Source organism: Barbatula barbatula (genome assembly GCF_947034865.1).
Source record: "Barbatula barbatula genome assembly, chromosome: 19".
Classification (NCBI taxonomy): domain Eukaryota; kingdom Metazoa; phylum Chordata; class Actinopteri; order Cypriniformes; family Nemacheilidae; genus Barbatula; species Barbatula barbatula.
The window spans coordinates 5,796,366-5,858,483 of NC_136782.1; the positions used below are offsets into that span (position 1 = coordinate 5,796,366).

At 37.9% G+C, this 62,118-nt stretch overlaps 4 protein-coding genes across 6 annotated transcripts; 3 read left to right on the top strand and 1 right to left on the bottom strand.

Moving 5' to 3' along the window:
* Positions 1 to 14,837: 14,837 nt before the first annotated feature.
* On the bottom strand, positions 14,838 to 19,091 carry lipt2 (lipoyl(octanoyl) transferase 2). The gene is made up of 3 exons (XM_079481244.1): positions 19,009 to 19,091; positions 17,189 to 17,693; positions 14,838 to 15,816 (listed from the first exon to the last, which is right to left on the bottom strand). The coding sequence occupies exons 2-3, from the start codon at positions 17,631 to 17,633 to the stop codon at positions 15,587 to 15,589; spliced, it is 675 nt and encodes a 224-aa protein (XP_079337370.1). The 5' UTR covers positions 17,634 to 17,693; positions 19,009 to 19,091; the 3' UTR covers positions 14,838 to 15,586.
* A 390-nt stretch (positions 19,092 to 19,481) lies between these two features.
* On the top strand, positions 19,482 to 25,588 carry rnf169 (ring finger protein 169). The gene is made up of 6 exons (XM_079481245.1): positions 19,482 to 19,899; positions 20,784 to 20,857; positions 21,181 to 21,273; positions 21,430 to 21,536; positions 22,451 to 22,553; positions 24,058 to 25,588. The coding sequence occupies exons 1-6, from the start codon at positions 19,533 to 19,535 to the stop codon at positions 25,231 to 25,233; spliced, it is 1,920 nt and encodes a 639-aa protein (XP_079337371.1). The 5' UTR covers positions 19,482 to 19,532; the 3' UTR covers positions 25,234 to 25,588.
* Positions 25,589 to 29,001: 3,413 nt separating this feature from the next.
* Positions 29,002 to 31,772, top strand: spcs2 (signal peptidase complex subunit 2). 3 transcript variants are annotated; one of them, XM_079481246.1, is made up of 5 exons: positions 29,002 to 29,124; positions 29,765 to 29,848; positions 30,046 to 30,201; positions 30,370 to 30,512; positions 30,608 to 31,772. In XM_079481246.1, exons 1-5 carry the CDS (start codon positions 29,086 to 29,088, stop codon positions 30,792 to 30,794), a joined length of 609 nt encoding a protein of 202 aa, XP_079337372.1. In that variant the 5' UTR covers positions 29,002 to 29,085; the 3' UTR covers positions 30,795 to 31,772. The 3 variants fall into 3 exon arrangements, with proteins under 3 accessions (XP_079337372.1, XP_079337373.1, XP_079337374.1); XM_079481247.1 differs by having other exon boundaries at positions 29,051 to 29,124; positions 30,046 to 30,205; positions 30,377 to 30,512; positions 30,608 to 31,703; XM_079481248.1 differs by having other exon boundaries at positions 29,112 to 29,472; positions 30,608 to 31,717.
* Positions 31,773 to 35,728: 3,956 nt separating this feature from the next.
* abcg1 (ATP-binding cassette, sub-family G (WHITE), member 1) lies at positions 35,729 to 57,618 on the top strand. Its single transcript, XM_079480933.1, has 15 exons — positions 35,729 to 36,110; positions 37,013 to 37,256; positions 43,853 to 43,970; positions 44,471 to 44,603; positions 45,964 to 46,014; positions 46,876 to 47,021; positions 50,844 to 50,967; positions 51,079 to 51,193; positions 52,332 to 52,474; positions 52,577 to 52,678; positions 53,022 to 53,190; positions 53,380 to 53,480; positions 54,647 to 54,805; positions 54,906 to 55,024; positions 55,861 to 57,618. The coding sequence occupies exons 1-15, from the start codon at positions 36,048 to 36,050 to the stop codon at positions 56,087 to 56,089; spliced, it is 2,016 nt and encodes a 671-aa protein (XP_079337059.1). The 5' UTR covers positions 35,729 to 36,047; the 3' UTR covers positions 56,090 to 57,618.
* Positions 57,619 to 62,118: the final 4,500 nt, after the last annotated feature.

Below are 62,118 nucleotides of genomic sequence, written 5' to 3' on the forward strand. Positions count from 1 at the left end.
GTCTTAATGACGGTAGTTTAAAGCTATGATTTAATGCGTGTGTCACAACCGTCAGCTGGAGTGCTCATGAACTCCAGTAGAGGGCACTCCACTCAGGACATTGGCATTTGTGTCCATTCCCACTTCCAACTCCATTACCAATAATCCCATGCTACTCACCACCAGGTGTTCCCCATTACCACTGCACTAAATACTGTGTTTGGACTCTCAATGATTGCAAAGTCTTGTTTAGCCTATTCTGACATTGCTGAGCGGGTCCCTGTGTTCGTTCCTTCCGTGTTTTTATCTTGGATTGATTATACTGACTGTGATTCTCTGCTGCCTGCCCCGACCTCTGCTTGTTACTGTTTTTGATTTTGGATATCCCCTGACATACAGTACCTGACGCTGTTACCATGCTTTATAATAAAGTACTGCATATGGATCCGAACGTCTCTGACTCCGCGTTGCAGCGTGTTTACCAGAACAGATGCTTACTGAACGCATTCTTCTTTTATGGCAGGCACTGGCAGGCTGGCTTGTGTCAAAAGGACATAGCGCCGACCTACTGTCCCTCTGTATTTATATATCTGATCTTATGTTTGACGTCTCATATTTTACTGTAATATATGGGAAACATTTGTGCTTCACTGTAGTCTTAAGAGGACGGGTTTCGGTTGCAACCATTTGACGTCACATATTTAATTTTAGCGCGAAAAAAGCAGCCTCTGGGTAAAAACTATTTTCCCAGTTTATGAATACTGTGACAGTCACACTGTTTTTAAATTTACACTTATAAAGTCAATGGCAATGTGAATATATTAAACCATACATCTCTCCATACGCAAGGTTCATTTTAGAGAAAATATCATCTTTTTCTGTGAACTTTGAGCGTTGCGACTTGGCAGATGTTATTTATGCTCATACTACTCATGTAGTGAAGTAGTGAAATTCCATCAGACCTCCCCTTTAAGTATGGAAGTTACTCTGCAATTTGATGTTTCAGCCAGTGATGGCGATAGCAATATATAAAAGTTATATTGCAGCTTTAAAAGTAAATGAGTCAAGTAACCTCATGTAACATATTATTCAAGTTAGTGGTGTCACAATATCATTCTTTTACTAGGTGATTATAATGGCCAAAATAATTTGCAATGTTGCGATATCTATTAAAAAGTTGTATTTGATGTTTTCGTTTTGGGAAACAAATCGATATGTTAGAGTGTCAAACAGATACTGTAGCTAAATAGTTTACAATTAACATGATATCAATAATCATCGACATTAATGTCAAGATTATTATCAATACCTGTATATTGCGACATGCCTAATTTAAGCAATATTAATTTGAATAAAAATGTTGGTAAAAATGCCTCCTTTATTTGTTTAATTTACACCTCTACAGTATGTCATTCTAGTACTATTTGTACAGTAAAAGTCCATTGAACAGTTTGTCCCCATTACGACTCAACAGAGCAATTTCAGTCTGGATTTCTTCATAGCAAGAGGTCATGATGTCATTGAAATGCAGGTCTCCAAGTTGCACAACGTCCTCTGTTACACTCCCTTGTCTGGTTTACCAGAAATGACTCCTTACCGGAATCCACTCCATCAATCCCCACCAGAAGCAAAGACCTTCATAACAATGTCAATAGACAGCCATATTCAAAGCACTGGCACTTAGTTTAATTAGACCGATGAGGGAAATGCATCACTTCTCTGCCGCCGACACGACACGTGAGATTCGTTTCTGTGCATGGCTCGAATATATTCTGCTGGTGTCCATAACAACTAATGAACGGGTGAAGAAAACACCAGACTCTTTGGACACCACTTCTATCTGAAAATAGACTCACACTGCATACATACACATAAATTATTTTTTATTTGCTTTTACGTCAATACATACATACCGTATAACATTGTTTTTAAATATTGTGTGCAATATGAAATGTGGAAGACACATTACAGAACCTTATTTACTCCAAATTAACAAAGGGTTTGTTTTAATAAATGTTCATCGAAGTCTAACAACTTGATTAATTTCTAAAATTACTTTTCTTTTAAAGCCCTCAAAATTGGTTATCACGCACAGTTTACTCTCCATGTTAACATATTTCTTTATTATAATGGCTGATCATGATTGGCTTCTTGGTATTGCTAGCATGATAAGAGACAATATCAGAAAAGTAGTCAAGAGTTGTGAGATTTTATAGTCTGTGTTTCTGGAGGAGTCAGAAGAGAAAATAGATTGGAAATTCAGCTTCAGGTCGACCTGAAAGGTTATAACAAAATGATTAAAATACTCTCAGGTTGAGTGTGGTGGGTGGAAGAATATAATACTGTAAATGAGCATTTTCAGGGTTTACTGTTGTCTTAGAGAACAAAGAAAATCCCATCTGCCTGGATAATATAAAAAGAGATGCTGAGAAAGATGCCTGACACTCAAGCACAGTCGAGCCTGTTTGGCCTTCCATTTAGTGTTTAAGAGATGGAAAATGGAAAACTGTCGGCTGAAAGAGGGAGACTGTTTTGTGCGTCACCGAGTGTCACGCTTTTCAAACACCGACAGCAACCCATTTCATATCCAGTCAGACTGAATGTATTTACTTTAACCTCTCTTATTCCCGTATTGCCTATTTACTCAAGTCTCTATACATAGAATCAGCAAAGCCCTTGTTTACCAGCCTACAATGCAGTGTAGACTAGAATCAAGAAACATCAGTATTAGAAACATTTAGAGCCACGTGAGGCCCTGAGAGACAAAAGCACAGGAATCTCTTAATGGGAGACATTTTCCTTTAAGGGCTTCTGTGCACCCTGCCATAAGGGCGAAAGTACCAGACTAGGCCTTTTTCAAACTTCTTAATGTTTCTTTAAGGCAATATTAGTAATTTATTGACAGAGAAAGAGATATGGTTCTTAATATGATAATTTACACTCTTATGAAACAAAAAAACAATGTATAATACATTTCCATATATTGGAACCAATTGCTTATATATCGCTGCATACCACGTATATTCAGTTTCCTGGTTTACATTTTTTGCCATAGGTCATTATTAAAAATACTTGTGAACTTTGACAACACAGTGTTTAATCATTTATATAGCACAGTGTATTTTAGATTTCCAAAAATACAACGAGAGGTATCGGAAGGACAGCAACAATATTAAAAGTTCAATATATTGTAATGTTGTAATACTGTATATTAACAATGTATTATTCAATATATTTTTAATATACTGTCTTAAATTATAATATATTGATATTTTATAGTTAATATTTAAAAAAATATCTGTGATACAAAAGAAGTTAAAGATGCTCTCTGGACTTTTGAATGCTTACTGAAGAGTCATATCTTATGTTTGAAAAACAAATACCGTGTCATTTCTGAGCATGGGTTCTTCTTTTCAATGTGACCTACTTTAGCATTATTGATGCTTGGGAATCATGGTGGCAATTTCACATTCATCTAAAACATTCATTCAGATAGTACCGTTTAGTCATTCAGCAGATCCTCTTTATACACAAGAAGCCAGATTCAGACTCAACCTCTTGACTGTAAACGGACGAGGCATCCCTTCTGTAGATTCAACCAATGAAATACCCTCACACATCCTGCCACCAGAAAAAGCCTCCAAAAAAGTACGTACAATTTTGGAGAGTGGTTTCTCATCAGAATCTGTCAACCTCCGTTCAGCCATATTTAGACCTTAATTTCACAGTGCATGCTGAGGCGCAGGCCGATCTGCCATTCCATTCAAAGTCCGGCCCCCCTGTTCTCCTTTCCACCCATGAGCACTGTGCTTGAATACTAACGCAGCCGGCCCACCACTTTGATTGACAGGCTGTTCGACCCTGACCATCAGTGATGGGTCTGTTTGCACCAGTCCAATTACAGGATCCAGACCGACCAGAACCCTCAATACCATGGTTGGCTGCCTTTGTACTGACATTCAAAAAAACATCACTGCATAGCAGGAAAGGGTTCTGGTGCTCGGTTCACCTGAAGAAATGGATTAAAGCCAAGAAAACATCCTGCATTTCCGTTGGGTGGGTATGTCAAACCGGCAGGACGCCTCTACAGACTGCAGAAAAATGTAGAGAGAAAGTCTTACTGCTCTCTGTTCCCGAAAGATCTCCAATGGTGGTAATATTAAGAGCATTCCAAACCAACAGGTGGTAATATTACTTGGTTGCATGATTTATGTATCGACAGGTATTGACAGTTTTCTCTCCTCATGTACAGTAACGTTCAATAAAACCAAATTGTTTAATTTGTAAATTGAAAATAGTTTCTGTGAAAGATTCACTATAATGTTCTAATACATTTCTTAAATGATAGGTATTTCTAGAAATATTCCTTGAGACAAAAGTGACAAAGCACCCAAATTTGGAATGAATGAATGATGAAAAAAAGTAATAATGGGCTTTAAAAAACATTTTAAAAATACATTGTGTGTAACATTACAATTATTTATTTCACGTATATGATCACCATAGTATTGAGGTATCCATAATACATTAATTTGGTGTGCCAATAATGCAATATCCCTCGAGTATCAGCATGGCTGATTAGGGCAGAGGCTGCAGGCAATCACAGCCGCTGATATAAGATCACTATATACATATAACATAACTCCTAGTCCTGCTCAATTTGTCCATTTAAACGGGGATTCAACAAATCTAACGTAAGTAAATTATGGATTGCCTCAGGGATCGGTTTTAGGACCCTTGCTATTCTCCATATCCATGCTGCCCCTCGGAAACATTATTAAAAAAACATGGAATTAGCTTCCACTGCTATGCAGATGATACTCAGCTATATGTCTCATCAAGGCCAGATGATTCCTCCCAGCTATCAAAATTGGCAGAGTGAATCGAAGATATAAAACATTGGATGACTTGTAATTTCCTTCATTTAAATTTTAATAAAACTGAAATATTACTTTATTATTTTGGATGATAACCTGCAAGTTGAAGGATGTACTGATACTCCAACAAATACAGTAAAATATCTATGCGTTATATTAGACAGCACCCTGTCATTTCGAAATCACATCTCAAATGTCACAAAAACAGCCTTTTTCAACCTTAAAAGTGTTGTCAAATAACGAAATATTCTACTGTATGTGTTGCTGACGCGGAGAAGCTTATTCATGCATTTGGGACTTGACTACTGTAATGCACTACTTAGTGGTTGTCCTGCATCATCAATAAACAAACAGTTAGTTCAGGATGCAGCTGCCAGAGTTCTTACCAGGTCCAGAAAATACCATCACATAACCCCAATGTTATCAACCCTTCACTGGCTAACCATTAAGTATCGTATTGACATTAAAGTTCTTTAAATCACTTATAAAGCCTTAAATTGTTTAGCCGCTACCTACAGTACAGAGCTTCTATCACACTACAACCCATCACGCTCTCTAAGATCTCAAAACAGAATATCGAAAGTCACTCAGCCAATCAGATTCTAGAACCAGAAAAAAATGTACCTGCAAATTAAATGCAAATGCAGGGGAATTAACATCAAGAAAATAAATTATTGCAGGGCCATGACAAAATATACTCGCTTCAATCCTTGCGTTAAAGCCAGCAATGAACAAACATAGTATTTAACCCCAATTCTTCTACAAATTGACTTGCAAAACCACAAAATGCATTATAACTATGTACACTTTGATCTGCTGCTACTACATCACAAAAACCACTGAATTTTCAGCATTTGATAGCAGTTAAATCCTGCTATTGGAAACATTTCTTCAGCTTTTTCTTCAGCTTATGTGTAAATAGATGATGATTGTTCCCACACAGGTTTCTCAAACATTATTTCCTAGGAGAACATTGAAGGTTTGGACATGATGTTCTATATGTAGTGTCTAGGGTGCTTCAGTTCTTTCAGGAGAATGAACTCCTGCCTTCCTCAATTGTACATACTAGTACACTAAAGGTTGGGCAGCTCAGTATAAAAAACTTTAGTGTTCTCTTATTCTATTAAAGACAAACTTACCTTTAACACATTCACCTTTAATTGAGAATGTGTTCCAGACATTCATCAAAGGCTTGTTTCTCCTTCAAGTGTACTGTCTCTCTGCAAAAACGTTCCTAAATTGCTTTGGGTTTATGTTTTTTTTTACATTTCATTTGCAAAGCAAACAATAATGCAAATGAGGTTGTAATTGGCAATAAAGGCAGCATGTTTCATTCATCATAAAACATAATGGAATGAATGGCTTACAATGTCGATAATTCACTACAATAACATCGTACTCAGACACCAAGGAGTCTTGAGATCGATCAAAGCACTGTAGCTAATGGAGTGTGTGCATGTAAAAACACTTGCATATGTGTAGACTATATCAAGGAGTATGATCCTGCTCTCCAATCCAATATTCATTCTCTCAATGCACACCTCGTGAAGCCCATTTTTAAACCACTACTTTTACTTTTGCTCTTAATTCCTGCCAATCCCCTCCCTTCAGCTCTCCTATCAAACTAGCCACCAACAGATCAGCTCACAATAGTAGCGGGTGGCCTGTAAATGTAATTAAAAAATATTTTGTAACGTACTTTTACAGGGTAAAACCGTTATTTTACACTTTAAAATTACAAAAAAATTTCTACAGTTTATTTTTGAAAAACGGTCAAAAACTACAAATTTACAGAAAAAACTACATATTTTCAAGAAAAATGGGGAAACAATTTAATATATATATCTGTAACGAGGTTCAATAAAAGGAAGGAAGGAGGCGGGAGCCAGCGACTGTACAACAACTTATCTCACCACCCGCGATCATGACATGGTCCTCTCTCGCACTTCACTGTTGTCGCTCCTCTCTTATGCGTCCGATGCTCCTCCGTGAGAGGACTCGCCCTTTCCTTCACAGCTCTCATCCCACCCTGCTCACCACATACCCCCATGCCCCTCGAAGGCCGGGGGGTTCTCCCGAGACTGCGCTCTACTAACCATTCTTTTTTTGACTAACCACATTCAAATCAAAGTAATTTCTTTGTAGAAAGGAGGTTAGGGCTACACTTAAGCTGTTTAAAGTCATTGTTTACATCAGTTGACCGAGATAGCGTGTGTTCCTGGATTAGCCTGAAATGTCCTTAAAATATTGTCTGGCATCAAAAACATCAAACATGGTGAATATATATAAATGCATAAATGACATTGGGGATCGTACAGGAAAAGTTTCAGTACATCTTAAAGGAGCAATATGTATTAGTTTTGCCTTGAAATGTTGGGTTGCTGGTCACACAAAACTCTTTTATGCCTTCTAAAGACATGTAATACAATATGGTCATATAGAATTCCAACACAACCTTTCCTGTAGGTCAGTGGTAAGAGCATTGCGTTGACGATGCAAGGTTGTGGGTTGGATCCCAGGGGATTGCAGATACCTATGTAAAATGTATAGGAAAATGCAATGTAAGTCGCTTTGGATAAAAGCGCCTGCCAAATGCCTAAATAGGGTGACCAGACGTCCCGTTTTTCCCGGGACAGTCCCGTATTTCAACTCTAATTTTAGTGTCCCGACTTATTATGAAAAAAGCATGATTTGTCCCGTATTTCATTGTTAATATATATATATATTTTTCTGAGTGATAGCGTGCGTGAGTAGCCTACTCCTCTCATACGGAATAGCCTAATAAAACTAGCAAATCACCTCATAGTATATTTTCGAGAAAAAAAATCCCATCCAATAAGAGAAGGCAGAAGGACAATTCAATTCCATCCAATCACAATTCCCCCAATCATTCTCAACTTGCAGTTAGTTAGTGAAGGCGGAATCCGACATCAAGTGTAATGTATACGAGACGAGACCCTGATAAGCCTAATTGACTCACTCAAGTTCAAAGATGTCAAAGAAGCGTTCCTGTACATTCAACGACGATCTTCAGACAGAGTTTAAATTTCTCAAAAGAGAGTCACAATCAGAGGCAAGCAAATTAAGATGCGACATTTGCGGGGCTCGCTTTTCTATTGCTCACAGGGGCCGAGCCGACATTACGCAGCATATGCACACAAAAAAGCACATGGACCCAACTAAAAGTAAGTGTGCTACTCCAAGTGTCAGCTTGAATTTTTTGTGAAGCAAAGTTGCGAATCTGATAAAGTACATGCATGTGAAGGACTTTTTGCATACAATTCTGTTATTCATGGCCATAGTTTTCGCTGCAAAATTGATAAGGAAATTGTATGATCCGAAATTTTCTTCAGCTCGCACTAAATCTGAGGCTTTAATATGTAACGTTCTTGGTCCTTTGTCAGAGGAAGAAGTTCAGCATGATTTGGACAAGTGCTCATTTGTCACATTAACTGTGGATGCATCCAACCACAAATACATTAAATTGTTCCCTGTGCTTGTGCGATACTTCAAGCCCCTAGAGGGTGTAAAGGTCAAGATAATCGAATTTTCATCTCTGCCAGGTGAGACATCAGATTTGCAAACTGCCTACATTTCCCATGTCATTGAAATTTGGCCTTGCTCAGAAAATAGTTGCACTTTGTGCTGATAACACTAACACAAACTTTGGCGGTGTTAAAAGAGCTGGTAAAGGCAACATCTGGAGAAAGCTGCAAATGCAGCTAGGAAGGGATATTCTGGGCATTGGCTGTAGTGCACAAATCACCCACAAAACCCTGCAAACAGCAGTGGATTTCTTACCGATTGATTTGGACTGTTTTGCTGTGAAGGTATACAAATACTTTCATATAAATACAGTGCGCGTAAAGGAACTTAAGGAGTTTTGTGACTTTGTACAGCTGGACTACCAGAAATTACTGCAGCATGGTAGCACACGTTTCCTCTCTCTTGGTCCATCTCTTGAACGAATTCTGCACCTTTTTGATGACATACGTGCATTCTTTCTTTCTCAGGAAAAGTGCCCAAAGTTTCTAAGAGACTCTTTCAGCAACCCTTGCACAAAACTTTGGCTTGGATTTGCACTTCAGCAAACTGCAGCTTTCCATCGTGCACTGGAGACAGTAGAGCAAGACAATATATCTGCCACAGAAGTGGCTTTGCACATATATGATCTGAGAAATGTCTTGCAGGCCAGGCTGGAGTAATCATTTTTTCCCTCTGACATCAAAACACAGTTAGACACCCTTGTTGATGCTGGTGACATGAAAGCTGATGATTTTTATTGTGCAGTGAGAAGCTTTTACTCAGCATCAGTGGATTACCTTGATAATTGGAGCTGCTCACTGGAGAATACAAAAGAACTAGAGTGGGTCCTACTGAGAAGTGTTCCAGAATGGAGAGACATTCAGAGCAGCCTCAGCTAATTCTACTCAAGAATACCTGCTCTCACGTCGGTAGACGAAACCATGCTCTTTGATGAGTGGGCCTGTGCCAAAAACATTGTCACTTGTCACCTCACTGAGTGGAACAAAAACAAGGTGGCTGTGTCTGATAGATGGACAGACGTGAGATGGGAAGCAAGTCACTCAACTTTGGAGTCTTATCTTTGACTGTGGAGTTTGTTTTATGCCTGCCTGGTACATCTGCACCTGTGGAGCGTGTGTTCTCGTTAATGAATGCATCATGGACTGATGAAAAATCTTGACTGAGTGTAACAACAATGAAGGCAATGCTTTTCGTGCGAATTCATTTCGGACTGGACTGCTCTGCATTTTATGATAAACTCTTGAAAGACAAGCGCACACTGGCAAAAATTGGTTCCAGTGAAAAATACAAAACGGCAACAGTGAATGATGCTGTTGCACCATCTTGTTCCCACTGATCTGCAATTTTATGTAAGTCTACATTTATGTTTTTACATAGCTAACAATATTATTAATTGTAAATACTTTTATGTGTGCAGTAGGTGTTGTGGGTCTGTGAGTTCTGTGTCTGTCCCGTATTCCACTCTGAGAAATCTGGTCACCCTATGCCTAAATCTAAATGTAAACCTAACTATTTAACAAAGTAGCTAATTTTGGTACAATCGCATTCATACAGTTTAGTACGCTTTGATATTGCGCCCGTTTCTAGTAATTGTAGGTTTTTATGTGATTCATAACGTACGAATTAGCCGCCATGTAAAATAATTACCAGAATTCCTGTGAGATCAGCTTCAGAATTCAGGAAACTGGGACAGTTTTTGACATTGTTGTTGAGTGTCAAAACTACCCCAGTTTGCCAGACTCGAGGAGATTGACAGCCCCTATTTACTATTTGCTATTATCTGATGGAAAAGACCAGGAACCACAATAAATCATTATTGCAAATAGAAAATAATGACATAAGGATGAAAATACGATTACAAAACGTTGAATTTTGGCCTAAATATGTCTTCATGGCTGGGAGGTCATTTCATCAACCAATCATTTCCCATCTATTTTAGGTTCAGTTTACATTTAGGGAAAACTATAAGAATGCTGTTCCCTGACCGCTCCTCTTAACTATAAATCTAATTGTGCGGCACATCCAGGGACTCTGACCGTAAGTGGCCTATCTGGGGTTTATTTCGATATTTCCATTGTTCTCCAAACAGCGATGACATGCTGCGCTTTTCAGTTTCCCCTCTGGGCATCATCTGAACCCCTGCTGCAATAGATCTCAGAATGGCACAGGGATAACAGAGCGGTTTCACACTGCGTCTTATGCCATGAAGCGCCGGCAGCTGCATCTTTATCACATCCACCTGTCTATCGTCGTGGCTGACTTAAGGACAGTTTTCACACATGCATCTCTGATATGGCTCACAGCTTCCGTCATTATAACAGCGAGAAGAACCTTACACGACAGCTTATGCTGCATTGCATTCACCTTAGAAACTCGCTGTTCTCTACTCGGAAAATAAATAATAGCAACTAAAAGCTTTTAGTGGAATTTAGAACTGATTCAGGTGAGTTGCAGGTGAATGACGTCACCTTAATATGCTAAATAATGCATATCGACAATAATGCGCCTGCAAAATACATATCAGCATTGTTTATGCTCTCGGTTGCTAGAAGACAACAAACCTAAATGTTTTTTCTTTTTCCGATCAACTCCATTTTCCATGCATCCGACAAAAAAAAGCAATTTAAGGGTCATAAAAAGCTTTGCAACCACACCAGCCTGTTGAAAAAACCAGCATATACTGGTTTAAGACGATTAAGACGAAAACTGGTTTTAAGCAGCTTGAGCTGGTCCTGAGCAGGAGCCCCGGTTGCTTTGGACCAGCTCAGGACCAGCCAAAACCAGCTGTCATGCTTCAAAAAAAAAATCCCTAACAATGCTGATTTTCAACAGGGCATATCTTCACAAACCAATCTTCATTAAGAATACATACTTAAAAAATGTCATGAAGTTTCTTAATTACATCAAGTCATTAATAAATGTTGCCCAGATGGTTCACGGCTGCTTGAGAGAATCACGGTAGCAGCAAATGTATTCTTCTTTTAACGCTCTCTCAGGGAGATAAGGACGTCCTACCAGAGCTGTTACTTTCAGTTATTCATTATATACTGCTGCTGTAAAATTGGTTATCAGTGAGAGCTTTTGAGCAGAAAGGCCAATGTGACCATATAGCGTATGTAAAAGGACAGCAGTTTGCTTGTTTAATACAGCTTTAAAGCTGACTACTGTGTTAAAACCCTCAAGAGGGCGATACCAAAATTCGGAGGACAGGTTGCGATAGGGTTGTTTTAAGTAATGGTTTCTTAAAAACAAACATATGACTTGTTGTAGATGACAACGATAATCTCCGTAATTTATGATTGAGAACGCACGTTTCATGAAGATGACTTTTCTCAATCCTGTTGTGATTGAAAAAATCAATGGATGGTAGGTGGTGGTTACATCTGGTTTTGCTCTGTTTTTTAGACATGATACTGAGGTAGTGATCAATGCGCTGCTTCGATCGAATAACACTTATTTCAGTTAAAACATATGAATTAGAAATTTATGTTCAATACACGCAATCTATAAATGGAACAAAGAAGGCATTGAAGGGACTGAATAATTGATGAAATATACTCGCTTTCTTTTCACCATGCACCTTTCTGCTCACCATGCATAGAAATGCACATTCATCATGACTGTTGTTTGAAGTGATAGCTCACCAAAAAAGCTCTCATCTTCTATTCACCTTCATGTTGTTCAAAATGTGTATATAACTATTTCTTCTTAGGAACACAAAATATATTTTGAGAAATGTCTCTGAGGGCCGATTTCTGTTCAGGGGCCAATGATATTTGGTTATTAACACTCTTCAAAATATCTTCTTTTTTGTTTTGAAGAAGAAAGTCATACAGGTTCAGAATGACATGAGGTTAAATTATGATTTTTGTGTTTACTCTCCTATTTTTATAGTTCTGTTGAAGTTACTGCCCTATTTTAGTTTAGACAAACATAGCATTTTACATAATTTTGTATCTGGCCAGTTACATTTACATAAACACGAACCTGTTCACAAAACAATCCTCGATTATTTTTCCATATTATGATATTATTAATCCCATTGGTGTGTTGAGAACTTTTCTGGTTTGTCTTTAAAAAACATGTATTTGGTAAAGATACACACCAAAGCACTGCCATCTGGTGGTTACACGTCGTAAATAAATTTCATTTAAAGGAATAGCTCACCCAAAAAGGAAACTTCTATTATCAACTTCAATCTATGGCATACAATTAAGAGACATTTTTGGATCCATAAACCTTTAACATTCACAGAACCTTTTAATTTCACAAATTTACATACAGAAATTGTTCTTTTAAAGGGACATTTCACCCCCCCCCCCAAAGAATATGTCTTCATTTACTCACCCTCAAGTTGTTCTACATCTTTAAACATTTCTTTGTTCTGATGAGCTCTGAGAAAGATATTTGGAAGAATGCTTGTAACCAAACAGTTCTTGTCCATGATAGGAAAAATGACAATGTTATAGTCAAAAGTGCACAGAACTTTGTTCAGAGTTTGTTTTCCTACATTCTTCAAGATATCTTCCTTTGTGGGTAAACAGAACACATACATTTATAAAGAATTGTTTCCTACTGTGGTAGTCAATGGTGCCCAAGAACTGTTTGGTTATAAGCATTCTTCCAAATATATTTCTCAATTTAAACAGATTTGGAAGAACTTGAATTCGAGAACGGTGAGTAAATGAAGAGACAAATTTCATTTTTGGGTTCTTCTTTGGCATTGCTGTGAATCTTTACTCTTAAGAGTGTTGAGCTATTCCAAAGACAAATGCTACAAATGTTTTTTTATGACATGCAGTCCTTTTCCATACAGTTCATGGTGACGTCCGTCCAGCTCCACAAAGGAGAACAAAAAAAAACATCATGAACTAGTCCATACAGATATTTTTTTTTATTCCAGGTTTTCTGGAAGGCATTCTTTACTAACATAATTTCCTTCAGTCACAGCTTTCAATTTAAACCTACAAAACATCACATTTGATGTCAATGGGCCTCATTCATGAAACATTCGTAAATATAGGAGTCAATTCCGAGTCCTTCTCGAAAACGTTCCTCCGGATTCACAAATACTTCGTAAACGTCAGATTTGATTGTAAAATGTGTGTATGGTAATGCCTTCCAATCACTCGTAGCAGGGCGCGCATGCAGTCTCATTCACAATTAGCATAATCCCCGCCTATGAACTATGCAAAACCACTTTCTCTGGTTTGGATGCATTATATTGCATAAGATACTAAAAGGCTGTATGCTTACCAATTAATTAATCGATTAAATTGTGTCCACCAAAGCGTTTTAAGACAACTAAAATAATAATAGCTGGTGGCACTTGAGAACGCTTTGGAGGCACTGCGTTATTCCGCAGATGAGTTGATTGCTGTGATTTAAAATGACTTGTTACTAGTATATCATCTTAAAGAATATGACTAAATATTAAAATGCAGTAACCATTAATACTTCTTCATTGTGTGTTGTGGTTGGTCAATGTAATGTTTGCCCCGCCTGTTCTCCACTGTGATTGGTGTGAAAAAGGACAGTGTCGAGCTCTGCGTTTTACCCAAAGTTAAAAAGTAAATGATAAAAGACATGGCAAAATAACTTATGATAATCATTATGATACATAGTGCATTAAAATTTTGTGTCATCAGTTTGTCTAAAAGCTTTTAGAACGTTACAAGCGGGTTTACGCACTGTTTACACGTGGTATGGAGCAGGTGTAGGCCTATTTCTTTGGTACAAACTAACATTTTGAAAACACGAACATTTTCATGAATCCTAAATTGTATGTTAGAATGACTAATGTTAGAATTAACACAATTTTTGTTCTGCTCGTGTTTCATGAATGAGACCCTTGTGTGATCACAAAACAACCAATTATGACGATTTACATCCTTCATGGCACATGTAGCACAGCTGTTATATTTGTTTTAAGTGTTTGAGCTTGACAGACATGGTCACTATGAACTGTCCTCTGCATGCCAAAGAGCTTGGTGAAGATTCTTTATAAAGCATTTTATGTTCCACAGAAAAACTATCTAAAAGAGCTGCATGTGGCCCAAGATGCTGGGATAGGATCCAGCCCACACAAGGCTTTAGAAGACAAGTGAGTTTGTATGGATGGTTGATATGAATCAAGAATAAGATTTCTCTTTAAGTATTGTTTTAATGCATACTGGGCTGTTTCATATAATGGAACTAAAGTTTGTTGTTAAAGACATACTTTCACCTCTCTAAAAAATGCTTGGTTGTTTTAACCAATATATGGGTATATAAAATATGGACAAACCCAACCACTGGGTCTATAATATTTCCATACTTGACCCAAGCATGAGCAAAAATAAACAATAATAGGTTAATTTAAACCCAATTGCTGGGTTCATCCATATTTGACCCAACCATAGCTTAAAACAACTCAAGCAAATCCAGAAACACATTAAAATGTTAAAAGTGCTTATTTAATTTCTCAGCTTCAAAGGTGACATTTTATCAATGATAAATGTGTTCACAAGATTTTGGTCCCAAGGACATGTATCCTCCGTAGAGGCCACAGGAGGAGTAATTGAATCCAGTGGCCATCCTTTTGCTGCCTGTTCACTCAGTACAATATAGCGATGATCAGAAGTAAAAAAACACATCTATAAATCACCACAGGCCTGTCATTTCCACAAGCCTGACAGAAAATAAATCATGTTTACAAAAATGCCTGTACGAGGAGCTGTTCCAAAAAATGATTACGACGTCTACATTTGGCACTGTTTTTAGACAAAGGAAAGGAGAGAAAAATGGTAACAGAGGATTTGATAAAGGGGAGACTTCTCATCTTGCTGGAGGCAGCTCACTTTTATGAGAATGGCTCTTGGTGATGTTATCTGTTGTTCATGAGAGTCCTAAATCTCAGAGAACCAACATGCATGCAGAAAATCTACATATATTATATCTTTGAAATAACACATTTTGAAGTATGGGGATTATGTATTATGTAATTAAAACAGTTTTAACAACTCCAACAACCACGTGAACAGATTTACAGCTCAGCACTGTATTCAGTTTGAGGTCTAAATAGTTTTTAAGAACACACAATAAAAACTTTGTTCAATTAAATAGAAATGTACAGTAGGCGTTTATTGTCTACACATTCAAGCATAAGGAACCAGATTAAAAAATATTTGTAATAATAAAAACATTTACATGAAGCTATTGTCATAAATTAAAGAGCAATTGAACTGTTCACTAAAGGCTTTCAATAGTTTTGGAATGGCTTCTTCAGTTGAAACATTCCGCTCCAGCTCTAGACTCAGTGATGTCACGCCTTTACCCACAAGCCCACATGGCACGATGTTCTGAAACCAACTCATGTCCGTGTTGCAGTTAAGAGCCAAACCATGGGAGGTTATGTATCTTCCGCAATGGATACCTGCAAAACATGAAACTTGGCAATATAATCGTTTTTTCCTTGAACTTAACTAAAGAAAAACGTACACTGAGTTCCACAAATCCATATAGAGCTTGTTAATCGACGTCACAGTGCGTTGCATGCTGGGGTGGTGCCGCCATCTTCCGAGGTTGTTTACTAGCGATTGTTTTGTTTTACTACAGTGGTGTGAAGAGAATTAGAAGCGGTGGGAAATATGAATAAATCATGTAGAACGGAACAAAATTGAACTGAACTCACTAGCAGAAAAGAGCCGCTGCCATCTACAAATATTGCTGCGACACCCAGCATTTAACACGGCGTGACATCAGCGCCACATTCTCTATAGAAAACTTAAAAATAGAACAAAAGCAGCCTTTAAAAAGCCTAAAACAAATAGAGGTATAATTTAAAATGAAAATTCTGTCTTCATTTACTCATCCTCAAGTTGTTCCAAACCTTTATACATTTCAATGTCCTGTTGAACACATAAAAATATATTTGGAAGAATGTTTGCAACCAAGATTTTTGGGGCACCATTGACTACCATAGTAGAAAGAACCCAAAAAGAAAATATTTTGAAGAATTTACATTTATGCATTTGGCAGACGCTTTTAACCAAAGCGACTTACTCTATAATTTTCCTGTCTGAATATGTGCAATCCCTGGGATCGATCCTTGAAGTTGCTAGTGGATGCTCTAACCACTGAGCTTGTTAAGGAAATATCTGGCCTATCAGTTGTTTAAAAAAATCGAGGCGTTTCAGAAAGGCGGGCCACAGAGGTGCACCAACGCATGGTATTTCTAAACATATGTGTTTTTTACCGTAAACCGCGAAACCACACTGTATTACACCAAATACACACAATAATGTTCGTTTTAGGCATCCAATATGATCCATTTTAACAAGGTGCATTCCTTCATATTAATGCCGTTTTTCATCATTTAAGAGGTACTTCCTCCCTTGCACGAAATATCGTTACCACATGTATTGCATTTGTATTGGCAATGCTATCATCTTTTTCACAAAGTTCTACCTAACTTTTGAACGTTTTCTGCATACAGTCATAGTGCTGATGAACTGTGCATTTGCATTATGAGATAAGGTCCTTGGCGCAGGTCAATGCCGTTTGTGAGTGACAGAAAAAGTCAAGAATCGATCAACAGAACCCAAATGCGCACATTCTATCGAATCTTCGGTTCTTTGAAATCAGTTCTCGATACCCAACCCTATTTATCAGTCATCATTTCCATAATTTCCTGCTTTTTATAGTGTTGACTTTATTATTATTAAAAATTTGGAAAATAAAATAGTAAAAAGCTAATGTTTGCAAACGTCACAACACACAAAATAATAAAAATAATGGCAACTTACCAATTGCACATATTTTATTATTGCCAACCCAGACACCAGTATCTGGAGAGGTAGAGGCTTTGATTCCAAATTTGCTGCATGTATTGATGACAGTCCTCTCCAGTTCACACACATACCATCTTACACTCTTTTTAAAGCAGCCCAGATTCAGGACAGGATAACACACTAACTGACCAGGCCCATGAAAAGTTATCAGACCTCCTCGGTTTGTACGGAAGAAGTCTGCGCCCAGGTCTTTCAGTCTTTGTTCCTCTTCAGGAGTGTAGGGGGCCTGTCTGATGCCAATGGTGTACACAGGCTCATGTTCACATAGTAATAAAGTGTTTGGGCTGCTATTAGACGAATCAAGGTGCTGCTTGATGTGGTGCTGCTGTATCTTCAATGCATTGTGGTAGGAAATCCTGCCTAAATAGGCCACCTTGACAGCAGCCTTACCAAATGACATTGTGATTTTAGATGGGTATTGAAGCAGCAACGGGCCTGTACACTACCAGTTATTTCTGACCTATAAGGATGACAAACAAGGTAAATGCAATCAACTGATTTTTATCCATAAAAATGAAATAAATACATGAGGACATGAAACCCTGTTCCTAGATGGCCATCATCTTAAAGCGGCCCTGCAACGGTTTGTCATGCATTCTGACTTATTTACAATGTCTTCTCATGCTTGACATGGTGAACTTGTCAAAAAACAAGTTGGACGTATGACGTAGTATAGGTGTTCGTACAGGTTTCTGAAAGGTTTTTTTGGAACATGAAAAATCATTGCGTAACAACTTTTCTTAGTCCCTTATTGGACAATTCTCCAGGAAATGCACGTGACACGCCCACGCATCAACCATGGAGAACAGGAGAAGGAGTATGTGCACAAGTCACTTTCAATGGTTTTCAGGAGAGAGAACTATGTTCGCGATGTTCAGTTGTGTTTGTCGATCACTGCATTTGGGTGATGAATGTTATATGAATGGTGGATATAAAGCAGGATTTGGAGATCTTTTGAAACTGATAGATGGAGCTCTGTCCCAACCCCGAACGATGCCAGACATGGACCACATGCGGTAAAGTAAAACTGTCTGTTTTCTTGACAATGTGTGCGTGCATGGTTTAGTGCCGTCTCCAACACTTCACGTTTTCGGAAATTATCGTACAGCTGTTTCTGTGTTTTATAAAAGTGATCAAACTAAAGACGCAAGTGAAATTTGAAGGGTGTGATACTATTCTGTTAGTACACAAGATAAACATGCAGAAACTGTCTGAGTCGTGGCCGCTTTAAGATCGACACAAATGTGAAACTTTTATAAAAATGCCTTGCCAGAAAACTTGTCTGCATCTTTAGACAAAACAAAGGCATATAGCCATAGTTAAAGTAATGTCAGTGCAAGATATTTTCAGTTTAGAAAGCTCAAACAATCCTTTAAGTCTGGGACTACTTCGCATTAAGCCTTGTCTTATAGAATCAGGCATTTATTTGCTAATAACCGCTAAGACGCTGCAGCCTAAGCTGTTTTTTTTCCGTAGGGATGCGATCATTTAATTTCCCTGGTATTATACCTCCCCATGCAGGTAAAAACTCGTGATGAATTTTGACATAAATTGTCACTTTATTTATTTTATTTCTCTCGTCAATAAAAGGAAATAAAGCTGCGCATAACATTTCTTTTTGCCGAAAAGTATGGTAAGACGACCGGTGATGATAGAGGGTTTGACCTCCAACTGCATGTCGAGAAGAACCAAACGACAGCTTTCAGCTGTTATGGTGCTTTTGAAAACAAGCATTAACACAAAACCTCCTGAACAAAAAAAAAACTGCCGCTAACCTTTCGTAAAGATATTTCTTCCATGTTTTGCAGTGCTGTTTCGTTACTCTCGGTGCGCTGCCATGCAGTACTGGTGTAACTCTTCAGCGGGTACGGACAACGGTGTTACGTTACTGCCATCTGCTGGCCTGGTGCACTACCGCGTTGTAATCTTAAATGGATTGTTTAATGATTTAAATACATATATACTATATTCTACCTGTAAATCCCTATGAATGAAAGCGTCTGCCAAATGAATAAATGTAAATGTATATGCCACTACAAAGCTGTGACCTGTACATATGATCTATAGGTGGACCTTGACAGTAAACGTTATAAGTCATAGTGAAGAAATAAGCAATAACATTTGCGTTTGACTCTTTTCTTAATGACAAAGACCTAAATTGGTCGTTTAGGATTTGATCTTTAAATAAACTTCCGTGAACAAAAATCTGGTGTTTTTATTGTCGGCACTTGACAGTTTACACGGGCTTCACACGACAGGGCGGGGCTTGTTTTCAAACTCCAGACGCAGGCACATACCAATGAAGATGGCGGCGGTCGGGTCCGCCAAATCCGCTGGACCGGGGCAGAGAGGCAGAACAAGGCCTGGGGCTCTCTCCGCACTCCTGACTCTGGAGGAAGCCAGGTGCCCGGTATGTTCAGAAATACTGCTGGAGCCCGTAACGATGCCATGCGGACACTCGGTGTGCCTGCATTGCTTCCAACGCACGGTGAAGTTGATCAGTCTGTGTTGTCCGCTGTGCCGGCTGCGGGTGTCCAGCTGGGCCCGTAAACAGTCCCGGGAGAAGAGCCTGGTCAATACGGAACTCTGGGACCGGGTTCGCCACAGTCACCCGGAGAGGTGTAAACGGAGGATGGAGCAGAGAGACGTCGAGACGCCGGACGGAGGTCAGTGCTCGAGGATTCATTACATAATCGTCACTTTAAGATGACAGTGTTCTAATTATACGAGTAATAAGTATATGTAGTTTGCGAAAACTTTAATTATTTTCTCATGGTTGTGGATCACAGTAATGCAAGTGAATTTGATTTTGTAATGTAAAAAGCAGGCTTGTTTTGATAGGGGGCGTCCCCACAGAGCGCGTTCCTGCATTCGGTCTAACGTACGGTGTGCGGTGTTAGTGCAGCTGTATCTCACACTTTGGACGATCTGTTTTTTAAGGTTATTTTTTTAAGTGTTAAGGGCCCTAAATTCAGCTCCAGATTTTTAACGCAATACTGCATTTGATCAACAACTTAGTACTCGATCTGTCATGTGAAGTACAGGTCTGTGGTCAAAGCGTCTCGTCTATCTGTCAGCTGACGCAATGCTGTCACGTTTCAACTCCCGTATTGACGCTTTGCGTTCTGTTAAATTCCTCTTCTCTTCGCAATGATGTTATGTAAACAGAATGCAGTGACGCGAATTTTTAAATGTTACAATTAGATGAATACAAAATAAAACTCTTATCATAAAAGAAATAAATGCTCATTAAACCTCTAGCAATGCACACTATATTTGACTTGCTCATTTCTTACTAAATACTTTAACAAGGCATATCGTCAAAGTTAAATATAGTTTCAGTTGCTTTGATAGAGTGTAAACTTGCCCAGGCATGTGTGTGTCCAGTGGGAGGAGACACTCAGCTGACTAGGATTGTTTTGTTGAATGTTTACATTGTTGAGCGACTTTATTCAGGGATCATTTCATTCCATTTAAAACTCCAACGGCAATGTTTATTTGATAACTTTATCGTTTTTGTGTTTGTGTGTATGTGTGTTTTTCCTCATAGATATTTTCCGAGCACCTGTACCCATTCGTAAACCTGGAGAAATGCAGCATAAGTACGAAAAACAAAAAATCAAGGTATGTTATAAAGGTAAAGACTTTTTTCCTTTGCCTCACCATGTTTCTGAGATACAGCATCATGTAATATTATTATCAGGTAATATAATGGACCATTGTTTTCTAAAAAGCATGTATTCTTTAGAATAATGTCAATAAATTGTGTTATTGCTGTGTTATTTATCGCCACACACACATATGCTTTTATTGAGAGCATCTTTTAGTAAAATGCAAAGCTATTATTCTTTCAAGATTATTTTCTGATGTTTATTTCAGTCACAAATTGTGAAATATCGAATGAAATATTATATTTAGTACATTAAAGAACAATGATGTCTCCTCAGGGTGGAAGCGGTGAAGAAACTGAGGAGAGAAAGAAAAAAGTCCCTTTGCACAGAAAGGAAGAGTGTGGGATGCTCAAGCATTGTCAACATCCTGTATGTTCTTACAGAAATCTTTTATTTTTGCATCACCTAGATCTAAGGAATCATATGATTCATAATTCTGACATATTTATATATTAATCATAGAGTATTTAGTAATAGGTGTTTGTCGAAGAAAATCTTTCACTGTGTAGTTCCTGTGTGTTTCAGTTCTGTGGAGTTTCAGACTCTGAGAATGAAGAGCCCATCGGAAAGAGGACCCGACATGTATCTGCGTTTGTCAGAAAGACAAGGCGCTCCCCTGCTTTCAATAGAAGGTATTACACTTTTAATTTTGTAAATGTTTATTTTTCCACTCAAAATGAGAGGCTGATACCTGTCAATCAGTGAGAGGCTCATTATAGCACTACCTGTACAGTGACTACATATTTATTTAGACCAACATGGAATTTAGCATCACACTGGTTCCCTTCACAAAAAGCCATTAGGATTTGTCAATAGGCTTTTGGATTATTGCAAAAGATATATGAACTGTGATAATTTTTTTTTAGGTTTGTGTTACTTACACGTTTTGTCCATGAATATAATCTTCACAAATGAACAACACGTTTATGGATTTAGAAGTTTAAATTCAATTGCCAGAAATTAAAAGATAACCTGAAGCTATAAACAAACTGTACCACAGTCACAAAGCTTCAAACAGCTTTCAAATTTTAAAAGAAAATATTAACATTTTCCCAGATAAGAAACTGGTCTCTGGAGGAACTGCCATCCACGTTCCAGATTTTTATGCATAATGATGATGTGTATTATACCCCAACAACATCTGTAGTCCCATTTTACAACACGTTATAAAAAACTTTTAAAAAATCACTAATTTAGCCCATGTTTAGGATTCATTTAGGATACGAAACAGTCATGACTGCAGCACCGTATAACCATTACTAGTTAAATTGCTGGAGAACGTGGAATATAATGCTTTTTTGTAGTAACCACCATAACTAACACACAACAAGTATCAGATTTGGACCTTGTCACTTTACTATTAGTCAACTAAGCAGATACAGTTGTCAATGGATGTCAATAATGTCAGTGTAGTCGAATCAACCGTGTGATTAGATTTGCAGATATATCCGTCGGTCACAATTGTATTAGAATGTCATAAACGTGCAATAAAACGATGTTCATCTGTAAAGGCTTACATCCATACCATATTTTTACAACGTTGCAGTTGCCTACATAGCAGTGCAGTTCAAAGGAGCAGGAGCTGTACAGACTCTGAGGATGGCAGAGGAAAAAACAAAAGTCACACACATCTCGCCCTCCCTGAAAAGGTAGAAGATTTCAGTTTGTACCTGCATGGATCATTTCAAATAATTATCATTGTTAATTATCGTAAATAACTTTGCTTGATAATAAACATCCAAAGTGCTGAATTAATAAAGAGGGTCGAACACTAGTTGAGAAGCCCCACATCACACCACGCTTTACATTATTATGTCATTGTACATACTAACTTTAGCCTCAGCTACAATGTACATTGATCCAGGGGCGGAGCCAGAGGGTCATCCAAGGTGGCACTGAACACCCCTGACATCCAATTGGACACCCTGGGTGCCACCCCAAAAGTTGATTTGCTACTTATTTTGATTGGCATCTGATTTCACCTCTCTTTGAACAACGCTTTTATTTTGACGCTTGGCGGCAGTGCTTGCACGTGATGTCACCACACACGAAAGTCAAGTGAGTCAGCGTTTATCGCTATATTTATTTTGTGTAGAATGGGAGAAAAGTTGTTGTGCGATGGATTGTACAGCGCGAAATCTAAGACTGACGAAATATAGAAAAGAAGCAAACGGATCGCTGCAATTTGCTAAACAAATGGAATATTAAAAGATACAGTACATGTTTGCTAGCCAAGTCAGACTGAGACAGGTTAATACAAACAGTGTTAGTAGAGATCTCCTACTTCTTTTAACATTCTAAGCAGATGTTCTTCGTACAAACTTTAGAAATGTACAAGAAAAACGCATCGTGTTTTAAATTAGTTTCACTCTTTAGCCTTGGCTTTAGGATTCCTAAACAACTTTTTAACGTTAGGCTCCATTAACAGATAGTATCGGTTCCCAACATACATTGTTCACATCAGGTTCGATAATTAACAGAGGCTTTGAAAAAAAAAGGTGCCTCCAAATTCAGGATAAATTAGGAAAAAAAGTGTGCCTGCGTAATAAAAAAACTAGCTACCACAGCCGCAAACTAAATAAGCAATAGAACAGCAATTAATTAATTAATAATCGTTTCTCAGCTTGCGGCTAGCGCTACAAGCTTTGTAGTAGTACAATGTTTTCATGTATTCTAATATCTGAAAGTAATAATCAAGATTACAACATCAATTCATGGTTGTAATAATCAGTATCAATGATTTTGTGTAAGCTTGTAGAACTATGGAATGAGTATATATTTGATCAGATACTGTATATTCTGCTCTGTCCCACATAAGTTTAAAGACACCTCTGGTGCTGCTTTGTTTCATGTTGAAATTGAACAAGTTATCAGGGTTAAACTACGTTTTCAACATTTTCATTATTTATATTTTATAATTTATTTCATCTACTGAAATAAACAAACAAACCTGGCATGTGCACAGGCTGGCAAGCGCCTCGCATAAGCTCCACCCCAGGAAATTGTCGGTCTTAATGAATTTTACTGGAAGGCGGGGCTTTTTTCGCTAGAGCGGCCATATTGACTGTTGCATTCCTCCCCATTCATTGTAATGGCAGTGGCGCATCTTGTTTATATGTTATCTTTGACTCTACTTCTCTGTTTCTATTCTAGGCCAGCATTACTCATAGTTACAACGCTGGAATTCTTCTGTCCTCAGAGAACAGTCGGTCATTCTCTGCCCCGCTACTCTGTCTAGATAAGAAGCACCACTGGCGTGGTGTCCACACGTCTGCCGCCTCACTCGTGCTTCAAACAAAATGTGAGAGGTCCATCAGCCCCGAGAGCAACGATAGCATATCAGAAGAACTCAATCACTTCAAGCCTATTGTCTGCTCGCCATGCACTCCGCCCAAACGACTTCCTGACGGCCGACTTTTGGAACCGACAATCGTGAAGTCAACCCCCAGGAACTTGACACGCAGTCTGCACAAGTCCACGAGCTACGAGGCCAGCCCCACCATCCTGCAGAAGTGGAAGCAGATTCAGGTGGACCGTCAGTGCATGAAGGTGATATCCATAGGTACCGTCACAAGTCCGATTGCGGGGGATCTTAGCCTTAAATTGAGTCCTTTTGAAGAGCGGGATGGCCAAACTTGCAGTTGTGTGCAAGCCAAGGACGGTTTTCAGGATCATCAATGCGTTTGCAGTGCAAGTGCAAAATCATGTAAAAATCTGAAGGAAAAACATGCCGTTTCTAACAAGCGACGGCTTATTTTTGAACAGTGTACCAAAGATGAAGGTACACCACCAGCTAGTGCTCTCATCAGGTTGACGACGCAAACCGTCGCAGATACTCAAGAAGGGCACAGCAGATGTGAAACACTTTGTATATATGGACCGGAAGTGAACGAAACGATGTTCAACAAGTGCGTTAAACATTGTAATCAAAGTACTGTAGACCCCGACAACCTTATAAATGACTCCGCTTCCAGGAGTTGTGTACTTAACAGACCTACCTCAAGACGGGGCAAAAAGAGAAGCCACAAAACCAAACATTTAGAAGACGCTGCACAAGCGAAAATATCCAGGACGGACAGTTGCAATGCCTGCGACAGGTTTGACGATCTGATCATCCGACGAATGAATCAGGAAAAGATCGACAGAGATCTGGCGCTGAAGCTGCAAAGACAATTTGACAGAGAATGTCAAAAAGTGGACAGACACAAGACAAGCTGTAACAAATATGAATTACGATCCTGGGCCACTGGAGATGGTTTAGTGGGACGTAATACACGAAGATCAGGAAGAATCTCTAAAAGAAACGAGCACTTTAACGATAGTTGTTAAAGGCACCTACACTTATAGTCGTGTTTGTTGTAGTTATTCGTCACTTAGAGTTTTCCATGTTTAGGCACTAAAGAGGTTTCCTTACATCTGGATAAGTATTGCAAAGAATGCAAGAAAAGTTTTTACCCATTTTAATTGTCATTTAACAGATGCTTTTATCCAAAAGGACTGGAAACACATCAGAGCAACATGGCCTCAAGTGCCCTGACGCTCTGAGACACAACAATTATAGGATGCGCTCTAAAAAAGGCTGGGTTATTTTCAACTCTGTGTCAAAAAGCGACGCACACAACCACTGGGTTGTAAATAAACAGCTGTCATACGATTAATTGCATTCTGAATAAAAGTTTGTGTCAACAAAAAATATGTCTACAGTATGTACTGTACATAATAATCTTGCATTCATAAATACATACACAGAGATGCATATATTTGGGAAATATTTACATATATTTATGTATATTTACAAATAATTTAAATTATACATATGTTAATTCATTTTTCTATTTTAGTATAAATATATGCAAGTACGTGTGTGTTTTTATAAGGACAAAACGAATATGCACAGTACGCCGACATATATTATGTAAACAAACTGGATGTGATTAATCATATGACAGCCCTAACCTATGCTTGGTTAACCCAACAGCTAGGTTCATCTCTTTTTGACCCAACGCTGGGTTGAGAACCCAATATTTGGATTCACACCTGCAGTGTTTTCAGTTCAGTTATTGTTTATTAGGGAAATCTAGTTGTGAATCGTGTGATGGGCGGAGGTATATATAGCCAGATATAGCAGTGTCCCTTACAATCGCTCTGTGCTTATCACAACCACAATTGTTCCCCCTAGAGATTTGTTTGTATGTTTGAAAACATGTATCAAAACAGAAGTTGTTTTGTACCAGAATGTTGCATAACTCTACAGTATTTTGTTTAGTTGTTCCAGCGTCTGGGGAGGTTCTCTCTTAAATCATTAAGTCATTATTTGGGTGGGAAGAGTAAAACTATTATAGGGCAACCGTCTAGCCGAGAAAACATATTCTTTGCAAGTACGCAAACATAAAACTGATATTTACTCCTGCAACAAACTTGCATCACAGGAAACTCTTCTGCTTTACTATTGGAGAGGCTCTTCAGCCAATCATATAATGGCAGTGGTGAGCATTCAGAGTTTTACTACAGTCAGTAACAGGTTGTGTTGCACAGTTTCTTGTCATTATTTAAGATTGTATTTCAATTTGTTCGTTAAAAACATCCTCATTAGCCATTAATAGTAATATACACTATCACATTATATTCGACAGTATCTATTGTTATCCTACCTGTCGCAACATTCCCTACTCTACCTTCTTTTATAAAATGCTGCAGACATGATTTGTGTATTATGTCTACTCGGAGCTGTGATTGGTCATCTTGGTAATCAGAGACCCTCCCACTTTAGAGTGTAATGACTGTGACAATCCAAACCGATATCAAAGAACTATCAACATTTGAAATTCCCTTACAAAATAACTGTAATTTTCACATGTTAGATCTAATATTACACTGTAAACATCAAGAAAAGCTTTAACTTTGCAAATGACCATGGTATAAACTGGATAATCCACAACTAGCCATCCGTTAAAGGGTTTTAATGCACTTTGTGGAGGCAACCGCCCCCCGCATCGCATCAGGTGGTTCTTGGCCTCCACGTTGGGGATGAAAACCCTTTAACGCACGGCTAGCTGTGGATTTTTCCTTACATATTTGACCCTGGATAGTCATAAGTAGCACGGGTATACTTGGAGCAATAGCCTACAAAACATTGTATTATGTTTTCAAGATCATAATTAAGTAAATTCATATTAAATTATTAAACAATTCATATTTAGTGAAGATCATGTTCAATTAAGATATTTTGTACATTCCGTAAATATATCAAAATTTATGAGTGGATGCTGCAAAATCACAAACAAAAGTGTCAGGAAACACGCAAAGAAACTTTGCTTGCTGCTGTCCGCTCAGTGGGAATTAAGCCGTAGGTACGTAGGCACGTTACCCATTCAAGTTTGGTTTCTAAGTAAAGCTTAAAACTTCTGCATTTGGGTTCATAGATTCTCCACAACATAATTATGCAGCAGTAAGCCAATAGAGAGCGTTAAATCAAACCTATTTCTTCTTGGCAATGGCAACTTCAAAAAGATGTATCTCCGTCAAATACGGTCCTAACAAAGCATAAAACAATGTAAAGCTCAATTTTTCAGATGATGTATACATCTCAATTATGACTTCTGTCCGTGGCACATATCAGGTTGATTTCTCACCTCACTGTGCGATGGCACATGAAATCAAATTTCATAGCGAGAATCACTATCTTTGCATACTTGTGTTAAGTATGTTTTTGGCCTAGCTGTGTGCAGATGTATCTTATGTATTAAAACTGCTATCAAATATGTTGCTCTTTTAAAGACACTATGCGAGAATACTGAGTTTAGTTTGGGTTTACAATCAGACGGTTTTAGTTTTTATTCATTTTAAAATACAACTTGTTTTTATCAGCTACATTTATTTAGATAACAGTTTGGACAATGTCATCATGTCATTTGGAAGTTAACATATTTGAACACTTCTACAAATGGTCTGCATGTAACACCAGAATAAAAATACCTTGATTCAATAACAGACTTAACAAATATTTTAATTTAACTAAGTGTTTTTTTCTCTGTCACTTCAACTGCAAACACTGCTTTGAAGGGCTAAGCCTTTTCATTTCTAAACTAAGAAATCTATTTTGTGAGTTTTGTCAACTAAGAACGCTTAAACCATGTTTCTTCTGCTGAAAATGGCACATTCACTTTGACCTTGAGGATGATTTTTCTTGCTTATTTTCATCTTGATCTTCCTTTGTATTATCTTTTTTTGTATAGTCAATGTCATTCCTGTTTTTTTATAATGTGCCAATATGGCTGCTTTCTGGAAATCTGTCCACTTTCCCTTTTTTACAGATTATTTTGCTTTTAATATTTCCTGTATAGGCTACAAAAATGTAGTGGAAAAGTAGTAGATTATTATTAATTGCTGTAGTATAGTGAAATACAACTTGCCTATATTTATACTGATGCAAATATATTGTAATGGCTGTGTGACTGGCTTTCAAAGCACTTGGAGAGTCTTCTATTGTTTTTCTTCCCTGGGTTTGAGAGAATGTAGATTTGTTTGGGGGGTTGTAAAACATGCATATTTATTTAAACAATACTTTGATAACAATTCCACTTGATAAATATGGCCTTTTAAGAACAGTATTTTTTATTTGCCACAACACTGCATACAGCATATTGTGTAATGAGATGTAGCTTTCATTCAGAATCAAAATTTTGATTTGATTAAACTTGTATTTCAAAAGCATGTACTTGTACTTAATGCACAGGGATATTTAAATTGTATTATGCTCCTTATGAATATTTAATACTATTTATAACAAACTGATGTCCAGGATTAAAAAAAAACAATGCATAAAAATTATAGCAATGGTTTTATAATAAGCAAATCCTGGATATTTTTATACATATTTTTTACATAAAGGTATAAAATAACGTGACGTTTTAAGGCACGTCGGTGCTAAAATATTTATCACATAGACATACTAAAATAAGAAGGAGACGAACATATTAAATTAGAGTAAGAGTAAGAGTATCCATTATGACGTGAAACCCGGAACTCCGAGTTCAGTCGGTTAACGTCATTAATTTTGAACCATTTATATTACGCCCACTTTGACGTTTTCCGCTTAAGACCAATCACGATTGGGCGCCTTTTATGTGATTCTAGCCAATCATAGTGACCCAGGTCACAGCAAATGAACAGGAAGAAAAGATGGCGGCGAGAAACGGGAAGAATGGTTTGCTGGAGAAAGTAAGAAATATTTAACGTGTCGGATTTTTGGATGATGTGTTGGTAACTGTGCAGCGGTATTCAGAGCACGACGCGAGTGATTATTTTACCGGTTTTCTAGCGTAATTAACTCACCAGACGTGACTGTTGGTGTGACAGTAGGACCCAGAACGGAAACGTAAAAAAATTGATCTGTGTTACTCATTTAGCAGCTTCTCTTTTCTCGTAGGTGAAGTCCCTATAAAATGATCATACGTGCAAACGATTATACAACATTGCATGGTAGAAGTCTGTTATGATGATGATGATGATGATAATAATAATAATGATGATGATGCGTAAATGCATGAACGCAACTTCAGGCATATGGTACGTAAGAAGTGAATTTGATCAGTTAGCATGCCCACATCTACTAGTCCTTTATGGCCATTCATAGCTAACTAACTTTTTAATTGAACCGCGTCCAACAGAATTGTCATCTATACGAAAAATAGGGTTTTAGAATGTTTAGGGCTGAACGATGTGTCCACGTGTCAACAATGGTCTTGTGGTGCAATTTCAACCTAAACATCAATATAAGTGAAACGTATATAGTGTCATCCTTTTTTAAATGCATTGATGGATATGTGTTCTGTATGTAAATTTGATATTATGATTTCAGTGGAGGATCGATGAAAAGCCTGTGAAGATTGACAAATGGGACGGTGCAGCTGTGAAGAACTCTCTAGATGATGCAGCCAAGAAGGTATGTCGTCTTTATGCATACTTTACAAAATATAGTATTCTCATGATGCTCTGTTTTGCACGTATTACCCTAGTTCTCGACTGTCTTTAGAACTAAATCTGTAATGCATCTAAATGTTTTAATCTACTCACCCAAAACCTTGAGAATTAAACATGAATGTATGCTTTTATTTGTTTGTTCAATTTTTTCAACCCTAGGTTCTGCTTGAAAAATACGGCCATCTTGAGAGCTTCAATTTAGTTGACGGACGTCTGTTCATTTGCACTATCTCCTGCCTTTTTGCCATTGTAGCTTTAATTTGGGATTATCTTCACCCGTTCCCTGAGTCCAAACCAGTACTGGCATGCTGTGTTGTTTCATATCCTTCATTCAGCAAACTGGCTTCAGAATACTTGAATAAATTCAGTCAGAGGTTTAAAATTCTTTAAAAATAGCCCCCTAATTAGTCTAGTTTGACATGATATTATAGTCTCATCATTTCCATTGCATTCATTTTTTTGCCTAGTTCTTAACCTTAACAGCCTATTACATATTTCATAATGATGGGCATTTTGACCCTGTACACCTCTTACCAAGAGAAGAACATCTTCCTGGTGGCCATGCAGAAAGACCCAGCTGGCATGGACCCAGATCACATGTGGCAGCTCTCTTCTAGTCTAAAAAGGTGATTGTTCGTCATACTTTTATACACATTTTCTTCACAAATGGTTTAACGCTAATTTGTGGTGGAAGTAACTAAATCGCCTTTGTCTTGGTTAGGTTCGATGACCAGTACACGTTAAGAATGTCCTTTACAGACGGGAAAACAAAGCAGTCGAGAGAGATGGAGTTTACAAAGTCAGTCGGGATGTTCTTCGATGAGAACGGAACGCTGGTGATGGACCAATTGGAAAAAAGTGTCTCAAAGCTTCATGAGACATTGGCCATAGAAAAGAAAACAAAGTAGCTTTTAGTGGAATCTGGTGGCAGCGGCCATGCACAGACCGTAACGGTGGCTTTAGTGGGACATAACACAGATGATATTGAGGCTTTTGTTTTCAGAGTTTAGCTGTCAATTGTAACATTGCATAAGGTCAGCACAGTGTTTTTTATTGCTTATGCTTTGATCTGCTGCAATTTCTTCCTTCCATTTGTAAAATTCATTGTCATTCTCTTATTTTGAAGTAGGCTGTCTAGTCACCTGATAAGCATAGCAACAGTGTTCATGAAAATCTGTATATTTTAGTGCAGTTCCCACTTGCTTTTAGACATTCGGAGGATAAATAATATTTTCATAACAAGATTAGTCGCTCCTTACACTAAGGAGTGTTGGATGCTCTCCCTGCCTACCATTTCATGCTTTGACACAATGTTTAATTAAGAGTGTCTAAAATAAGGACTTTAGTGGTACATCTTAGAACCAGTGATATATATATATATATATTCCCAAAAGCCTAATTTAAACATCTTTTCAGTCCAACCATACTGCGCTTTTTATATTTTGATTTATTGAAACCTTTAAAGGACAACAACAAGCAAAAAGTGACCGTATTCATCTATTGTGCTGTCCCCTTCGCTGCTTTGATACTTTTGTGTTTGGACGTTTATGCTTGAACCAGGTATAATCGTTTTCTTCTCTTGAGGGTTGGAAGGGGATTGGATGAGCCATTTTCAAGTAGATGTAATTTATTTTGGAAAGGTTAGACATATAGATATGGATGCAGATGCTTTCTCCAAATGGTGAAGAAAATGGTTCTACTGCGTTCCACGAAGGAGTCACGTTTTTTGTCAAAACATATTCAGCTTCAGCGTTCTATATTGTTTGTGCCTGTTCTTCTAAAAAAAAAGTTACAAATAAAGCGTCAAGTCATTTTTAAATGGTCTGTTTTCTTGTCTGTCTTTTATAAAAGTAATAAAATATTATTGCTTGTGTGTCAAGTCCATGCACATCGGCAATTCGTACACAAATGTCAACCTTACCATGAAAGAAATGGTATTATTAATAATACAAATAATACAGATGTCAACATTTAGTGGTTCAAACACACATGCAAGGTTTTTAAAGCATTTGTTTTCTTTTTAGTGCATGACTTTCTATAGTCTGGTAAGTGCCAGTTTTGAGAGTGTCATCCATAGCGATGCATATTTTCGTGAATGAGGAATGGACATTAAAATAATAATGAAAATTAAAATGATGTATATTCTGTGAAGGGGCGATATGTTGGGTTTATTGCTTCTGGTTTATGCATTTTAATTCCAAGAAATCCTACAAAGTTTGTTGTCCCCTGAAACCGGGATCTTGTCACAATCATAACGGATGTTTATTTATAAAACTTGCATAGACTGAAACTTATCAAAAAGGGTTTAGTCAAACAAACCGGTTCAGTATATTATTAATAAATACATTCTCTGAGAGTGTCACATCCATAATGCTGGAGTTGCAGTTGCAAAATGAAGTTCAAAATCTGTTTATAATTGAATTTTCTATCATGCAAACATGGCTTTGAGTATATACTGTAACTAAGGCCTACAGAATTTCTTTCATTTGGGCATTTGCAAAACATATAGTCTGTCACAGGAGGTGCCCCATAAAGTATCTTTTACATGATCCAAAATTTCCGTCAGATCAAATTTGTCTTGTATTTTCTGGAAATCAATTTGCGTTATGGCAATTTATGTCACAATAATTCAATTCTAGTCATATTTTGTTTTAAATGGTTATTTATTGTGCATGTAAATCAAGCAAAATAGAATTCTGTGTGACTTTAATTTGATTGATAAACCACTCGTTACAAAACAATGACCAAGCCTTCAAAAACATTAAACTTGAAATTTGCCTTGTATTTATTGAGTGGTTGTTTCCCTGTTATTATCTATGAATGTGGATCAGTGAAACCCTGTTACCCTGTGCTGATCGTACTTTGGCAACCAAGGTTGAGCTGCTTGGTCTCCGATAATCCAATTTGAGCAAATAGCGAACAAAAATATATTGCATGTGCAAAGTAACCAGGGTTGTAAAATCACAAGTAATAAATTACAATCTGAACACATAGGGTAATTCGCTCACAGTCTCCCTGAACACATATTGGATGGTCATTTTGTTATGTATCTGATTGCTTGTGTCAGAATAAAAAGATGACAGATATGTAAATGTGCTATCAGATATGCTAACATTCTTCATATATTTTGTATATGAGGTCATCAGCACATGGTCTTGATAAGCATGATTCATGGTTAAAATCGCAAAGCACAGCACCTATAAATGAAAAGATTTTTGTGTAAAACATTTATAATCAACTGCACTTCGATGAAATATGAATAAAGATTATAATCTATATGAAGTCAATTTGCTTTACAAAATAATTCACAACTATCCAATAAATTAAAAATAAAGTTGAAGTAAACTGTAATTTTGATAGTTTTGCATTATAACAGCATTATTGATCTCATGCAACACTATCAAAATTACATTTTCTTTTATGCTTTATTCTTAAATTATTGTATTTAAGTGACTTTAAGTGAAATTATGCAAAACTACAAGAACTGAAAATAACCTGTATCTTCGCGGGCAACCATGGTAACCGATCATATACTCCTGTGCGTAGCAGTGCTTCCTGCAAAGCCCTCGATATCCACAAGTCCATCGTTGTACTTCAGTGTCATCAGCTGAAAACAATCATCACTGAATTAATACATAATTAATTCAAGTTGTCTTAACTGTCCAACATTTTTTTTTATAGTCTATGTGCCAGTAATGACCAGTATGTGCCAGTAATTTGGATAAAAGCGTCTGCTTAATAACTAAATGTAAATGTAATGCCAAGGTGTCATCATGTCTGATGTGTTTGCTCTTGTACCGTGTCCAGCTGTCAGCAGCAGTAGAGTGATAACAAGCAGTCTCAGTACTTCCATGTTAGTTGCCATATTGTACTTCCAAAGACCTCTGGCTCTGTGTCTGACCGGTCACATTTATATTGTCCTACAGGCTGTCAGAGAGGAGGGGTTTGGGGGGGGTGGGCTTAGTTGATGCAACTGTAAATAGCATTGCTGTCATACCTTCATCTATCCCTAGGTATGTCATATTGTATAATCTATAGACTGGAGTCTTTTAACTCCAGTCCACAGCAGAATGTTTTGGATGTTTTAAATAATCTGATTCAACTATTTAGTGTGTTAAACAGGGAGACATCTAAAACTTTTTGGCATGCGAGACCTGCGGCCCAGAGTTGAAAAACCCTGGTCTGTACTGTGATTTTGTGTTTGTCCACATCTATCCATCCACGAAAAGGGGATTTGCAATATCTCTTTTTTAACTAAAGTTCACTATCATCATTTATTCACACTCGTGTCAATCAAAATCTGTTTGTGACTCGTCTTCTGTCGAACACAACAAAAGATAATTCGAGAAATGTCTCAGTGGTTTTGTGTCCATACAAAATAAGTCAATGGGGGTCAGTGTTGTTGTTTTTTTTATAAAAAAAAGAAATTAAGTAAACTTGCCCTTTAAATGTCCCCCTACATTGACTAAAGGGGATAAAGCATCCCACAAAAGCAAATTCAGTTACCACTGTAGAAATTGTGTTTTTTAGAATTGACAAAAGAGTAAGTTATCAAAAGTTGCATAACAAAGGGGAAAGCATAGTCTTTTTGTCCCCCCCATTTTGTCCCCCCATAAAAACGCTTTTACCTCACACAAGTTTACATGATGTTAAACATATTATATTTGTTTGTATATTTAACTCACTGAGTGCACCTTTAAATAACCTCATTTTATTAAACGTGTAAAACTACGATTCTGATATTTTGATTTACAATATATCCACACACCACTATAATTCACATAAATACATATGAAAATAACATCCGTTACATTTTTTTAAAATAATGTTTTTATTGTGTTAGTTAGATGTATATTTTTGTTATTATGGCTCAAATAAATAAAAAACAGTTTGAATGATATTAATGGACAGCACAATACATTTTTAGCACAATCTCATTTAGGAACCAAACTCTTCACACTTTATGCTACTCCTCCGTATATGTTCAGAAAGACCTCAAATAACACGCATGTGTGTTTCTGCAACTGAACCTCATTGGTAGGTAGTTACCGGTCCTTAGTCAGCAAAAATGCTCAATTCAGAACCCACTGCATGGCAGTAGCAGCTCAACACCTTGTGACCAGGCCTCTACACCCACCCTGCATCAATTTCCATACACCCACTGGTTTCAACACACACACTGGTTTCAAACTGATTGTTGGGTAGTAAATCTTACCTAACTGAGCATATACTGCACATTTGTTACATTTTGGTTATAAAACGGTCTATACAAAATGAAAATGGGGGTTGTTCACGCTTCCTACACTGAAATGTGATATTCAACGAGCAGCCACCAGAGGGAGCGTGTTTATTAAACCTGGCGCAAAGCGCAAATGGTTTAGTAAAAAGGGCTCAATTAAACGCATATTGATTTCAGACGTTGAGGTTTGTGAAGTGATTTGATATAGGCATACTCCATGTCAATTTGTACATACAGTGGCTTCAAAGTATAGGCTATTTGGACGCCATTGGATATGACGTCATCCCCTCAAGTTCACCGGGTGCTCACAGGTCTTTACATTAACAATTGAAAACCAGAAAGTGTTCTATTGTTTTGCTTTATTGTGTGTAGCCTAATAAAAAACCCAACAAACGTATTTAAGAATATAAGAAAACGAAACATGGTTGTTTTATAGTAAAGCACAATTTCTGTATTACCAGTTTACATAATAACTATTGGTGAGACCCGAGTTACCAAACAACTATGGGCACTATAATGTATAGAATGGCTATAACGTTAAACCACATGGTTAACACGGTCTAAATCTAGACTATTTGTATTCGCCCATTTATGCAAGAAGCCGCATTCTGCAAACGCAACGACTGTCATCCTGGTGCATGTACAGAGGATGAGCGTTTGCGATCGGACAGTCGAGTCATCAGAACGATCCAGTCCAGTCTTGAGGATTTTTAAGGCTGTGAAATATCATCAGACGCCGCAAAGAACTCATCGGCTGCACGGCACAGTGACGTCACCCTAAACACCGCGCGCAGGTATCGCGCATGTAAACAATATCTAGAAGAGCGTGCGCGAGGAGACGCAGCTCAGGAGCAAACAGATGCTGCATAAGATCCCACCGCACTGGATGAGGTCGGATTGAGTCGCAGCGCATTTGAAAGGAATGGCATGTCTTATGGCAGCCTTTTCATTCAACAATACTACAGTGACCAACTCTATCATAATGGTAAGACTGGATTTTTTTATTGACTTCTACTAAGAAGATTTTTTACATTCTTTAACGTTTGACATTTTAAAAGGGATGTCTTACTATTTAGGCCATATTAACATTTCAATGTTATCTATTTGACTATGGTTGTATAAAAACGTCGTAGGCCTATTAAAAACGTCATAAACAATTTATTCATAAGACCCACAGCTGGATGTTAAAAAAGCTGACGAGTAATGTCTGCATCTAAACTATGGAGTAACCTCACCTATCACCTTTTTCATCGAAATGCCGTGCAAATATTTTAGTCGGCGACTGACGTTTCTATTGCATTTTTCTTTTGTAATACATGAACCATTTCCAATAATATTTCCCTTTGAAATAAATCACATAACGCCTCCATTACGTTTACGTTAACATAGGCTATTTCATAAGTGATAAATACGTGACTAACGCATTGCACTGGTCATCACCTGAGTTTAGAATAATCTTTGTCCGATAGTTACCCCATCTGTCCTCTACAGTGAGAGGGATTAGCCTACATCTTGTTTTATATTTAGCGTGCAATTCCCCGATGAAAGTGGTTATACCCATAGCTATGGTTTACTAAGTTTTACTAACTTGCTTATACATCCCCACATCAAGTGTTGCAACTCATGTTAATTTAAATAAAAGTACATGCATTTACTTTTGCATTGAATTACTGGATTTTATACAGAAAAGAACTATGGACATCAGTGGTACAGTAGCCTATACTTTTTATGTGTTCCTTTATTTTAATGCTAGACATCACAATTTACAATATGAAGTTTACTATATTTTTGTTCGGCACAACTTTAATTTCTGGACCTGTAAAGTTTCTTCAGAACAAACTGTCTTGACTTTTCCGCAACACGCGTCCCCTGTTTTTTATTCTTCAGAACACAAATGGACCTCCTGATCTTATGCTAGACCCTAGAAGTGTGTGCGTGTCCATTCATGAAGTGATATCAAGTCGCGCTGGCAGTCAACAGATGCCATTATTACACGGACACCTGGAAAAAGTGGAAAACAACCTAACAGAAGCCCAGAGATTCTCGTATCTTCCCCGCAGACCAGCAGTCAACATAGATTTCAAAGATCTCTCATATTCGGTTCCAGAGGGCCCATGGTGGAGAAAGAAAGGTAACATGTGACATCCGTGCTTGTCCAGGTCTGTCGTTATTGTCACTTTTTAATTGTCTTCATTATTTCAGGCATGACATATCAGGTTATGTTTCTGTTACGCTCTCCCTGTAGCTCCAAAGTTGGTCATGCTCATTTGCTGTGACCTAGTCTTTCTCAATGAAGAATAAATAGCGTAGGCCCTGAAGGTGCTGACATTTGGACCAATGAACACATTTAAACAGAAGTCTGTCTTTTCCGCATTACCTGTGAAACCAAATGGAATAGTCCTGTTTGGTGATGTTGGCAGAATATGATGGTACCTCTATGTTAAACTTACAGTATGGGTTGATGTGTTGCTGTGTCAGCTAGTTTAGTCAGAAATGTAATGTTTTATACAGAGTTTACACTTCAGTGGACTCATATAAATACCTTACTTATTGTTGTCTCTGCATATGAAAGAAAGTGTGTTAAAATGTGAATAAAATGCAGTTTGAAATGTAGAATCTACACTGAAAAGTCCATGACACAAGGTGACAGTCGTTCCAACGTTCCTGATGAAATATACATTAGTCCTAGTCCCATAGCCAGCTGGCTCACGGTACAGGTCACTTCATTTATTTACTTTGCTTCACTCCTCACAGAAGGCACTCGCTTTTTCTGACCTCTGTTTTCCAGACTGAAAGTATGGAGCAGATGAGAATTCATCTGGTTTGATCCTGATGTGCTGTACAGTTGCAGACAGGGATCAAAGTTTATAGAGCATCAATATCAAATTGAAGCCTCTGGCCTCTACAATTTATATCAATAGGAGATGAGCCAAAATTAGATATAAGCATAAAGTTTATACGCTTTGAAAATGTATTCAATTAATTATATGTAGGAATTAAAAAGCAATGCTAACTTGTATTGTTCAATTGACACTGGCTACTCGATACAGAATATTTACAAACCGTGTAGGCTACTCTGCAAAAAGAATCAGTAAAGAAAAGATACTTTTCTGGCATTTGGGATGCAGCTGGGGTGCCAGAAATAAACTGTAAAATAACGTTTGTTCCCTGTAAAGTTACACATTCCCCATGTTTTTCTTGTAAATTTGCGTCTGTAATTTTACAGTTTCATAATGTAAAACATTAAAAAATCTGTTTTAAATTATAATTATTTTTACAGTGTATACATAATGCAAATTGGTGAAATAGTAAGATAATATTGCGATAACTCCAACCAACAAGCTCTTGCCAACAGAATCATGTATTGAGAAGGCATTGCCTTTTACCAAAAAGCAATAAATATTTGCGATCAACTTCGGCGTGTGCATCTCTCATTGACAGCAATGAAACCGGGCCTTCAGGCTGTCTAACAAATGTTTGTAATCCATACTTAGAGGAAAGAGAGCGAGACAGCATCAAAAGCAGCAGCCTCTCATGCTGGTTACTATAGGTCAATAAACTCCAGTAACCTCTCTGCGTAGCTGGATCACGATGAGACCGTCAGCGGTGCACTTGTGAAGATAAGGCTGCTAATGAGGGATGCTGTGGAGGACACATATGGTGCTGTCACTAGGTTACATGTCAGTTTATTATCATAAATGAGGTGGTTCACTTCAGGAATGGTATCATTTTCCATCGGTTAAGAGAAAAATGCCAGACTGTCAACTTATTCATTAAAATATGCTCTTCTAGGAATCGCAGATAAAGAACAGTATCTTTTTTGATCTGGAAACTAATGCAGGGGCGTCAAACTACAATCCTGAAGGGTCATTTGAGGTCCAATCTTTCAGCACAACTGTCACTTTACTTAATCATGCTGAAGAACTATTTTTGCTTATTTTTTTATAAAATTATTTTCATTTTTAAACACACTATAAAGACACATGCCTAAATTTGTAATAACATTTCTTTCACTGTCTTTCCTTACAAGGACAATATAGAAAGACAAATGCATATTTTTATTTATTTCATATTTTGTTGTAATATATAATATTATAATTCATTATTTTATCATTTAAAACAAAAAATTGCACAACATCAATATTCTTAAAATCCATTTTATTTTTTCGGGCCTATAGCCTAATGCATTATTTGCAAATAGATTTTTTATTAAATATTAATAACATATAAAGTTTGTTATTTAATGCAATCTGTACAGCTGATTAATCTGGTTTCAGGTCACATCTGTTTTAGATGTTGATATTACACTGTTTCCATCTGTCAAGGTCATATGACCAGAATCTTGCACACTGCACGCTTAAGCACTTGCAACAGCATCTTTGCATTGAGCTTTTACAATCACAGAACCTTGCATCTCAAACTCCAAAGTGTAGCTGTGCACCACCTGATGTGGATCCCTTGGATGACATAAACCTTTTTGGATTATTTGTGGTTCTCGAGTGTTCCCTGCACAAACCGTTACAGTTGTTTTATTTAACATAATATTGTAAATAATAAAACAAATGAAATGTATGGGACCCCTTACCTAACAATGAGTTGCACAACCTTCAGAGGCAATCACTGCAAGCTAACGTTTTCTGAGCTCTCAATGAGACTTCTGCACCTGTTAACAGGTAGTTTGACCCACTCTTCCTGAGCAAACTGCTCCAGCAGTCTCAGGTTTGATGGGTGCCTTCTATGGAAAGAGATGAAACTTGCAGTCTGTAGATGTTCGATAGGATTTAGATCAGGACTCATAGAAGGCCACTTCCAATGTTGTGTTCTTATCCATTCTTGGGTGATTTTAGCTGTGTGTTTTGGGTCATTATCCTGTTGGAGGACCAATGACCTGTTACTGAGAGAGCTTTCTGACACTGGGAAGTACGTTTTGCTCCAGAATGCCTTAATAGTCTTGCTCTAGTTTTGACTCATCTATCCAGAGGACATTCTCCCAGGAGCATTGTGGCTTGTCAATTAGAATTTTGGCAAATTCCAGTCTGGCTTTTTTATGTTTTTCTTTCAAAAGTTTCCTCCTGGGTCTTCTTCCACGGAGCCCACTTTTGCTCAAAAAAGCGATGGAGGGTGCGATCAGAAACTGATGTACCTTCACATTGGAGTTCAGCTTGTATCTGTTTGGCAGTTATCCTTGGTTATTTTTCTACCAGTCGCAATATCCCTCTGTTCAATCTGGGGTTCATTTTCCTTGATGGCTACCTTGTTGGCTACTATTCCAGTGACCTTAAACTTCATAATAATATTTGTAACTGTTGTCACAGAAACACCAAGCTGCTTGGAGATGGCCTTTTAACCTTTACCTTTACCATGCTTGTCTATTATTTTCTTTCTGAGCTTCTCAGACAACTCTATCCTTTGCTTTCTCTGGTCCATGTGCAGTGTTGGGCACACAATGATACCAAACAGCACAGTGACTACAATGACTCATTACAAGATTGGATACATGTATGATACTAATTAAAGAAACGAATTAGTTTGAAATATCACTATAATCCAATTCTGTATTATCTTTTCCAAAAATTCTGCTGAGTGCTTTTTTTGGTATTGAGTGCAGAAAATGTATTAATTGAAATAATTTTTTTTAATTTCTTTCTTTGTTTATTTTGAGCACTTTTGCATTGTACTGTTCATATGTAGGTTGACGCTTCATTCATTGGTAAAGCAACTTTCAGTCATGAAAGGCCTAAAATAATGTTTTACAAGGATTGTGTGAGTCTAGCTTTAAATAGCATTTGAAAGCTATTGCAGAATCTGGCACGGCCTTGGTTAACCTCAAGCGTGGGTAAAAATGTCACAGAAACTAATGACTTGGTCAAGCCTAGGGACTACTGAAGCGTGCAAAAGACCAAACTGGTTGCTCCTTCTTTTTACCTCAGTTGATCTTTCATGTTTGAGGAATATTCTCTAGATATCAAGGAATGCCTCATCTGAGGTTTCTTAACAACGCTAGCCTGATCTCAGAGGAATCCATAACTATTATGAGCTGGCTAATTTGAATGAATGTGTACAGTGTGAATCGTACCAAAGTAGAATTAGTACCAAGTTAGTAGAAACACGCAATACTGAAGTCCCACCCTAAACCTAAGGAACGAGATCATGTTATTCATTTACATTTACATTTATTCATTTGGCAGACACTTTTATCCAAAGCGACTTACAAGTAGGTTGTTATTTTTTTTACAGTAGCACATTACTGCAGAGCAATCAGGGGTAAGGTGCCTTGCTCAAGGGCACTTCAGTCATGACCTGCTGGTACTGAGATTTGAACCAGCAACCTTCTGATCACAAGCCCAATGCTCTAACCCCCAGGCCACAACTTTGTTTATTTTTTTTGTTGACGCCCAGCACATCAGGTGGACTAAACAGAAACTTAACATAAAAATAATTTTATATTGTAACTTTCCTCTTTAGAAACCATGTGTACCAGTTTGTGGGGTTACTATAGTGCACGCATGTCGAAGGAGAAGCGTTGTACTAAAACAGGACAGTGAAGGTCGGAGGTACTTGTGTATTGCTCCCGTGGATTCCAACAAAAATGGCTGCCACTGCAATCAACTGGATTAGCATCTCATCCGCTAGATAAATAATAGGTTACACTCGGTCATCGAAAAAGGTGAGTAACCTTAGCAAACCAAAGTTACGCCTGCTAATCGAGAAGTTGTGTTCAGCTGTATTCTGTTCGCGCTAATCTCAACACATACTTTAGCTGAGCCTATGCGCTGGCGCAGTACCGTCAGTGGTAGCGTCAGCCCTCGTGTGCAGCCCTCCTCGTGTAAAGACAGATGAGTGTAAAGACCTGCCACCTTACCTGCGTGACTGGTTGACCAACAAGTGTAAAGACTTGCGACTCTACCAAGCATAGACTTCTTTCACTCTCCCCGCCAAACTACAAGAGGAGGAGGCACAGGTTTGCTTATCAACAATAGTTGGAAATATGTCCCACTATCTTCATAATGCAACAACTATTCTTTTGAATACCATGCTGTTAATATCACTTCTCCTACTCGGCTCAGTGTTGTTGTAGTTTACCGCCCCCCCAGGTCCTCTTCACAACTTCATTAAAGAGTTAGATGTGCTGATCTCATCATTCCCTGAGGATAGAAGCCCACTTGTTATCTTTGGGGACTTCAACATCCACCTAGCGAAACCCTATGCTTTTGACTTCCACTCCCTCACCATCTTTTTGACCTTGCTACAGCCGGAACTCACAGATCTGGAAACCAGATGTTGTTTGTTCGCTGCATTTGGGTGATGAATGTTATATAAACAGTGGACAAAATGAGGGATTTGGAGATCGTTTGAAACTGATAGATGGAGCGGCAGTCCCAGAGCTAAAAGATGCCGGACATGAACTGCATGCAGTAAGTGAGTTTACTTCCTCTAGATAGTCAAGTTCGATTGTCTTCTCGGTGCTCAGCCAGGGCCAGCGAGGAGCCCCGGCGAGCCAGATCTACATCTCGTTTCACCCAGACGATACCACTGTAGCAGCACACATTACAGCCTGCCTAGATGACATCTCAGCTTTGAAGAAAGTGCATCACCTCCAGCTGAACCCTGCCAACACAGAACTACCCGTTTTTCCGGCACACCCCAAGGTGCGACACGATCTCACCATCCAACTTGGCAATACCATAATCACTCTTTCCAAAACAGCCAGGAACCTCAGAGTCATATTAGATGAACAGTTGTCCTTCAATGACCACATTGCAAAGACAACGAGATGATGCCGATATGCCTTATTCAACAGCATACTTTCAGGACCCTCCTTCACTCATACACCCAATCAAGAACCCTTCAGTGATCCAGCGGCTTCTTGTATTGCCTTCTAAATTGTATTGTAAAATCACTTCTCCGCTCATTCTCCTTTACAACTCCTTACTGGTGGAACATTCTTGCTGACTCAGTCCGGTCAATCACATCTCTCAAACCTTTCAAAATCTACTTAAAACCCATCACTTCTGTGAACACTTGACAGACAAATGAGAAAAAACGTAACCCTCTCTCTTTCTCTCAACAGGTAGTGGTCTGGCTTTTGTTGAAACTATTAACTTTGTATAAAGTCAAGCACCTATTGAATTATTGCTCCTGTATGACATATTGCTTATTGCTCCCTGAAACTCTCTGTAAGTCGCTTTGGATAAAAGTGTCTGCTAAATGTAAATGTGTTCTGTGAAAGAAAGACCATTTAGAAAATACAAGTTTGGAATGAGTAAATAAAGAACAAATTTAAATTTTGGGGTAAACTATTCCTTTAAGTGTCAAAATCTTTTATTTGACACTTAGAGGAACCGCTGTATATTAGTTTAGAGACCAACGGGTTGTTTAGTTGTTTCAAATGTTTTATTCAACAAAATAGCTGCTGTATGTGTGCGGCATATTGGTGGCTATCGAGAAACAAAGAGTCGGGGAGGAGTGAGAACAAAGGTATGCACACCTACAAACAGGTGCAGTCACCTGGAAAATGTCAGAAACCCAACTATGAACAAACAAATGGTCCTTTTCACCTCCAATTACAAGGTGGTCATTATGTGAGCAGAGGGATTTCAATAGAAGTTTGGCAAGTACAATTTATTATGTTGAGAGGGATAGTTCAGGTCGTTCATTGTTCTCATTGTCAGAAATGTGGGAGGTTTCTCACAAGGCCTTTTTTCTCTCTCTTTAACTCTGTGTCAGGTTGCAAGACCCTTCTGAAAGGGATCTCTGGGAATTTCCCCAGCGGTGCTTTGGTGGCCATTATGGGACCCTCAGGGGCCGGAAAGTCTACACTAATGAACATCCTAGCAGGATATAGGTTAGTATGACCATATTGAGTGCGTGATCCACACATGATCATGTGGATGTCCCCTATACTGAATGAATAAACAGGTTGTAGTTTGCAAAGTATTTCATATTTCTTAACGGGATACTTCACCCAAAAATTAAACTTCTGTCATCATTTACTTCATTAAGAAGAATTTAGGACAGCAAACAGTTCTGGGACACTTTTGACCACCATTGTGTTTTTGTACTTTATACTGTGGCTATGGGAGTCAATGGGGGCGAAATCTGTTCATCAGAACAAACAATTTTATACAGATTTGGAAGAACTCAAAGGTGAGTAAATGATGACAGAATAAAAATCTTTGGGTGAATTATCCCTCTAATGTTTACCAGTAGTTGCATGGGTCTCGAAGGTAGTTCAGATATCATAGATCCATGATTTTTTTATCAATGATTTTTATTCAAAACGACCTAATTTGTTTTTAAACTTTACACAACGAAAGACATCTGAGGCTGTGTTTCATCACACAGGGAAACAGGCATGAAGGGAGAGATCCTCATTAATGGACAGCCCAGAGATCTCCGGTCTTTCCGAAAAGTGTCCTGTTACATAATGCAGGATGACATGTTACTGCCACACCTCACCGTACAGGAAGCAATGATGGTACGTGACTGCTGAAATTATATCATTGATCAATTACATAAACGGCTGGTGTTAATGCATGTAATGCTCATGAATGCTTATTTTATACTAGTACTGAAATATGCTGTGGTTATTGAGGTGTGACAAACTGAAAAGTGTGTAGTATGTAACGTGTCAAGTTGAAGTACAGTTCACCCAAAAACGCAGAACATAAAAGAAGATATTTTGAAGAATATTGTTAATTGGCACCCATTCACTTCTATTGTTTTCGTGTCCATACAATAGAAGTGAATGGGTGCCAGTGCTGTTCGGTTAACTTTCTTCAAACTATCTTCTTTGTGTTCTGTGATACTGTCATATTTTCATAGAACATACCTACTGTAAAAAATATTTTCATAACTGTATAATATTTTCTCAATATTTGTATTGTGTATTTATTCTAACTGTATATCCTGCACTTGCTAACTGCACTTCTGGTTAGACCTAAACTACATTTCCATACACTGTACTTGTTTATGTGTAATGACAATAAAGTTGAATCTTATCTAATCTAATCTAATCTAATCTAAAAATGACAAGCGGATGAGTAAATGATGCCAGAATCTTCATTTTTGGGTGGTTTATCACTTTAAATGAACACTTTTAATCATATTTAAATTGATAGATTATGGTGACAATTCTGTCATCATCCCTCTTGTCATTTAAAACCTGTATGACTATTTTTTCCTGTAGAACGCAAAAGAAGATATTTTGAAGGATGTTGGGAACCGATACGGTGGTACCCATTGACTTAAATTGGTTTTGTGACTACACAATAGAAGTGAACCACCACTGTACCGCCACTGTTTCCGGTTACCAGCATTTCTATTATTATTATTAATTATTTATCATTTAAATTATGGACTTCATTAAAAAAAGTTCACTGTAAAAACTGTACATTTGTGAAATCATACTTATTAATGTACTTATTTGAAATTATTTTCACAGATGAAATGAGGTAAAAATGTCAAATTACAGATATAGACTACAGATTTATGTGTCAGTTGTAAAATGACACAATGAACAATATTATCATTTTACGTTTTTCCTGTCGCACCAGCGGGGAATATTACTGTTTTTTTATTTAATTGTGTTTGTTAAATGTACTTAACTCTCTAAACGGTCTAAAGTTATATAGCAAATAACAGGCACATTACATTATGTAAAATGTGTCTTAAACAGACAGAAATAAAACTGAGATGTGTAATCAGCTCTCAGAGTTCAGTAGAACAATTAAGTGTCATGTAATTGCAGTTGTTGTGTTGTTGGGTTCAGGTAAATCTCTCTGTTTGCTTCAGTTGTGCCCTTCTAATGCTCATCACGCTCTAAATCTCCTCCTCAGGTATCAGCTAATCTCAAACTCCAGGAAAAGGATGAAGGCAGACGTGAAATGGTAAGTGAGAGGCGTGAGAAGCTTCCCACCCAGTTATGTGTGCAGCCTGATCTTTAGCACATTTGTGCTTACAAACAGTAGTTCATGCCACAAACATTATGCCACAACGATTATTTATATGCAACTACGTAACATGCTTTGTGAAACTCGATTTACATTATGCATTTGACTAAAGCTGTGCTCTCAGAAACACAGGGCTTTGTTCTTGTGTTATTTGACGATTTTTCTACATTATATGTTTACAAGATATGTTTCAAAGAGATTTTCTGATGCTTGGCTGAAAATAATGTTGTTTGCATCCTTCAGCGATTGACCGCGATTAATCATATCCAGAATAAAAGTTTGTCTTTACATTATAATCTATGTGTGTACGGTGCATATTTATTTCGTATTTGTAAACGCATAAACACGCACGCACGCACGCACTTATATATATAAATATTTAGGAAAAATGTGCATGTATTTATCTATATGTATATAAAGTTGAAATGATATATAAATATTTTTTTAACTTATTGTCTTAAATACTGTATTTACATGTATGTGTATGTGAAGAGTTTGGTACCCAAATTAGATAATCATGTTTTTATTATGTGAGTTATTATGGCTCAAAACAAACCAATGATTGATTTTGTTGATTTTGATTTATCAGTTTGATTGATATTAATTATAAAACACAATAAAAAACATGATTTTTGAGTTATCTCATTTTGGAACCAAACTCTTCATGTGTTTATAAATACAAAATAAATATGCACAATGCACAGACATTTAAACACAAACTTTTATTCTGGATGCAATTGATTTCGATTTATCATTGAACAGCCCTATGCATGTAATGTATGTTATGCTTCTGTTTAGGTGAGAGAAATCCTGACGGCACTCGGCTTGTTAGAATGTGCCAAGACCCGTACATCTAACCTATCTGGGGGCCAAAGGAAAAGACTCGCCATTGCACTGGAGCTTGTCAACAACCCACCCGTCATGTTTTTTGATGAGCCCACAAGGTGAGCCTCCTGCATATGTACACGTGTTATGAAAGGAAGGACCATATTAATTCGACCCCTCTGAGCGCCACAGTACGATGATGTGAGCCAAAAATATATAGTGTGAAAAGAGCAAAAAACAAAAGCAGACGTGTGATTTCTCTGTTATGTCTGTGTAATGTCTGGACGTGATTTAATTGCATATTCACTTATAAGCTTTTCCCCGTTGGGGTTTGATTTGACAGTTGTGACCTGGGGCCTCATTTATAACCGTTGCGTACGCACAAAAAAGGCACTGAAACAGGCGTACGCCACTTCGCACACGCATAAATTGGGATTTATAAAAACAAACTTGACGGGAATATTTGCGTACCTGCACGCAAACTGTGACCCATGCGTACAAACATTTTGGAGACGGAGCAGTTTTGGCGACAACCGATGGTGAGCTGAGGGACTGACGGTAGATTAATGAAATTAAACACATTGAACTTGAAAAGTTGCGCATATAGACCCATCAATATAACCATAAACATACAAATCACTTTCAAACATCATTATGCGTCCATAATAAAACATGCATGTCCACAAAACCAATTTATATAAATAAATGGTAATAATTTATCAAATAAAAGTGCATCAATTTAATTTATTTTACTTTCATTTGCTAATGATCTAAGGGTGGGCGTATGGGTTTACCACTCATTTTCTGATTGGTATGACAGGTGTAAAGGCTTGAATGTGATCGCTGCAAACATAAATGCTACGGTGAAACCCCTGCATCTACGGACTATGCCAATGGCAGACTCTGGAGGGAAAGGGTGTTTAGAGACCGCGAAGATTTCCTAGCCCACGATGATGACTGAATTGGGGCCAACATTACAAAGGCAAACTAGACGAAACCGCACCATCCCGGTACCATCCCAAGACGTGTCAGTTTTAGAATTTTTGGCAACCGGGAGTTACCAGCGGGAGTTAGCCGATAGGCAAGTTAACAATATGATGATACAATTTTTTTCCTGAGCAAAGCTTGATGTGGAAACTTATAATTTTGTTAATTTGACATAGGTCTGGGATTTCACAGCTGTCACTGAGCTCCTTAATGCCTGCTGTTTTGAAAGGGATTATTAAAATGACATATCGATACATAAAGTTTCCTTACACTATTGGGGAACAGGCCAATATCAAAAGGCAATTTGCAGCAATGTCCGGATTCCCAAATGTAATCGGCGCAATTGACTGCGCTCATATTGCTATAAGGGCTCCACATGAGAACGAGTACATTTATGTGTATCGAAAACATGTGCATTCCATAAATGTGCAAGTTGTTTGTCAGGCCAACATGATTTTTACAAACGTTGTGGCACGATGGCCTGGTTCAACACATGACTCGTTTATTGTAGTGCACAGCAGTGTAGGGAATAGACTTGAGGCAGGTGCTGTGCGCGATGGGTGGCTTCTTGGTAAGTGAAAATTAAATAATGGTCTGTTTTCTAACAGTTCAAGCCTAACGTAAAATTAATCTGTTATACTGGTAGGTGACAGTGGTTACCCCTGAGACGTTGGCTCCTCACCCCATTTCCAAACCCTCAGAGTGCCGAGCAAATGCGTTACAATGATGCCCATGCTCGTGCGCGCTCTGTAGTTGAGAGAGCCATTGGCCACCTCAAGTGTAGATGGCGTTGCCTTGATGTTTCGGGTGGTAGACTTTTATATCAACCAAAAAAAAGTCTGCCAGATCATCATGGCATGCGCCATTCTACACAACATGGACACAGAGGAATGGTGTCGCTCTCCCCCCTGACCTCCCTTACCTCCAGCATGAGGAGCCTGACACACACCCCCCTCCACAACATGAACGGCATCAGCAGGGAGCAAGGATCCGCGAGGAAATAATGCAGCATTTTTGAAGGAACAACACAAAGGTTCATTTTTTAACAAGGTCTTAATGTAGACACAATGTCGCCCAAAACAACCCCGTATTTCTTTATCTGCTATAACCGTAATTGCGTCAATAGTGTCCCTCTGTGTCTGAAGGACAGCCTCCGTTAACACCCGGCCACTTCCAAGCGTGCCATGGGGTCTGGACACGCTCCTGCTGGGGACCTCCGAGTCCGGACACTCCATCGTTGCTGCAGACTCAGCGCTGGGAGTCTCCTCGCCACCCTGTGCTCCCATATCCTCTGGAAAAACAATACCACAATTACTTATTGTGCTATATTTTATTTAATTGTGCTAATGCAATAAAATTATTTACCCGTTTCCACCATGTCTGTGTCTCCCTCCATGTCAGGCAGAATACCGCACACACTGGTTTCTCCAATTATAGAAGCCAGCCGGGTCTCCAAGGGGGACAGATCGGACGTCCCAGGACCCCCACCAGTCCCAGACACACTCTGTCGTTGACTGGCGAGCCTTTTTTTGCCCCCACTTTTAAGTCGGACCACTTCTTTTTTATTTCGGGAACCGTCTGAACCAACTGCATTTACAGCTGCAGTCACATGCTGCCATTCCACACTTTTTTTTGTTTGTGACGCCAATACTATGGCTACCAAACAAAATAAATTTCCTTTCCTCCACCTCAGTCACAAGAACCTCTATTTCTGTGTCTGTGAAATTACTCTTTTCCCCCTTAGTTTCCAATGCTGCTATTATCACGCATACAGAACCTCTTGCTCATTAAGATGCACGGCCATTCATGAGGTGATTTGCATGGGCTATATATGGTTGAAAAGGGGCGGGTTAAGGGCGGGATGTCGATTTTTTTTCACGTGCGCAAATTATCAGGTAGATTGTGATTTATAAATGGAAAATTGCGTGCAGGTGTGCGTGCACACGGTTTTATAAGTCTCAATTTTTGTTTGCGTACGCCATTTTTGGCTTTCGGGTGCATATACACTTTTAGTAAGGATCCTACGCACAGTTTTATAAATGAGACCTCAGGTCTATGTAGACTCAATTAAGCTTTTCATCTGAGGTTTTGTCTTCCACTGGGATTTCGCTCCAAGAACAAAAACGGTTCCCTGAGTCTTTGGAAAAGGAAATACTAAATTTGTTTTGACGTAAAACAGTATTGCAGAAATCGCATTTACATAATTGCTATGTTTAGCCAAGAAAAAAATGAATATCCTGTAAGAAAACGGTATTGTAGTTTACATAACAGCAATGCCATTATCATGATCATTCATAAACAGCCAGAACACACAAAATATATTTTGCAGAATGTTGGTAACCAAACAATGCTGAACACTATTAACTTCCCTTGTATGGGCACAAAACCACTGAGACGTTTCTCAAAATATCTTCTTTTGTGCTCCACACCAAAAAGAGTCACAAAGGTTTTCAATGATATGAGGGTGAATAAATGATTTTTATGTTTGGTTGAATTTTTCCTTTAAGATCTTCAATGTTGTCTGTCAAATGTGATATTACGGCTTTAGCTAGATCCAGTCTCATCTCTGACTTTAACCTTGTCTGGTCCAATGCTTAAGCAGAACTATAGTGGTTTTAAAAGCAATATAATGCTATTTACACTGAGTTTAAACTAGTGTAAACTGCCAACTAGGGCTATAAGAACTCACTGTTAATAGACACTCGGCTAAAAATATATATTATATCACATTCATTTATTTATTTTTCTTACAATTTTTGAGGGTATTAAGGGTGAACTGGATAGGAACTTGAAGCAGGCCAGATTTAAACCTGTGCTCTCATGGGAACAGCTGTGATGTATCAGGAACACCTGCGATACTGTTGCACCACGGCTCTGACAAAGTAAATATTTTTATTCGTTATTGTCTGCTGATTCTGTAATTTTCCTTTTTATTTTGCAATGTTGCCCTGAAGTGGCTTGGATAGCTCATCCTGCTATCAAGTGGTCTCTCTTATGAAAGCTCTCGCTCAAGGGGGTCGGACGGTCGTATGCACAATTCACCAGCCCAGCGCCAAAGTGTTTGAACTCTTTGATAAGGTGAACGTTATATAATATTACATTTGTGTCCAACCTCTTTATTTTGTAAAGACGTATTTACAGTTTAAAATGCTGTCTCATGTCTAACAGCTCGCTCTTGGTGTTTTCTAGCTTTATGTCCTCAGCCAGGGTCAGTGTATCTACCGGGGAAGAGTATCAAACCTCATTCCGTATCTAAGAGAACAGGGACTCAACTGCCCCACTTATCACAACCCTGCAGATTTCAGTAAGAAAACATCACTCTCTGTACACAGCGTCCAAATATAACACTGGCAAAGTGCCATATGTAAATGAAAATGTGTCTGTGAGTAAATAAAACTGGCCAGATGATCAGTAACTTTATAACAGCAAAATGTGTCATTTTATGGTAAAACAAATGGCAGTAAACACGGTGGCACTTTTTACATCAACATTTACTTGACATGCAATTGTGTTGAGAATTATATGTTCTCCAACCAATGAAAGACAGGGCATTTGTTTTGGAAATCTAATCAATTCAGTTTAGTGCCTCTAGTAGTATAGAAATGCAAATAAAAGTATATGTTAAATTATATGATGCCAAGGCATCCTTCCCGTTGGCTACTGTCCTGGAGGACAGTGTCCTGGCCACCACCACACTGGGGGACTCAGCACCTCCCACCTCAAGTTCCGATGTTTCTGACCCTCCTATGGCAAGCGGGGGAGGAGGGTTCATGGGAAACGTTTGGCATGGCACCAGGGGCCTCCCAAGGACTCTTTCTGTCCTGCCTATCCCTCACCTCCCTGGACCAAGAAAAGAATCCCAGTCCCTCCTTGGTCTCCTCCCCCAGTCCCATCCACGCCTATTTTCTCCAAGTCCGGGCCCCTGATTCCCCCTTCTCCCCTCCCATCTATGCAATTTTTGTTACGTCCCAGTCAAGTCTCATTTCGTCTGTTCCCTTGAGGAACTCCAGGTTGTCGTTCCTTAAGGGGGGGTTCTGTCATGATTCACCTTCCCTATTTAATCTTCCCTTGTTAGTGTTCCCTTTGTAGTCATTGTCCCCTGCCAGTTCATCACACGTACTACTGCTCATTTGAGTACCCTACCGTCTTGTCTTGGGTTATCCCCTTGTCTGGAGTACCTTGCTCCTATTTCAACATGCCCCGTCTTGTGTGTAGACTTATTATTTATATTTCTTGGACTTTGTTTGTTTTGCCCGCTCGCAAGAAGTTTTTAGTTTAAAGTCTTGTTTTGTATATCATGTTTCTATTTTATTAATAAAAGTATTTGGTTTAATCCTTTCCCTGCCTGCACTTGGGTTCTGTCCACTACCCTGACAATTACTTTCAGATCCTGTCAGACAAACAAAAACTTTATTTTCGTACTATTGTATTATTTTCTCCAGTCATGGAGGTGGCCTCTGGTGAGTATGGTGACCAGACGGCTCGGCTAGTGAAGGCTGTGCAAGAGCAAAAGTGTGAGAAAGACCACCAACTGAACGGTAATGGGGTCTATAACCCTTTCCTGTGGAACAGACCGTCTGATGAGGTATGTTATATGAAGCCTTTATCTTACATATGTATTCTGTTATTAAATTGTAACATTGCACTTACAGTCATTGTACTGTAATATTGTTTTTGCTTTCTTTAGGACTCCACGTCATCTGAGGGTTGCCATAGTTTTTCTGCCAGCTGCCTGACGCAGTTCTGCATCCTATTCAAGAGAACCTTTCTAAGCATCATGAGGGATTCGGTAAGCAGCGTTGCCACCTAGAGGACAACATTCAGCACGGCTTTATGCTCCATACTGTTTTTAGCTTTTTCCTTTTTAAAAATACTAGCAAGGTCTGACATTTTAATATAGTCCAAAATAAAAAAATAAAAAACAATATCCGCAACATTACGTATAAAATATTTTTCTCTTTTTACAAGATATATATATATATATATATATATATATATATATATATATATATATATACTGTATATGGTGTACTCTATACATATGCACATGTAATATTTGTATATTATAAAATGCATATCTTAAAGTCAGGAATTAAAACAAAAGGTAGTGATTTGGGGATGGTCTGTTTTAGGTGTTGACCCACTTGCGCATCATCTCTCATCTTGGGATTGGAATACTGATTGGTCTTTTGTACCTGGGAATTGGAAACGAGGCCAAGAAAGTTCTTAGCAACTCTGGCTTTCTGTTCTTCTCCATGTTGTTCCTCATGTTTGCAGCTTTGATGCCCACAGTTCTCACATGTAAGTGTGACGTGTTTTCATTTATAATGTTCCATTTGTATTTTATTCTTTATGCAAAAAAATACTTTGTAGCACATTGCTTGGTAAGCTATTTTAGTACCATGGTATCTCTAGAAAACAGAACTACTGAAATTTACATCTAATAACTTGCTACAATGCATGCTTTTCTTCACTCTTTTGCTACTGTAGTTCCCCTTGAGATGGGCGTCTTTTTAAGAGAACACCTGAATTACTGGTACAGCCTGAAGGCGTATTACTTAGCCAAAACAATGGCGGATGTCCCATTTCAGGTAACAGGACTCTTTATGCGAAAAATGAGGGTTCCTGCTGCGCCGTTATGTTTGCTTGTTATTACAACTCATGAACAATTTGAAAGCACAATAGAGGACAATAGCACAGCACATGCAGACACTGCCATCTAGTAAACAATATCTATGATAATATTCCAGATCTATTAATAGTATTGAGATATTTTCATTATTCTGCCACGTCTTGTCAGGTTTTTCTAGTCTTGGGGCAGGATCACGACAGAACCACGTGTTTTGCTGGTCATGACATAATGTGCTTTTCTCTCCGGTTTGCTCTATGTCCCCGCCCTCTTGTTGCCTTGTTAATGATCTTGTTATGGTTTCATGCCCCTCATCTGTTCCCTGCTTGATTTAGTTCCTTATTTAATGCCCTTGTATTCTCTGTCCTGTGCACGTTTGTTTTGTATTACTTGCCTGTGTTTATGCCTTTGTATATTGTGCCTGTTCCTCGATTGGTGTCAAAGTCCAGTCTAGTCCAGTCAGTGTTAGTCTTTAAGTCAAGTGTCAGTTTATTCCGTCTATGTTCCTGTTTAGCCTGTAATAATTTTTTCTGTCGTTCCTATTTTACCCGCTCGTGGGTCTTGTTTTGTGTTTGTTAAATAAATAATAGTTTCTCCCACACCCTGTAACACTCCCGTCCGTTTCCCTACCTGTTTTTCCCTATGGACTTCATTTCTCACGATCCCGCACCTGTTCGTCATCCGTAATCACCTCGTTTCCCGCACCTGTCAGCCATCATTGCCATCACCAAAGACTTTTTATACTCTGTGTTTCTGTTAGTCCCGGGTCGTTTATTGAATGTCTGAATGTCTTGTCTTGCGTTACGTTACGTGTACCTGTCTGTTTGATTTATTAAAAGTCAGCCGTTTTTTGTACTCCTGGATCCACGTCTGTCTCGTCCGGCACGTGAGCCGTGACACACCCACTGCCCGCGTTTGGGTTCTGTCCTTCCCCGGTCGTGACAGAAATACTAACTTAGTTAGATACAGTGGGGTACAAACCCAGGGATTTTTTCAACCTGGAAAAAACCTAAATACATTTTAACTATTCACTGAATGAATTGATATTTCAAATACTCGATGAAGCAAATATTTCATGTTGTTAGGGGTTAAACGGCTAAACTGAATGGTCTTTGGTTTCTTATACAGGTTGTGTTCCCTGTGGCTTACTGCAGCATTGTGTACTGGATGACGTCTCAGCCATCAGACGCTGTTCGCTTCATTCTTTTCCTGGCTTTAGGGACACTCACTTCACTTGTGGCACAGTCACTCGGACTGCTGATAGGGGCAGCATCTACATCATTACAAGTAAATACCTGTGCATTTGTCTTTCTGCAAAATACATGTTGTAAATTGTACATTTTGGGTGAATTGTTGCAAATGTCCATTTTTATTGTTTCATTGCCAGGTAGCTACCTTTGTTGGTCCAGTCACTGCAATTCCCGTGCTACTCTTTTCAGGCTTCTTTGTCAGTTTTGACACCATTCCAAAATACCTCCAGTGGATCTCATACATTTCTTACGTCAGGTACGGAATCCAGGGTGTTAGGAAAAGATCAAATATAACTGTGAAATGTGCCCTATTCGATTTTAGGTGTCCATAGAAACATAAGCATTCCTACTATTGCTTATACTTAATGACGAAGTGAAAACAACATTTTACACATTTTATTTATCTTATGTACGATAAAACAGGACATGTTCTTTTAAAGAAAAAAAGTTAGTTTTTAGCCACATTTAGTAAATGTATATTTAGGAAATATATCCAAGACTATACAGCATTTTTTCTTACGTTTCAGTTAAATATTTAGTTCATTTACTTTTAAATGGCTTTTATTTTTAGATATAGTTCATTTTAGCTATTTTGGTATATGCATTTGTCCTTTTAAAAAATATATATTTATTTTTTATGTTGCTGTAAACGATTAGTTTTCATTTAATTAAATGTTTTGTTTATTATTATAATTTTAGTGCTTTAAACTTATTTCATTTTATTTTTAAGGAACCATTTACATTTTTCATTTAGTTTAAGCTTTTCCAATCATGTTAGGTCCATTTTTTATTTGATTTCAATGGACAGAAACGTTTTTCAAAGTTTCAGTTTTAGTAAACTAAAATAAATTTGGTTCACAGGCAGCACTTATAATCAACAATACAATAAATGTATAATAATATAACACTTTATAATGACATCATTCAGTGATATTACTTTTGATTGGATAACGGCACCATCATCAAAAAGCTTAAGCAGTTTGTTGTAATGGATCCTGTGGTCTATTTGGGCATGAGCTTGTTTGTCAAATACCTAGGAGCAAACAGCATTTAAAAAAATTATATATATATATGATGTTTTATGACTTTCAGATATGGTTTTGAAGGAGTTATTTTGTCAATTTACGGGCTTGACCGTGAAGACCTGCACTGTGACCAAGATGAGACGTGCCACTTTCAGAAATCAGATGCTATTCTGAAGGAGCTGGGTGTTGAAGATGCAAAGCTCTACCTGGACTTTATCGTGCTGGGCATCTTCTTTGTGTTACTTCGTCTCATTGCCTACTTTGTCCTTCGATACAAGATCAGTGCTGAGAGGTAGGCCAGTGAAGGCACCGATGGACTGTCAAAACTTTCATGCCCATAGAGGACTAGAGGCAGAGAGAGCCAAAGCAGAGGGGGTGTGTTCCATTATAAACATCAACAGCTGTTTGTGCAGGCCTTGGGTTGAACTTGAAGTACCAGTGCGTAGATACCTGATGATTGCAAAGAACAGTTTTGGGACTCAACCGAACATCTGTACGCAGTGTCAAGGAAAACTCAAAGCGTGTAATGGGTCACAATTAAAGGGCAGTTTTATATACGTAGCACTGAACCCTGTGCTAGTTTGTGAGATCATACTGGAGAGCTGGAATCTTTTCTCTTGCTGAGTATATAGACACAGAGTGTTAGTTTTGTTCCTGCTCTGTACAATATTTTATCATAAGACAATAATTTATTGCTTGTCTATGGCATTCCTTATGCTGCTGGCAATGGCCTTATAGTATGAGCTGGTCTCCAAGAAATATCTAATGCATACTTCAACATATGTATGCATATGTTGAGGAATTCAAACTACAAATGGATTACTTATGCCTGTCTTTCCACAATAAGTACAATATTTTACATACATATTTTTGTATGTTGATATTTATCAAACCTAGGTAAGGTTATGATCATATAATCTATTTTTTGTTTTTGGTACTTGTCTGATCATGGCACTTTGTCATCAAAGGAAAGCTGGAAAAAAATATGAGATGAGATCAAATTTGAAATAAAACTGAATTTCTACTGTATTCAATATTTTAACGTAAATGCTGGAATTTCCTGAATTATACATAGCGTATCAGAAAAGATCTCACAGACACTGATCCTTTTACAGTATATGGCACACTTGCAGTTTGACATCCTAATCACATTAAATTGACTGCTAAGCTTTTTCCTCATCTGTGCAGTTTTCACGCTTTCTGGTTATAGGGTCTTTTTGGATGTAATTGCAAAGTCAATGGAAACGTGAAAATTTGACAAAAATAAAGCAGACAAGGTTAATGATTTATTTTTACTATCTGTTTTGTTTAAAAGTCAAGGTGTGTATATTTACCTCCAAGCTGGGTCCCCAGAGCATTATTTGATAAATGATGCAGGCATAATGTGAAAAAATAATAAATAAAGTGTTATGACTATGACTACTGTATTCAAGTCTGCTATATGGATGTATATAGCTATAGTATATGAATATTGATGTAAAAATGGATGCAATCTGTGAAGAATGTTGAAAATATATTTTACTTCTATTGGATGACTAATTCTACTTAGAATTCACAGCTTATTATTTTTTTTACTATTGCAAGTTAAATTAATTATTTTTTCATATTTAAATCTGCTGTTTAACTCTTGCACTTACAGCATAAAATGTATAATAAAAATGATAAAGATTGTGTCTCATAGACATTCAATGTCTTTGGGGTTCTTTTTTAGAAGTAAGTCTATCTTAAGGATGGTGTAGTTACAATATCTTTAACAGCAATCAATCGGATGTAACAATAAACATTGGATACAGTCTAATAATAAAGATGTAATGTTTTCAAACTTCTTGTTTTGGTGTGTGTGATGCACATCCAACTTTCAACAGATGTGCAGCTGGATTTTGCACCACACAGTAAGGATGCCAAGGGCAAATATGTAAGTTTCACTTATATTGCCCCCTTGTTGACAGTTATTTTAAATCTAGATAGTTAAGCATACTAAACTCTTTAAACTTCCATTGATACTAAAATACCACTGTAACACAGTTCAATAAAAGGAATGGAAGGAGACGGGAACTGGCGAACATAAAATAGACTTTTAATTAATAAAATCAAACGTAAATAGACTGCCGGCGACACACAAAACCTTTACAAAGTCCAGGCCTGGTCCTCTCTCACTGACGGTCCGGTCGCTCGTTCTCTTATGCTCCCAATCTCCTCCTCGAATCCCGGCTCTCATCCCGCCTACCTCACTACAAGCACTGTATCATATTTGACTTTAATTTCCCTAATAGGCCTACACACTTGCCATTGCTCATTGAGTCTCAAGATGACAAACGTAATGTCTTGTGGACATTACTGTATTTCCAAAAGTAATTTCCATTTAACTGCTCAAATAAAAGTCTTTAGATTAAAGAGTGTATTTGTGAACATAGTTATTTTCATAAAAGATGAATACTGTACATTCAAGTATTAAATCTCTGATGTGTGTTATAGTTCAGTTCAGTAGAAGAGATCTCATCCAGAGCCCAGATGTGTGTCTATGCAGAGAAGACATAGATTGATTAATCCTACGTAGGTACATTTTTTATGTAAATGTTTTAATTCGTCAAAAAAGTATACTTTTTTACAATTTATAAAACTAATGATGTGCTTTTTTCTTATTTCAATTTTACAGTCACGACTGTAAACTTGCTGAAGTCCTGAAAAAAATGAGATCAAATCTATGTATCAAGTGTCATTGTTTGTGTGAGGGAACACCAAAGCAGGGAAACCCAACACTGTTGAATGAGATCTACACAGAGCTCTTCATCACAGAGAGTGAAAGTGGAGAGATCTATAATGAACATGAGGTGAGACAGATTGAGTCCACCTCATACAGTACGTCCACTTCATATTTCCACTCCCTTTCAGAGAGATCAATCTGATAAAGGATCAAACACTCAGTATTCTCGAGCTTCTTCGTGTTTTCTTCCCAGAAACAAAAGAAATGGAATTAATCTCCAGTTATGAATATAAAGTGTTGTTCATCTTTGATGGTCTGGATGATTGTCGACTACATCTAAACTTCAGACTTTGTCAGATGTAAATGAATCTGCTTCAGTGGATGTGATGCTGACAAACCTCATTGCAGGGAATCTGCTTCCCTCCGCTCTCATCTGGATCACCTCCAGACCAGCAGCCGCTGATCTCAGACCGTCTGAGTGTGTCGATCAAATCACAGAGGTACGGGGCTTCACTGACAAACAGAAGGAGGAATACTTCAGCAAGAGAATCAGTGATGAGAGTCTGAACAACAGAATCATCTCACACCAGAAGTCATCCACGAGCCTCTACATCATGTGTCACATCCCAGTGTTCTGCTGGATTTCAGCCACTGTTCTAGAGAGAATGTTGAGTGAAGGAGAGATGTACAGACACCTCCTGATTATTCAGAAAAATGTCAAACTTCAGAAGGACTATGAACAGAAAGAAAAGGATGAAGGATGATCTTCAGACTAGGAAAACTGGATTTTGAACAGTTTATGAAAGGCAATCTGATCTTCTATGATGAAGACCTTAGAGAGTAGCATTGATGTAGCAGAAGCATCAGTGTACTCAGGACTGTGCACTCAGATCTTCAAAGAGGAGTTTGGTTTGTATCAGGGGAAAGTCTTCTGCTTTGTTCATTTGAGCATTCAGGAACATCTAGCAGCTCTATATGTGCACCTTTCCTTAGTAAACGACAAAATTAATGTGTTTAATAACGTTACCGAACCAACTCTTCAAGTTAAGAAGGCTTCAATATCTGACTTGCATCAGACCGCTATAGATAAGAGTTTTTATAGTCGAGTTTTTATAGTCCGAATCAGCCAGGAACCTCAGAGTCATATTTGATGAACAGCTGTCCCTCAATGAGCACATGGCAAAGACAACGCGATCATGACGATATGCCTTAATGTAACACTTGCAAGGCATGCGGCAAAACTCCTTCTCAAGGTTGGACTACTGCAATGCTCTCATTGCTGGTCTTCCTGCAAAGGCTATCAAACCACTTCAGCTGGTTCAAAATGCAGCAGCACGCTTCCAGCATCTTCCAACAGCCCAAAAGGATTCATGTGAGACCCCTTTTCATCTCTCTCCACTGAATACCGGTTGAAGCCCCGATCAGATTCAAGTCACTGATGTTTGCATACAGGACTATCACTGGATCTGCGCCGGCATACTTTCACACCCTACTACATTCCTACACCCCATCAAGAACCCTCCGTTCAGCAAACGAGCGGCGCCTTGTAATGCCTTCTAAGGGCTCTAAATAGCTTTCCCACTCATTCTCCTTCACAACTCCTTCATGGTGGAACATTCTTCCCAATGCGGTCCGGTCAACCACATCTCTCACAACCTTCAAAAAACTACTTAAAACACACATCTTCGGCGAATACGTAAAAAATAAACGTACACTAACCCTCTTCTCTCAACAGGTAGTGGTCTAGCTTTTGTTGAAACTTTGTGAGTCTCTTTGGATAAAAGCGTCTGCTAAATGACTAAATGTAAATATTTTCAAATTTACGAATCCACTGATAGAAATTGGGCGATAAGTGATGTTTTCAGGGGGTATTGTGGAATCTTTTCCACTGATGGGCACAAGTGGGGCCACAATCAATACAAAGGGGGCGATCTTGTATGGTGTTTTTATATGCATGTGACATTCTAAATAATTTATAGTTCACTAAGCTTTAAAATAAGCAATTAACATTGACACGTTTTAACCTTTAATGGCATTTATTTACTGTTGTAAATAACTGTCAAATTCCATCAGTTATCTCTCCTTATCACATCATCACTCGGACGGTGGGGAAATGTAATTGTGTACCTCCCCCTGCACAAATTTTTTTTTTCCCAACTTGAAAGCAGAAGTTTTTTCTGCTGTTTTAAACAGAAACAGCAGAACAGAAAGCATGATGTATGGGAACCTCACATGGCAAAAACAATTATGTACAGTACAGTTGCTTCATGTTGAAATAAAACAGGTATAATAATTTTAATTTATAGTTAACATTGTTTAATTTCAAATATCTGTTTGATTGGATAGTAAAAAACAAAAGTAAATCCAAAGCCAACAAGTCTGGAATCACAAGAACTAATGAAAGAGTACTTGGATCATCAGTCATAAATAATGATGATAAAATACTATCCATCATGCAGTTGGTGTCAATAGATTTTGTCATCCTGAAATGTCATAATTTAAACAGAGAATATTGTTCTATAAATAGAAGAACAATTTAGTTTCAATTAAACAATTGAAATAAAATGCAACAATTACTCATCATTTTGAGAAGCTGTTTCACTTAACTTTAAGGGATATTTCACTAGCAAACCAAAATTTTCCCATGTTTTACTCACCTTCAATGCGTCCAAAATAAATAATTGTTTTCTTCTTGAAGAATTTGCAGTCGGAGTTATAATACCAAGTATCATTTTACTTCCAAGCGGTAGAATGGGAGTGAATGGGTGTTGACTTTTGAAGCTCCAATAAGTTCATCCATCGATCAAATAACTGCCCGACACGACTCCTTGGTCTTAACAAAGGACTTCAGAAGTGAATCAATGCTTTTATTTACGATAAATGTCTTCTGGGCGGGAGCTGTCCCCTGGGTCACTGTCATTTGCCGAATAAAAAGCCTCTCGTTCGTCTGGCTCTGAGGGATAACGGATGTTAGACATGTCAATATGGATATTTCTTTAAAACAAACATCGCTAAAGATGTCCTTTGTGAAGACCACAGGGCCGTATCAAGCAGCTATTTAATCGATGGATGCACTTTTCAAAATGCTTCAAAAAGTCGACAACCGTGCCGAATATTCTATTGCGAGCACAGTTTGTAATTGTGGAAATGCGCTAAAAAAGACTTTGACATTACAGTACATTTATGTGTTTTGCAGAAACTAGTGTTCAATAGTTTATATTACATGTATGAAAGTGACTGTAAAAAAGTTGTGAGATGGGGAAACTTACTGTGGTTACAGTAGATGTTGGAGTTTTGCGAGTTGTGTCAGATAGGGTTGAAGTGAAATCACAAAGATTCCTAACATAAAACATGCAAGTAAATGCAACCTACATGTTAACTTTATTGGATTTTTGACAGTCATTGTACTTTCCTGATGAACCAGGGTGGACCTTACTTAAAATAATATGACAATGGCTGCATTTCAATAACCCTTCACATTGCGCAAACTGAAAACACGCCCAATGTGAAGATGTCAATTTCATTAAAACTCCAACATATTGCAAATAATATTTTTTTCAAAATATATGAATACATGCTCAAATACTTTATCATGACGGTGACTGGTAACTTTAACAGATA

What these genes read in the sequence shown, in the direction of transcription:
- abcg1 (XM_079480933.1), top strand. Translation starts at nt 36,048, where the DNA reads ATGGCATGTCTTATGGCAGCCTTTTCATTCAACAATACTACAGTGACC. An exon ending in TGACCAACTCTATCATAATG is followed by an intron (nt 36,111 to 37,012) that starts GTAAGACTGGAT and finishes TTTATTCTTCAG; the next exon opens with AACACAAATGGACCTCCTGA. An exon ending in CAGCATCTACATCATTACAA is followed by an intron (nt 54,806 to 54,905) that starts GTAAATACCTGT and finishes TTTCATTGCCAG; the next exon opens with GTAGCTACCTTTGTTGGTCC.
- rnf169 (XM_079481245.1), top strand. Translation starts at nt 19,533, where the DNA reads ATGAAGATGGCGGCGGTCGGGTCCGCCAAATCCGCTGGACCGGGGCAG. An exon ending in ACGAAAAACAAAAAATCAAG is followed by an intron (nt 20,858 to 21,180) that starts GTATGTTATAAA and finishes ATGTCTCCTCAG; the next exon opens with GGTGGAAGCGGTGAAGAAAC. An exon ending in TCAAGCATTGTCAACATCCT is followed by an intron (nt 21,274 to 21,429) that starts GTATGTTCTTAC and finishes TGTGTGTTTCAG; the next exon opens with TTCTGTGGAGTTTCAGACTC.
- spcs2 (XM_079481246.1), top strand. Translation starts at nt 29,086, where the DNA reads ATGGCGGCGAGAAACGGGAAGAATGGTTTGCTGGAGAAA. An exon ending in TAGATGATGCAGCCAAGAAG is followed by an intron (nt 29,849 to 30,045) that starts GTATGTCGTCTT and finishes TTTCAACCCTAG; the next exon opens with GTTCTGCTTGAAAAATACGG. An exon ending in CTCTCTTCTAGTCTAAAAAG is followed by an intron (nt 30,513 to 30,607) that starts GTGATTGTTCGT and finishes TGTCTTGGTTAG; the next exon opens with GTTCGATGACCAGTACACGT.
- lipt2 (XM_079481244.1), bottom strand. Translation starts at nt 17,633, where the DNA reads ATGTCATTTGGTAAGGCTGCTGTCAAGGTGGCCTATTTAGGCAGGATT. An exon ending in TAATAAAATATGTGCAATTG is followed by an intron (nt 15,817 to 17,188) that starts GTAAGTTGCCAT and finishes CATGTTTTGCAG; the next exon opens with GTATCCATTGCGGAAGATAC.